The 71,175-nt window shown below is 36.8% G+C and overlaps 4 protein-coding genes and 2 long non-coding RNA genes across 7 annotated transcripts in view; all 6 read right to left on the bottom strand.

The window, feature by feature from the left end:
* The window catches only part of LOC311276749 (uncharacterized protein), a 9,237-nt gene extending 2,090 nt beyond the window's left edge, over window positions 1-7,147 (bottom strand). For both annotated transcript variants that reach the window (XM_084386621.1, XM_084386622.1), the window contains exons 1-3: window positions 7,028-7,147; window positions 6,485-6,604; window positions 186-302 (exon numbers count right to left, since the gene is read on the bottom strand). In XM_084386621.1, the coding sequence (XP_084242747.1) occupies window positions 186-302; window positions 6,485-6,542 (175 nt within the window). In that variant the 5' untranslated portion in view covers window positions 6,543-6,604; window positions 7,028-7,147. The remainder of the gene's footprint in view (window positions 1-185; window positions 303-6,484; window positions 6,605-7,027) is intronic.
* Window positions 7,148-10,530: 3,383 nt separating this feature from the next.
* LOC311277874 lies at window positions 10,531-20,147 on the bottom strand. The gene is made up of 3 exons (XR_014625338.1): window positions 20,031-20,147; window positions 12,302-12,406; window positions 10,531-11,199 (listed from the first exon to the last, which is right to left on the bottom strand). It is a non-coding gene; the product is annotated as an uncharacterized lncRNA (long non-coding RNA).
* Window positions 20,148-26,079: 5,932 nt separating this feature from the next.
* On the bottom strand, window positions 26,080-28,337 carry LOC311277870. The gene is made up of 3 exons (XR_014625334.1): window positions 28,013-28,337; window positions 27,232-27,327; window positions 26,080-27,067 (listed from the first exon to the last, which is right to left on the bottom strand). It is a non-coding gene; the product is annotated as an uncharacterized lncRNA (long non-coding RNA).
* Window positions 28,338-33,798: 5,461 nt separating this feature from the next.
* On the bottom strand, window positions 33,799-38,430 carry LOC311277510 (uncharacterized protein). The gene is made up of 2 exons (XM_084387836.1): window positions 38,084-38,430; window positions 33,799-35,707 (listed from the first exon to the last, which is right to left on the bottom strand). The coding sequence occupies exons 1-2, from the start codon at window positions 38,166-38,168 to the stop codon at window positions 34,956-34,958; spliced, it is 837 nt and encodes a 278-aa protein (XP_084243962.1). The 5' UTR covers window positions 38,169-38,430; the 3' UTR covers window positions 33,799-34,955.
* A 1,071-nt stretch (window positions 38,431-39,501) lies between these two features.
* LOC311277145 (uncharacterized protein) lies at window positions 39,502-41,023 on the bottom strand. The gene is made up of 2 exons (XM_084387323.1): window positions 40,830-41,023; window positions 39,502-40,365 (listed from the first exon to the last, which is right to left on the bottom strand). Exons 1-2 carry the CDS (start codon window positions 40,882-40,884, stop codon window positions 39,635-39,637), a joined length of 786 nt encoding a protein of 261 aa, XP_084243449.1. The 5' UTR covers window positions 40,885-41,023; the 3' UTR covers window positions 39,502-39,634.
* A 5,486-nt stretch (window positions 41,024-46,509) lies between these two features.
* LOC311277498 (uncharacterized protein) lies at window positions 46,510-60,810 on the bottom strand. Its single transcript, XM_084387829.1, has 9 exons — window positions 60,657-60,810; window positions 57,565-57,630; window positions 56,234-56,587; window positions 55,519-55,797; window positions 53,418-53,525; window positions 52,019-52,093; window positions 50,897-50,950; window positions 50,491-50,596; window positions 46,510-47,673 (listed from the first exon to the last, which is right to left on the bottom strand). Exons 2-9 carry the CDS (start codon window positions 57,623-57,625, stop codon window positions 47,205-47,207), a joined length of 1,506 nt encoding a protein of 501 aa, XP_084243955.1. The 5' UTR covers window positions 57,626-57,630; window positions 60,657-60,810; the 3' UTR covers window positions 46,510-47,204.
* Between the last annotated feature and the right edge of the window lie 10,365 nt (window positions 60,811-71,175).

The raw sequence follows: 71,175 nt of genomic DNA, 5'->3' as shown, positions 1-71,175 counted from the left end.
CCGATTCTTGTTTATTTTCAGTTAGAGACAGACAAATAATAAAGGAAATCAGGGAGTCCAAATTTAGCACAAATCTAGTTTACTATTGAGTCTACTAGTGTCTAGTTTTATATATATTGTTATATGTCAGTTTTCATCTTAATGTTCCTCATCAGTCATTAAAGAGAATGAAGGAAAACACCAACCTATTTGTTCCTCTGTATCTTCATCTTTTATTCTGCAGGGTTCTTCCTCAAACTCCATCTTTATAATAGTATGTCCGTAGTTTCTCCTGGAGTAATTCCTCCTGCTTGCTTCTTCTCCTGTGGGAAGATGGGAATATTCCCCAGCATTTAAACTCTCATGAACGGCTGTGGGAGCTTCACTGACTGAAGGAGTGAATTGTGGTCGTTGTTGCTCATTTAGCAGATGATCTTCACACTTACAATCACTCTCAGTTATCCAGCTTTAAGTGTTTTGATCAAACAACTATTTAGAAACAATTCAACTCCTCTGGCTGATTTTAAAATGCTCTTACATTAGATATGATTTACATGCACTAAAAACTCTGTTTACCAGCTTTCATTACATAAAATGAAAACACAACTCTCATAAACATAAAAGAGAGAAGCTGCTCACCGCTCCACCATCCAAGTCAACGATAGAATTCAGGACTCGGCTCTTTAATGCAACTTTCTAATGAAAGCTCTAGAGGAAGAACTGGATGTGTGTGTGAGAAAGTGTGAACCATGCTGGGAATTAGACAAGCAGACGCCCATATGATAAACAAGGAACTCTACAGACTGACCAAACAACATCCAGTCAGCGTGACAATCCGCAAGTGATAGCTAGAGTTCGTGGGCCACTGCCTTCGCATGGAAGAGGACGAACCAGCCCACATCTACGCCATCTATCACTCAGAAGTCAGTGATAAGAACAAGCGAGGATCCCCTAGCCTAACCTTCAGACACAAAATCCAGAGACATATCGACGAGTACAACAAAAGCCAAAAAGCCTGGAATCAAATAGCTCTCCACGCAGCGAAGAGCAGTCAGTCACACTCACCCATGTCGAAAGGGAAGAGGAAACAAAAGTGATCATCAGCATCGCCAAGAATAGAGAATTGTGGAAACATATTGTCGAGCTCTATACCAGGGGACCAGACCAATGATGAATGAAGAAGGATAGCATGTACAGAGTGAACAGCAACGGTCCTAGCACTGAGCCTTGTGGTACGCCATACTTTTGATCGATATGACATCTCTTCATTTACTGCTTCAAACTGATAACGGTCAGATCTGTATGATTTAAACCATGCTAATGCAATTCCACTAATGCCAACATAATTTTCTATTTAAAAGAATGTTGTGGTCAATGGTATAAAATGCAGCACTAAGATCCAGTAGCACAAATAGAGAGATACAACCACGATTGGATGATAAGAGCAAATCATTTGTAACTCCAACAAGAGCAGTCTCAGCACTATGGTATGGTCTAAATCCTGACTGGAAATCCTCACAGATACCATTTCTTTCTAAATAGGAACATAGTTGTGAGGATACTGCCTTTTCTAGTATCTTTGACAGAAAAGATAGATTCGAGATCGGCCTGTAATTGACTAATTCTGTAGGATCAAGTTGCGTTTTTTTAACAAGCGGATTAAATCATAGCCAGCTTAAAAGTTTATAGTACGTACCCTAATGACAAAGATGAATTAATGATATTAAGAAGAGGATCTATGACCTCTGGAAGCATCTCTTTCAGTAGCTTAGTCGGTATAGGGTCCATAGGCGTAATTCTATGGGGGGACAGGGGGACACGTCCCCCCCAATATTCAAAGAAGGACAATTTGTCCCCCCCAATATTTGATCATACTGTATGATTATGCGGGCAATATCGATGTGATTGCATACGTCTTTCTTTCCAGCTCCGAAAATATAAAATCCCGGCCGGTCCATTTCCCAAATCCATTCGACTGGCCTTACACTATACATTAACAAAACCTATTTCTCCTGAAATCCATGTCATGTTTTCCCTATACCTTTAGTAGCTCGTGCACCGCCAGTAAGTTAGGAAAAACCAAACAGAAGAAGAGGAGCGCGAAATCTGACAGACATTTGGCCATACCTGTCAACACTCCCGTTTTCCCCGGGTTTCTCCCGTTTTTTAGCCCTATCTCCCAGACCCCTCCCGGTTTGTTATTTCTCCCGGGAAACTCCCATAATTTGCATGGCCCAAACTGAGTAAAGCCTCTGTTTAGGCTATTAAGGAAATATAATTTTGGCAAAGGAAGAACTTTTATTTTAAATAAATGTTCATTTTAAATCAGCCTATGTCAGTGTGATGTTACCATATTATCATGCTTAACACTAAGAATTTGAATAGTTGTAATGTGATGATCAGATGCAGATATCTAAATCAGACAATATCATTGGTTCGGGCGGTTTGCAGGTAGATTATTTATTTTTAACAGTGGATTCGGGTGACTCAAAGTGCACCAGATTAATGAACTTACCTTTAAAATGTACAAAATTTTCTGTACTTTTCAAGTACACTTAACAGCATGACTGTTGTATGCTGGTAAGTGTTCGGACTCTGACTTTTATTTTATTTTGATTAAAAAAATGTGTGCATGCGCCAAGTCCCACAGCTGTCCCCCCCAATGTGTGATTGACAATTTCGCCCTTGATAGGGTCTAACATGCATGTTGTCGATTTAGATGATTTAATGAGTTTAGAAAATTCATCCTCTCCTATAGCAATGAATGAATTGATTAAAAATGCACTACAAGGTGCTGGTTCATGATTAGAGCACTAGAGGATTAATCGTGCAGCTACACAATATGTGTGTCTCCTTAACAGAAAAGGTCTCTTTTCAGGCTAGACATCATTATTGATGCTGCGTCCCAGTTCACCTACTTATACTACGCCCTAAAAGTATATACTCTTTTTGTCAAGAAAAAGTACATACTTTTGAGTGTGTAGCAGAAGAGTAGACCAGCTTTGGGACAAACTATCACGTCATTCAATAGCGTCTTTAACGGTTGCTCTGTCTCATCCTGTCACAGAAAACTGACCTGTCAATCATGTAGTCACAGTTAAAATCCTCCACATTTCAATTAATTTCCTACCCTATCGGAGAAATACAGAAACCGGTTGATCCGCAGTCGCAGGTCTTTAATGCGGACACTCTCCTCATATTAATGCATGATGCATTTAAAAGTTAATGGCCAAACAGATTTTTAGAAAAGTTCACATTGTTGTTGCTGATAAAATATAAGATGGATAACATTAAATATTTTTTATCAGCTTAAATGTTAATTATTAGTCACTCAAACCTAGGGCTGTGCAAAAATATAGATAGCCTACAGCTAACTATCGCGATATTTTTTTTCACGATAGTGTATCGATATTCCAACCTCTAGTAGGCTATCGATACTTCATGATAAATCATGTTTTAAACGGAGTCGGTAACACTTTTCATTTGTTTGCTGCCGTATAGTGTGGTTGAAAACCCCGGCTTCAGGCATATGGTCGCAAATGAGTTATCAAAATATCAAATATCTAAACATTTCTGCAGCGTAGTAGAGCATAGTCAAGTCACCTTTAATTTTTCAGTTTTATAAATTGTGGCATCTACATTTTAAGTGTTCAGTAACATAATATGCACTTCAAACATTTCAGTGTGTTCACGGTTCAGTGACACTGTGCAATGCAAATAGCTTTGCTAATAATTTGGAATGGAAGTTATTATTTTTCTGCTGAGTTATCAATATAATGTGATACACATACCAGAATACCTCAGGTGATACACAGCAAGTGTTAATTTTTTTTTTATGCTATTATTTTTTACATTTTTGTAAAAAATAAAATAAAATTATCGTATCGCAATATATCATAGTATTGTGACATGTATCGAATCGTGAGCCACTTGCCAATACACAGCCCTACTCAAACCCTTTTATCCAATCTTCTCTACTTAACCGCCGAGCGCACATCTGTCATGTTTTGTAGTTTTCTGAACACTTTTAACATAAAGACAGGTCTTCTGGCATACTCTTTTCAACATACTACTTTGGGACACATTTTAATCTCACAGACTATTAAGGATGGATAGTATGGACACTGGGACACAGGGAGAGTTTACATTAAATCTTGGTTCTGCCCAATTTTCATTTTTGGGGAACTATTCCTTTAATGTAAATGCAAATACGCACCTTGAATTTGTAACACTGATACATTAAACATATAAAAGATCCACAGGCCTTTTGGCTGCTGCAAAAAAAAAAAAAAAAAAAAAAAAAAAAAGAGAAAGAGAAAGAAACTCTGCTTGTATGACAAATTTATTTAGGAATAGAGGGAAACAGAATAAGGAAAAAAATATTTTTTCCATATATGCTTGTCCTGACTCAGAAATCACTAAAATCAAATTTCATACTTGTCCATATTGCATAGAAGCCCTGATAAAATGTAACTATTCACATGAAAGTGATTATCAGAACATAAACTTTGCTCACTTAGACACCATCAGGCAACGCTTTTTCTCATGTCTCCGTAGATTAGATAATAGGGTGAAACTCTTTAAACATGAAGAGCACTCATAAGGTTTCTCTCCAGTATGATTTCTTTGGTGTTGTTTTTAACGCACCTGATGTAATGAAGGCCTTTTCACAGTCAGAGCGCACATTAGGTCTCACACCAGTATGAATACTCTCATGCACTTTTAAAGTCTGTAGTTGTGTAAAACTCTTTCCACAAAAAGAACAAACGTGAGACTTCACACCAGTATGAGTTGTAAGGTGTTTTCTTAAGCTAGATGAAAAAACAAATGTTTTATCACACTGATCACAGCTGAATGATCTCACTCCAGAATGAAAGTGCATATCTTTGAGAACGTTTTTGTAAGCGAAACTCTTTCCACACTGAGACGAGAGCACAGGTTGTGAACAGATTTTCTCCAGTGTGAGATTTCATGTGTTTCTTAAGGTCTGATTTGTGCACATAAAAACAGTCCACACTCAGAACAGGTGAAAAATCCTGTTTTTGTGTGAAATTCTCATCAGTCTTTGAAACCACTGCATTTCCATCTTCATTTGTGAAAATTCAATTAAAAAGGGATGAATAATAATAATAAAAAAAGTAAATTCTTAATTTAGCACAAATCTAGTTTACTACTGAGTCTACTAGTATCTAGTTTTAGATGTATTGTTATATACTCCTGAGAACCAGAACTTTGTGTGTGAATTTAGTTTATTTTTAATTTTGTCATTAGATTATTTGGAGCATAAGAAACAAATGGAGATTTTTTTCATATTCATATTTTGTCTGTAGAGGACACCAGGACTCAGTTATTAAGAAAATAAAATGACATAAGACATGTATCAGCATTCTTTTTTCATTTACCAATACATTTTTATAACAGAGTATGATTTGATAAACTATTTTACTTTATGCAATATGTGTAAAATCACCATAAACGGGTAGTCCCATTCTATACAATTGATTTAATTTGCATATTAATGTGTTCTTGTGGCCATATGTAATGAAAAAAACAAGTGTTATAATGGGAGTAATAACTTGGCAACATTTTCATGAGAATATCTCATATTTCATAGAAATATTGATATACAATTGAATTTCTTTCCCTATTCAGTTGTTGTGTCTCCCTAAAATGTCTGATACACATGCTGTAAGTCCTGGGGCCAGATGTATAAACGCTGCAATTATCAACGCACATATCGTGATTTATAAAAAATAATCTAGGCATAAATATGTGCGCACCGTACGGACACACTTTATATTTATAAATATATGTATTAATTATTAAATTAAAAATGTATTAATTTAAATAGAAATATTTGTAGTGGATGCGCTGCTTTTGAACACTTTTCCAGTAGCACGCTGTTTTAATGTTTTAACCAGCGAGGATTTGTTTGGCGCTTGACAATTCCGCTTTAAATTGTGTTATTAATAGCAGAATTCATGATCTGAGAAAGTATTTTCGCACGAGTAATGAACGTTGATGATGCGCACCTGACTTCATTTAAGCAAGTTGGTGTCGTGCACAGATAGACAGGAGCCTAATGATAACCATTTGAGTGAAACCAATATTATGAAAAATAGCATTGTATTTGAAGGATAGAATTTGAAAAAATATGCAAATTCTGTTAAAAAAAAAAAGTTTTGTCGGTGATGCGCTGAGTCTGACAATTATTTACACTGCAAAAAATAAGGCCTTTTTGTAAGAAACAATTGTGAAAATTACACAGATTTAAATGATAATTACAACATATCACATAAGAGTGCTAAATTTGATCATTCAGTCAATGTCGGTCGATTTTAAAGCCAAAGAGGAGGAGTTGTAATGGTGAAACCTAAACATTTGGTATCTCTGAAAAGCCTTGAATGTGCTCTTTACAGGAAAACTAGACTTAAAAGTCTAAGCCTGGATCTCAAAAAAAGATATGTGAGTTTTCATCTTAATGTTCCTCATGAAAAACACCAACCTGTTTGTTCCTCTGTATCTTCATCTTTTATTCTGCAGGGTTCCTCCTTAATCTCCATCTTTACAATAGTATGTCAGTAGTTTCTCCTGGAGTAATTCCTTCTGCTTGCTTCTTCTTCTCCTATGGGAATATTCCCCAGCATTTAAACTCTCATGAACGGCTGTGGGAGCTTCACTGACTGAAGTTGTGAATTGTGGTCGTTGTTGCTCATTTAGCAGATGATCATCACAATCACTCTCTGTTATTCAGCTTTAAGTGTTTTGATCAAACAACCATTTAGAAACAATTAAACTCTAACTCTTACATTAGATATAATTTACACGCATTAAAAACTCTGTTTACCAGTTTTCATTACATGAAATGAAAACAACTCATAATCTTCACAAATTGTGACAAATTGAAAAACAGTCAGTAACGAGTTTAGGTTTCACAAGCGTGATGAACAACATCAGTCGATTCATTTCTGAGTGATTCACTAAATGAACCGACTCGTTTAGTCGTTTGGATTTAGATTTCTCCTAATAAATGATAAAATGAATGTACTCAGTCTGAAACAGCAGATTTAGAGCAGAATGTACGGCTGTGTTCCACTTCTCATGTTTATGTTCCCTTCCCTCGCTCACTTCTCTTCTTCTCCTAGACTCGGATGTGTGTCATTGCTTCGGTTGCTCGAGCGCCTCTGCTGGTCATTTAAACTTACAGGCAAGTCGCGGTACAGTGAAAGTTGCTCATTCAAAGAAATGACAAGATATTAGCCGATATCGAAAAGTTAGGAGGAAGCAATAATATTCAAACACCGGAATGAAATAGAATAGACTTTTATCTGTGTGATTTCTCAAGTGCACACTAATGTTTCCTTTATGAAACTTACACATTTTTGCATGAAAGTCTTTTGAGTCTGTGAAATTCCTTCTTCAGCTGCAAAATTACGAGGTTTTTGAAACGGATGCTGCTTGTCTTCATTCGCTTCCATTGGGTCTCAAAACATGACATTCCCATAATTCAATAAAAAAGGGCAAATTAAAAACAAATCAAAGGAGCCGACTGTTATTTGACTATACTGTACAGTATTATTTCTTTATGGTATTTTAGTCTAGTTATCTTCTCAAAAGTGGTGTTATTATCAGAAGTTAGCTCTATATTTCCAGGACTGTAAACTATCAATTCAGAATATTGATGAAGGTTTATTTCTGACATCGATTAAACGTGTGAATGTGTGCAAATTAATTTGCAAATTATAGATATGAATATTTAAGTAAATCTTTGTGTCAAAATATTAGCAAAGTTATATAAATAAGCATGTTTAAGAAAAGCTACCAGATTGTATGCCTAAAACTATTCTGTGGTAGCCTAGTTCATATTGTTTACCAGATTTAATTTATTCATTACATTAAATAGCCTATCTATCGCTCAACACAACTCATAATCTGTCATGTGAATAACTGGTCAGTAACAGTTAGGCTGCGTTTACACTCGCACAAAAAATACGATCTTTTACTCGCATCTGACACAGATCAGAATTTGTTGCACACGTACAAACACACACACAAAAAAAATAATCTCGAAAAACGAATTTTCTGTGTCCGATCTGAGTCCCTTCCAAATGTGGTTTTAAATCAGATATCCGATATCTGGACATCCATCTTACGTCTAAAAACACATATCCGATTCCCCTTTGAATTCCAAGCTACTACAAGGCGAGGATGAGAATTATTCATAAAGATACACTGTAACCGGTTTCTGTAATTTTAACAGTATCTTACTATATTATGTACAGTAAGATAAAGGTGTATACAGTATGTTACTGTAAAGAGCAAAGGATTATGGGAAAATATATGGTCACTACGGTAATTCTTCTCTACTGTAAATCGGTTCTAATATTAACTGGTGACTAAGTTAAGTTCACCTATATCAGCCGAAATATTCTTTAGTTAACAATAAAAATAACGTTTGTGTGTTCCTCTGCCTCTTTAACATAAGTTAGCTCATCAGGCGTAGTCGTCGGTAAGTTCGATAACCTGACGTTAACCGCAGCGAACTAACGTGGAATACTGAGGTAAAGTGAGATAGACGAAAGCCTTGTTTAAGTGCGTTTTTTATACAATATTTTCAAGTATATGCTTTAATTTATTTTCAGGTTTGTGATCTGGACAATGTCATCTGCAATCTGCAACATTGGAAGTGTGTGTTGGAGCCTTTTCATTGCCGTCATTACGGTGATGACATCAACTGCTAGGTTAACGTCACCTAAATTAGCCGAAGTAAAGTTATTAAACAGAAAAGCATAATACATTTTTTTATGTTCCTTACCCTCTATATCACAACTTAGCTAGTTAGGCAGATGTAACAACGTTAACAGTGAGCTAACGTGAAAAATACTGGTTAAAGTTACTAAAGTTAAGTTAAAGGGATAGTACATGTTAAAAATAAAATTCTGTCATCATTTACTCGCCCAAAAGTTGTTCTAAACCTGCATGAAGTTCTTTCTTCTGAACATAAAAGAAGCTATTTTGAAGAATGTTGGTAATTAAACAGTTGCTGGTCCCCATTGACTTCCATTATAGAAAAAAAGAAATGCTATGGATGTCAAAGGGGACCAGAAACTGTTTGTTTACTCATGTTCTTTAAAATATCTTCTTTTGTATAAATAAATTAATACAGGTTATGAACAAGTTAAGGGTGAGTAAATGGTGACGGAATTTAAAACGTTGAGTAAACTAACCCTTTAAGCAACACCATTATTAATTTCATCTTTTGTTTTATTTTCAAGTTTGTGGTCTGAATCATGTCGTCTGCAATGTCGGAGGTGACATCAACTAAATTAGCTGAAGTATGCATTAGTTAAGCAGGCAAACATAATATAATGTAACTGCCGATGAAACCAACGGAAGGGGAGAAAACAGTGGTTTTCCAGGCAGCAGAGTTAAAGTGCTTTTAAACAATCATCCATTAGTGTCTGTTCTTTATTTTGAATTTGCAGAAGCCATTCCCTCCAGACTGGACATCACTGCTGACGCTCTCCACTAATACACAGAACGGGTTGAAGTTGGAGGAGGAGGAGGAGGAGGAGGAGGAGGAGGAGGAGGAAAGGGTTAGCAACATAAAACTATAAACACCATACAACCTCATATCTTACCTCATCTTCACCCCTCATCTCATTGTTGTTAGTAATAAGTTCTATTATTGTATTTTAGTTTTTTCTGTAAACTATAATAACACTAAAAGGCTGCTGTGACTTTGTCTGTTTCAGGAGAGTCTGTTCTCTAAGCAAAAACATGGATGCTGACTATGAAGGGCAGAATCATCATCCAGTTAGAACAGCTAACAGACTCTTCTTCAGCATTAGCAGTCCATTTTGTCAAATGCAGAAGTAGGTAAACCAATATATATATATATTTTACATTACATTTACATTCATGCATTTGGCTCGAACAGGACGTTTCTGAATGGTTGGTTAACGTAATGTCACTTTGATCTATCTTTGTGTGTACTGGCAGGGTAGAGTAGTGAGATACGAACGCTATGTGTTTACTGATGTATAAGTTCATTGACAGATTGATGTTACAGCTAATGGTCATGAAAATCTTTTTTTCTGTAAATGTAGGCTTGTCAGTGATGCGTAACGTTATCTATGCAGTGTTAGGTACAACTGTAAGGGCTGAAGCACTAAAATGTTACTGATCTGTTTAAAAAAAATAAGCAGTCTGTGAGACTATGACAGTCATTAGGCACATAAACAACACATACTCAGACAGGAGCTAATACCTTTTTCAATGTTCTCGTTTATAAAGCAGTCTGGTGAGAAATGATTCGCACAAACATGAAAGCATTGACGATGATTGTGGGGAATATTCCCTTCGAAAACAAAACTCAGCCACTGCGTCTTCAGCGGTTCGGATTTAGGAACATAAAATGCACTAGTGCAGCTTCTCTCCAATATGAACTCTCTCATGAACTTTCAGGGTTCCTGACCGAGAGAAACTCTTTCCACAGTGTGAACACATGTACGGTTTTTCTCCAGAATGAATTCTCTCATGATCTTTCCGGTGTCCTGAATGAGAGAAACTCTTTCCACAGCGTGAACACTTGTACGGCTTCTCTCCAATATGAACTCTCTCATGAACTTTCAGGGTTCCTGACCGAGAGAAACTCTTTCCACAGTGTGAGCACTTGTACGGTTTCTCTCCAGTATGAACTTGCTGGTGTTTTTTTAAGTTACTGGATCTAGTAAAACTCTTTCCACAGTGAGAACAATGAGGTTTCACACCAGTATGAATTCTCTCATGCTCTTTCAAAGAACGCAATAGTGTAAAACTCTTTTCACAAAATGAACAGACATGAGGCTTCACACCAGTGTGAAGTTTAAGATGTGTTTTAAAGTTTGATTCCACAACAAATGTTTTCTCACAATGATCACAGCGGAATGATCTCACTCCAGAGTGACGGCGCTGATGATTGAGTGAAACTCTTTCCACACTGAGTGCATGAGAACGGCCTTTCTCCAGTGTGAATCCTCATGTGTATCTTAAGGTTTGTTTTATGTATGAAACTCTTTCCACACTCAGAGCAGGTGAAAGATCCTTTGACTCCAGTTTTTCCAGCACTTTTCTGTATGAAATTCTTTTCAGTCAGTGTGATGATGTTTCCATCTTCATTCGTAAAATTATGAGGTTTACGAACCTGGTGCTGTTTGTCTTCATTCACTTCCATCAGGTCTAAAATCAACATTAAATTACCATAGTTCAGTTGGAGATAGACAAATCAGAAAGAAAAAGAAATTCAGGGAGCCCCAATTTAGCACAAATCTAGTTTACTACTGAGTCTACTAGTATCTAGTTTTATAAATATTGTTATATGTCAGTTTTCATCTTAAAGGGATAGTTCACTTTGAAATTAATTTTTGATATGTTTTAGCTTACCTCAAGGGCATCCAAGATGTAGGTGTCTTTGTTTCCGCAGTAGTTTCAATTTTGATATTTTTAGGTCAAACCGTTCTTGTCTGTCAGTCATATAATGCAGGTCGATGGTCACTGTCTCAAAGAGCATGCACAAAGTCCAAATTAAAACAATTCCCATCGTCCAAATTAAACAATTCCCCATCGTAAGTACACATTGATGGCCTAAGACACGAAACGAGCGGTTTGTGTGAGAAAACGAACAGTATTTATATCGTTGTCATCTCTTGAAAACAGCACACGTCCAAATGATCTGACGGCGCGGGCGGGTATAGATATATACATAGATGTCGCCTTGGCTACTGCAGTTCATTGGAACGAAACCGTAGCCTAGCGACATCTAGTGTATACATCTATACCCGCTAGCGGGCGGGTATAGATGTATACACTAGATGTCGCCTTCGCTACTGCAGTTCATTGGAACGAAACCGTAGCCAAGGCGACATCTATGTATATATCTATACCTGCCCGCGCCGTCAGATCATTTGGACGTGTGCTGTTTTCAAGAGATAACAACGATATAAATACTGTTCGTTTTCTCACACAAACCGCTCGTTTCGTGTCTTAGGCCATCAATGTGTACTTACGATGGGGAATTGTTTAATTTGGACGATGGGAATTGTTTTAATTTGGACTTTGTGCATGCTCTTTGAGACAGTGACCATAGACCTGCATTATATGACTGACAGACAAGAACGGTTTGACCTAAAAATATCCAAATTGAAACTACTGCGGAAAAAAAGACACCTACATCTTGGATGCCCTTGAGGTAAGCTAAAACATACCAAAATTTATTTTCAAAGTGAACTATCCCTTTAATGTTCCTCATCAGTCATTAAAGAGAATGAAGGAAAACACCAACCTATTTGTTCCTCTGTATCTTCATCTTTTATTCTGCAGGGTTCTTCCTTAAACTCCATCTTTACAATAGTATGTCCGTAGTTTCTCCTGGAGTAATTCCTCCTGCCTAAACATTCATTAAACATTCATAAACATCAGTGCATTACACCAAAGTCCCTCGCTTTTACATCAACAATGTAAAGGATTACGTTACCAACTAAAATTTGTGTCATAATTGGAATCAGTACTGGACTACAAATTGTAAATGATCTACCCAGCACAGTTTAAATGTTATAAAAATATCTTGGAAAGAGATATTTACAATATATGAATGTTATTTATTAGATTTTGAATCGTTTTCTATTAGAAATTCTATTTACTAAATTATTTGCATCAGATTTTTACCATATTGCTGATAAAATACCATGTTATTTTAGTTTTAGTTTACCTTTTAAACAACTAGATGGCAGCTGATTTTCCCACAGACACGGACCAATTTTTATATTTAACTTGATCGTCTCAGTAGTGCATATATTAGTCCATTATATTGTTGAGTAAAATATATAAAAATATATAACAGTCCATTATATAAAAGTCCATATTTTGAGAAGGAATATAAATTGAATTTTTTTTTTTTAATCTTTTTAATTCAATTCACATTTATTTGTATAGCGCTTTTTACAATACATTTTGTTTCAAAGCAGCTTTACAGAAAATGCAACAATGTCTACATTACAATTTAGATTGTTCTGTTATCAGAGATGACAGAGTTAAAGTTATGTATTTCAGAAATGTACATATACAAATCATGCAGTTAGCTAACAATGTAAAAAAAAAAACTTGATTTGTGTTCAGAAGATGAACGAAAGACTTACGGGTTTGGAACGACATGAGGGTGAGTAAATAATGACAATCTTCATTTTTAGGTGAACTATCCCTTTAAGTTTTTCTCGTGGTAACAATTTTGATGTAATACAATGTAAGTTGCAATAGATACAACAAATGACATTAAAAAAATTTAAAAAAATAATATTAACATCACTTCTTAACAGCAAGACAAACAAACTAAATGTGTACACCATATGGATGGAGATGCTTAGTTTTGCTATATTTACTCCCCAATGAAAACATTAATAATAAAAGTCAAGTCAAGAAATGACTATGTTGCAAGAAATTCCAGCTTTTGCTTTATTGGAATTATATTAAGGTATTTACTTGAAAGTGATGGATCTGATCATGAACTTTGCTTTCTAGACAATGTTGGGCAATGCCCTTTTCTCATGAAACTGTAGATTAGATGATTGGTTGAATCTCTTCCCACATTGTACGGTTTCTCTCCCGTATGAACTCTCTCATGAGTCGCCAGATGAAATAAAGTTCTTCCCACAGTCTCACACCAGTATGAACACGCTCATGCATTTTTAAAGAAAAAGAACAAAAGTTGCAGCCACATGAATGTAACGAGGTTCAGATTCACGGAAATGTTAAGTCGTAAGAATATTCCTAAGTGAAATTTTTGATATATAAATTCATTAAACATCTTACATTTGGGTATTTAGAGGGATAGTTCACCCAAAAATGAAAATTAGCTCATGATTAACTCACCCTCAAGCCATCTTAGGTGTAAATGACATTCTTTTTTAGATGAATACAGTCGGAGATATATTTTTATTTTTAAATGTCCTGGCTCTTCGGCAGTGAATGGTTGTTTCTGTTTTGAAGTCCATTAAAAGCGCATCTATTCGTGATTAAAGTGCTCGGCACGGCACTCCCGGGGTTAATAAAGGCCTTCTGAAATGAAGCGATGCGTTAGTGTAAGAAAAATATAATTAATTACATATATAATTATCGACTACAATAACTAGCTTCTGGCAGACGGCCGTACGCATCGAATTACAGCGAAAGAGTAAAGCCGCTTGTCCACCAGCGTCCGATCAATTTCTGTTCCGACGCGAAGCCTGTGACGTTTTCGCTGCTTGGTTAAATATGAAACCATAGCAACGCTCATACACAAATTCTCGCCGCTGAGTTTTCATTGGCTGCTGCCCCGCGTTTTGACGCTCTCATTTGCATAAAGTATCCACCGAGAGATACTTTTTTGCAGCGCCGCTGTTGACCAAATCGACGCGACGTGACCCATCATGCTTTGCGGGGCGTTTTTGCTGCCTGACGTAGTTCCATAGGAAATGAATGGGCTTTGGCGTCGCGTCAGAAATCGAGACGCTGGTGGACAAGCGGCTTAACACTTCACCCGACGCACAACATAATGACGAATGCGGAAGTGCAAAGGAGAGAGCAAAAAAAAAACACCAGTCACGAATTAGAAATCTAAAACGAGAATTTTTAAAGAGAAATGTCAGAGGAGCTTGAGTTTGTGGCCCAGCCCTGTTTGTTTGAACCGCTTGAGGCGTCAAAGCTTACGCTACTCCTACATCATACGCCATACATCGTCAAAGGTTACTCTCAAAGGTTACCGCCTGCCGGAAGCTAGTTATTTTAGTCAATACATTTTAAAATATGGATATATAAATATTCTCGTCGCTCCTCCTTTTATCCCTTGTGTTATGTTGCGGGTCAATTTGACCCGTTTAGATTTTATAGTTGCTGGAAATACTGGTTAACCTATGTTTTTTTTTTCTTGATATTTTGTGACTTTTTCTCATTTATCATCATCATGCATGCAAAGTTTCAACATGCTGGTGTTTTTTGACATATACAAACAAAATTACTGTTACGTTCGTGATGTTCGCGGGTCAATTTGACCCGCATATTTTAACGCTCTAAGGCAACTGTACGGACCCAAAATAATAACATTTCTTGGTTATACTTTGTTATTTTATTTTTTTACTACCTTATGAAGCTAAAAAATTAGGTTTTCCACACTTATTTCAATACAGAAAAATATTTTGTCAGCCACAGATGGTAAAAATTACCTATCATTTATTTTTTCAAGCTACCTGAAATAATATTAAATCTTTTTTTTTTTCTTGATATTTTGTGACTTTTTCGCATTTATCATCATGAACATGCATGCAAAGTTTCAACATGCTGGTATTTTTTTTTTTTGACATATAAAAACAAAATTACTATTACGTTTGTGATGTTCGCAGGTCAATTTGACCATCATAGGCAGCTATTCAAAAGCAAATGTACAGACACAAAATAAAAACATTTATTTTATGTATGTCAGGGCATCAATTCCAGTTCTAAAGTGTAAGTGTATCTAAAAGTGCTCTAACCCAAACCAAACACACTTGAAAAAGCTAAATCATGGTGTTCAGAATTAATTGCAAATTACAAATGAAAATCTTTGACAGACACAGATAGTAAAATAAGCTCTCATTTATATATTCAAGATATCTGAAATATCTTGAGACTTCGACATGAGCAGATGAGCAGATTGATTAATTGTTCAGTTATGATGTTCTAAGAAAAAAAAAAAGAAAAAAAAATGTATATTCAAATATATATAAATATAATGTATATTCAAATTTTGTCAAAACAAAACAGTTTTAAAAAATGGTTAAAAAACATTTTCATTAAATCATATCTTCAGATATATATTTTTTGGAAAATTTGACAAATGTTGATATTAAAAGTTTACAGTTTGTACCTGAATCTTTGTTGTTTTTCATAGTGTGATTTTTGAGGAATTGTATTGAATCCAATTAGGGTCAATTTGACCCGAACCATAACGCCCGTTTCACACATACTCCGTTTGCAGTGCGTATGCGGTGCGTATTTTTTTCCGTACCCATGTTAACAGGTTCAAGCTTTCACACTGCACGCGGTTGCAGTCCGTCGATCCGTTCCAGTTGCGGTGCGTATACAGCAGGGGGTAAGGAATTCGACCGGAAGTTGAAGTCGGCCGCGTGCCGCCATCTTGTAGCAGAACTTCACCTGCAGTTAGCATCCCATTGACTCCCATTCATTTTGGCGTCACTTTGACAGCGAATAACTTTACATCTGAGGCGTTTAAAGACTCCATTTGTCCATTATTTATTTCTAAAGAAACATGACAATGTATAAAATGCTCCATTACCTTGTAGCTTATGTTATGGCCCCGTAGAAGCAGTTTTTGTAAAAGTAGGCTAACGATTGCGTCATAACCACGCGACTCTCTGTCGCACAGTAGAGAGATTACCGTATGGACGGGAGGAGAAGCTCGCGGGCAATCGGGGGGACGTGGAGGCAAAATGACAATATAATTAATCAGAATACCTTGCAAAAGTTGCTCCTGCTCCAAGCTCATGGACAGCTCCTACTCACACTCTCCGTCTCTGCAAGATTCGGAAGGGAATGATTCCGATTTCTCTTGGCACAGCTACTAGAAGACAGACGGGTTGCTCACGTGGTCCGTGTAACGCTTTGCACGGTTTGAGTCTGCGCGTCAGGAAAGGAAGTGCTAAGAAATCGCTAAAAATGGGCTTCACTTGTCTCAATTGAGTTCCAATGGGGTCGCTGTGTCCATTTCTTTTACTGTCTATGGTATACAGCAGTGCAGCGATCGTTTCCGCACCGAGTCTATTTTTGCTGTGCTGCACACGCTGAATTAAAGTGACAGCGCATGTTTCATGGTCAAAATGAACACAGAATGACCTAAAAATGTAGTAATTTCACCATAAATGCGATTAATTAAATAAAATGTAGTAATCTCACCATAAATGTATTTAATTAAATACTATTTTCACTTTAAGACCGGGGTAAAGCAAGGGAAACTACAATTTACCTCAACAAGGCGACATAACGACACTCGTCTCATTCGTGGAGGTGGAAAAACAAGTTCTTTGTAACATGCAAGATTTATTGTATTAATAAATGCAAAAGAAAATATATGAGAGTCGGCTGTTTTTGTCAATTTTAAGTTTTAATTTAAAATGTTTGCGATTTTTATATAAGTAGCCTACATGGTTAAATATTTGACCACTGCTTGAGGAACTTAGGCTAATAGAAGTAGAAGTAATGCAATGAATAATAGGCCTATGTTGTTTAAATTGTGTTTAAACGTGCATACGTCTCGTCTATTAAAGAGTGTATATGTGTACAAAGAGAATCGCAATGCTGAGACGTTAAGACCGCAGGGTAAATCAAGGGAAAATACATATTTCAACAAGGCAACATAATGAACAACACTCGTCTCATTCGTGGAGGTGGAAAAACAAGTTATTTGTGACATGCAAGATTTATTGTATAAAGATTTAAATTATGCAAAAGAAAAAGTATGAGTCTGCTGTTTTTGTCAATTTTATAGCTGTAATTGAAAAATGTAGGCTATGCGATTTTAATATAATTACATGGTTACATTTTTTACCACTTGCTTGAGCAACTTAATATATAATTATATAGAAGTATAATGCATTGAATAATACGTTGTTTAAATTGTATTTAAACGTGAATACGTCTATTAAAGAGTGTATATGTGTACAAAGAGAATCGCAATGCTGACAAAAAAACTTTTTTAAAATAAAAAGTTGCTAATAACTTCTGGATTTGAAATACAAATAGAGTATGTATTTTGTACAGCCCCGGATCAGTTACGCACTGCAAACGCAGCATATGTGAAAGCACTATTGCGCGTGCTGCTCCTGCACCGCATACGCACTGCAACACTCACCGCATACGCACTGCACACGGAGTATGTGTGAAACGGGCGTAAGGGGAGTGCACAGAATTCCAACATAACACAAGGGTTAAACATCCGGAGTTCCTCCGTGAGAGGCTCGTTATCAACCACTCCACCGGCCTCACACCGTTCTCTCGGCCCCCGCACTGCTTGCCACATTTCAAAATAAAGAAGTTGTATTTCTGAGTATTTCTGCATTCAAATGGCTGTGAATCAGTAGCAGGCGCTAAAATGCCAGCTAAAATAGACTGGAGTTGTGACGTAGTAACTCCACTGGGTGGGGCCACAAGCTCATACTCCCCTCCGCCCCCGCCCGCTCAGGTTCTGAGGAGTAGAGAAGACGATGGCGGATCAACACCTATGTGCGGTAGCGGGTTGCTAACTGTACGTTCACACCGCCGCCGACTTGAGCGGCAAAGAAGCTCTGGCCGCCCTGTCAAGGACGCTTGTCAAAAAGTACGAGGAAGCTTGTTGACGCTTATGGCCGCTCTGAAGTAGCAGCATTCTATGTTCGATCATGGGAGAAGAGAAGTGCCACACCATGAAAAGTAAACAGAATAAACAAGCAATACATTGACACTAGAAACCTTTTATAATGACAGCATTTGTATAACCGTTTTGGTCACATTATTATTTATTATTATTAGTGAGTGCGCGCGCGCTGCCGGGGCTCTCTCTCTCTCTCTCTCTCTCTCCTCGTTCTTATATGCCCTGTCAAGCGCGCCCTGTTAAACTGGCAGGACTTAAAAACACATAATGATAAGCTTTCACTCTGTGATGGTTAAACTGCAATTAATCCGATAATGATAGGAAACCCAGCAACGGCGATGATCAGCTTCTCCTCCGTTTTCTCGGAAGCTCAAGTCGGCGCCGGCGGGTGTGAACGTACAGAGGAGAGGAGGGTCGTCTCCGTGCCAACGGCTCCGCCCACAACGCACCGGCGAATTGCTAATGAGCTACTGCCGCTCTGCTGAAGCGAAGTCCCAGAAAACGGCACAGGTTTTGTGATTTTGGCTAAAAACGGCATAATCATCATTTAAAGACCACTGAGAATGTTTAAAAATAGCTCGAAATATGATCGGAGTGGGACTTTAAGGTTTGTAAGTGTTCTTACAGTTTGATGCCACAACAAATGTTTATCACAATGATCAACGCTTAACAACTCTCTAGTTGATCTTTGACAGAGCTTTTGAAAGTAAAACTCTTTCCACACTAATTGCATATGAATGTTTTTTCTCCAGTGTGAATTCTCATGTGCGTATTAAAGTGTCCCTTCTGAATGAAACTCTTTTCACACAGAGTGCATGTATAAGGCCTTTCTCCAGTGTGAGATCTCAGGTGGAAATTTAAGCTTTCTTTGTGAGTGAAACTCTTCTCACACTGAGAGCATGTGAACGGCTTTTCTCCGGTGTGAATTCTAATGTGCACATTTAAGTTTCCTTTGTTATTGAAACTCTTTCCACAATGAGTGCAAATGAACGGCTTTTCTCCCGTGTGAGTCCTCATGTGCAAATTTAAGCTTTCCTTGTGAATGAAACTCTTTCCACACTGAGAGCATGTGAACGGCTTTTCTCCGGTGTGAATTCTCATGTGCACATTAAGGCTTCTTTTGTGAATGAAACTCTTTCCACACTGAGTGCACGTATAAGGCCTTTCTCCAGTGTGGATCCTCATGTGCTCATTAAAGTGTCCTTTCTGAGTGTAACTCTTTCCACACTCAGCACATTTGAACGGTCTCTCCCCAGTGTGAATTCTCATGTGCACATTTAATTTTTTTTTATGCATGTAACTCTTTCCACACTCAGAACAGGTGAAAAAATCTTTGATTCCAGTTTTTTTAGGCCGTTTCTGTGTGAAATTCTTTGCAGTCTGTGAAATTATAGCGTTTCCATCTTCATTTAGGAAATAAGGTTTTTGAAAATGATGCCATTTGTCTTCGTTCACTTCCCAAAATCCAATTAAAGAAAGACAAAAGAGAAAAATCAGAAATATAGACGTGCCTCTACTGAGCAAAAATCAAGTTCACAATTAAGTCTGGTAGTATCTTGATCTAAATATATTTTTATATGTCAGTTTTCATTTTAATGTTCCTCATCAGTCATTAAAGAGAATGAAGGAAAACACCAACCTATTTGTTCCTCTGTATCTTCATCTTTTATTCTGCAGGGTTCTTCCTTAATCTCCATCTTTACAATAGTATGTCAGTAGTTTCTCCTGGAGTAATTCCTCCTGCTTGCTTCTTCTCCTGTGGGAAGATGGGAATATTCCCTTAGCATTACTCATGAATTGCTTTAGTGAAGGTATGAATTATGGTCCCTGTTGCTCATTTAGCAGATGCTTTCAATCAATTTTACAATTACAATATTATTATTTTTGAGGCAGTGTCACAACCAGAAAAGTGAAATTCCTGGAATCGGTCATTGCAACAACATAACTTCTGACCCTGTCAGTTAGTAAATTTGATGTGATAAATACAATAAAAAGCATTTACATTTACAATATTAACAAATAATATTAAACATTTACATGAATGAAAGCATTCAGTGTAGAGCATCATAAACATACATATAGCGTTCTTGCTAGCAGACGTTTCATGATTAAGGAAATAGTTTTATTTACATAAAAAAAAAAACATTTTATTTGTTTCTTACATCAGAAAAACAAACTCATCTGTCACACTCAGTTAAAGTAAAAAGTGCCTCAGAAGAAAGTTCTGATCTCACTTCATAAAAAGAGCATATCGCCTGTATCGTCTGACTTGGTCAAAAGAAATAAATTTTAACAAGGGAAATTTCTATTTTTGTGCCCGACGTTTAATTACACGTTTTAAATAGAAAATTCTGGTCACCAGAACGTATAAAAAATGTGTAATTATTTGATAATCATGAATACAGACCTATGATGTACAGTTTCTTGGCCAAAAAAGTGAATATACGTAACTGGAATGTTCTTGGTTATCTTATATGCTTAAGAGTTTGTACAGGCGACATTGTGAGTTGATAATTTGATGGTAATTAAATTACCAGCGTGAAATTACCAAGTACCAATACGTAACTGGTAGGCTAGTTCGTATTTCTAAGCATCCATTCAGTGTATTGTCTCTATTGTTTTGTGGTCCAAACGAGTTACAGTCTTCACTGCACACATTCACAGCTCTACGACCTGGTTATGGCTCTAATTATTCTTTTCTTTTGTCTTCATTATAATTACTGATGACTTTCTAGTCAGACTGGTTTAATCCTTAATTTTTTTTTGATCAAACTTCTCACTTCACCTTCTTTGAAACTGTATCAAATGCCCTTCTTGAAAAAAGAAACATTTCAATGAGCATTACTATTAAAATAATTACTACTAAAATAACATATTTGCTCAGCTAGGTGGCAGGTGCATCTTAGGGCTAGCTAACATGTTAGCTTAGCACACCATCAATACACGACAATTTATAAGATTGAAACCATGTTTTTGCTCCAAATTTACTTTTTAACGCAAGACGAGTGTTTTAAATAACCTTCTGTGATCTGATACGGCTTCGGATCAAAAAAAATCACACAATATTATCTAACAGTAACTTTTAACTAATTTAAACAAAGAATGATTCAGTCCGTCAGCGTCCTCTGAAGGCAAAGTTAAACATAACACTAGAGTTATATGAAGACATAAGCCTATATGAATGCTTTGCAAACACTATTTTTCTATTTATTTACATATTCTAGTTTATTTAGATTATATAAATAAGGCATTTCTTAGACAAGTTAAACTTCTGAAGGAAAGAATGACTAGAAACGTTCACAATGTGTAAATCAATACTTTTTAGGTCTGAAATGTTGAAAACTGCTGCATTACTGTTTGTTTTTGCACGTCACACACAATTAGAAATTACATTGTCTGACGAATAACGTAAATGACACTAAAATAACCTTTTACCGGTAAAACCTAACGTTACCAGTGCTTCAGATTCTATAATAGCAGTTGGTGGAAGTATTTTGTTTTGGGCGAATGGGGTGAACATGATTATTGTTCATGAGCCTAAATTCCAGCGACGCAAGAAAACATGCAATCTATCTGAGTGAAGACGTGACGAGAAAGCAAAGTCGTATTTCACTAGTGTATAGTTTCAATTCGTTAGGATTAACAGAGTCAGATATTTCAGTAGCCTCGAATGCAGATGTTTTTGATTCACTACAATGAACCGACTCGACCGACAATGTTCGTGAATCGGACACTGGTCGAACTCAAATGTACACAGTCAGATTTCAATTTCTCCCAATAAAAGACTAGATAAATGTAGGCTACTCACAGTCTGAAACAGCAAAGCGCACTTTTACTAACTAAAGATTGCTTCAACAAACGTAGGTGGTTGAAATGAAAACAAATACCACCATCTTCTTCTCTTACAGCGGCTGGCAACCAGTGTTTTCGGTTCATTACCGCCTCTTTCTGCTCCGGAGTGTGGCATAGAGTTTATATTCTGTATCAGCCCTGTCTCCCTAATAAAAGCAAACAATTCTTTACTATTTATTTCACTTGAACATTTTATTAAAACCTTACAAATAAATTCTTGAATTCCATTTGTCTTCATTTCTTCTATCATTGTGTTCCTTTCTTGTTCATACTTGATACATTCAAGAATCACAGGTACTTTCTTTAACATGACATTGTTCACATAACCCATTTGGATTGGAAAATAATTCCCTATTATTTTAAGGGCGCTATTTAAATTGGAATGCCCTAACATTATTCTATTATAAATAACCTCATCTGTCCTTGATGTACCTGTATCTTATTTTTTTCTTTATTAATTAAGCATAAAGAAACCTGCCATTTTCCCATTGTTCCACTTTACTTGCCATTCTTCTATCGCTTTATTCCAGATTAAAACAACTTAATTTCTGACTTGTTCAATGGAACTTGTATCTCTATTGTTTCTCTCTGTAAAGCTTGTTTTGCTAATTTATCCACATCCTCATATTTCCCTTTACTCCTTTGTGCTGAGTTTTACCCATATAAAACTGACTAAGATATCATTTTGAACAATTCCTGAATGTATTTTTAATATACTAAACAGAATATCTTGGTGGCTAGGTTTAAAATATCTTAAGTTCTTTAAAAACTGAAACTGAGTTGGAACAAATTAAAACATTTCAAGGTTTATGTTCCTCGCAATGCCAAGAGTATTGCCATCATTGAGACACCAAAATGATTTGATGTTCACTTTATTCCACTGATCCTGAATATAAAAAAGTAGCCCAAGTTATATTTTAATAAGCTTATATTTTATTGAGTTTTTCTAACAAGGTTTTTGAGGCTGAATCAAACACCACATACCATAATCAAATACAGACCGGATCAGTGCCACTTAAATCGTTTTTAATGAAGAAAAACTTTCCCCCATTTCACTCCACGTACACATCTCATGTAAGTTTCGTATCAAAATAAATACCTAAAAATGTTAAAACCTTCACCCACTCCAACGATCTCTCATACATCTTCAGACTCTCTTCAGGAACAACCCTCTTGCTAGAGTAAATTACTGTCTTCGTTTTCTCCACTGAGAATTTGAATTCCTAATCACATGCACATTCTTCTACCTTTCTAATTGTTTCGTGCATTTACTATTAATAACTGGCACCAACTAGAGGAAGAACTGTAATATTAACTATTGGCATGACTTCATAAAGAAACTCTTGCAAGATAGGAAATATGAAATGATTCAGTCTTTTTACTGGAACTTTAATGCTCCAGAATTTCCTAACGTCGGATCACATCCTTCACTTCACGTATATATTTTTTGCATTAAGAACAATGTTATGGGAGTCACTTTTAGCTTTAAAGGACAATTTGCTATTTATACTGCTGAGATAAAATATCAAATGCAATAATTAAACCCATTTGATGAATACCGAGATGCATACTCTTGATTTCAGTAGTTTTTATTTGTATCAAATAAATATTTGAACATCAACACTGAAATACTATATGATACAATACTAATGAAATTCTACAAAAAAAAAAATATATACAGTGTTGCCATTCCAAAAAAAACCTTTGAAATGTCTTAATGTATGACAGTCGAATTGATGGACAATTATTATAGGTGTTCAATGCTTATTTTTTATTATGAATTAGATTTTTAAAATGAATTATTCAGTGAATTAATCTTTAGTTGTTTTTTTGTTGTTGATGTTTTTACCATACTGTTACAAAGACCTTGTAATTAAGATCTTGCCTATATTTTAAGCTTTAAAACAGGTATTTTTTTTTTTTCAAATTTTATTTTATTTTTTTATGAAAGAAGAAAATTGTAGGGGAAATGCACTTTTTAGTTTAAAACAGTGATTTATTAAAGGGATAGTTCACCCAAAAATGAAAATTCTGTCAGTAATTACTCACCCTCATGTTGTTCCAACCCCGTAAGACCTTCGTTACATCTTCGGAACACAAATGAAGATATTTTTGATGAAATCTGAGAGCTGGATCACTCCTCCATAGGCTTCTAAGGAACTGAAACTTGCCGGCCCAGAAAAGTTATTAAAGAGATCGTTAATATAGTCCAAGTGACTACAGTGGCTCAATCTTAAGTTTATAAAGCGACGAGAATACTTTTTGTGCGCAAAAACAACAAAAATAACGACTTTATTCCACTATTCATTGTAACGTGACGTGTAACACAGACGCGCTGCGCAAAAACACTACATGAACTAACTCGAGGCCCAGAGAGAAGGAAATGAATAGTGGAATAAAGTCATTAGTTTTATTTTTTTTGCGCACAAAAAGTATTCTCGTCGCTTGATATACTTAGGATTGAGCCACTGTAGTCACTTGGACTATATTAACGATCTCTTTAATAACTTTTCTGGGTCAGCAAGTTTCAGTCCCTTAGAAGCCTATGGAGGAGTGATCCAGCTCTCAGATTTCATCAAAAATATCTTCATTTGTGTTCCGAAGATGAACGAAGGTCTTATGCGGTTGGAACAACATGAGGGTGAGAAATTACTGACAGAATTTTCATTTTTGGGTGAACTATCCCTTTAAGGCAGAGTTAATTCATTACAATGCATAGCTACAATCAAAACTCTTTGATTAGTTGCCTAAAGAAATTTCTTCATTAACTCAATGAACTAACAGACTAACTTTGTCAAGCAACTAAACTAGTTCAGGATTTGAATGGAGATTTAATAGACTGACGATGTCATTCAATTAGATTTACTCCACGTTCTCCCAAACATAAACAAAAGCATTCCTACTGAATGTTGAGGCATTTGACCTCCCAAACTATTTACACACTGTAAAAAATGAATCATGAGTCTTGTAATTTTCATTAAAAAAATTGAGGTGATCATTAAAAATATTATGTATATTTTATTAAGAAAATTGTGGTTAGGGTTTTATTGAAAATATTGAGAAAATTTCACTAATAACACCAAGAGATGCATTTTCCTATTTTTTTTAAGGAAACATACACAATTTTAAGGCTTGAATTGAGGAACTGATAAACCTCATAAAATTAAGGAAAAGGGGCTACCTATTTATTTTAAGAGAATTAGCTCATTTATGCGGTTTTATTTAGAGACACCATTGTTTGTTCCCAGCATGCTTTGCACATGGCTGGAAATGGAGAGTAAATCTTGAAATTAAGTGTTATTTCATGTGTTTTTGAGTAAAGGGAAACATCTGTTAATGTTTAATGTTCAGGTATGTTTGACATTTGAAAGAGTTTCTATTATGTTAAAGTTTTGATCGTTACCATTGTGCAGAAGAGTAGGGCTTATGGTTACGTTGTGAATAACTGCATTTTTTAAATATTCTGAAGCATATTGTTACATACATGTAGCAATAACTCTGCTAATGATAGTGCAGCAACAAGTTTGATTCTGTGCTGTCCTAGCAGTATACGGTCTCTTTATAAAACAATATATCTCAAAGTTAAATATAAACAGGTCACATCCATTCACTTAACTTCACACAATTTTGAGAATAAAAAATACTTCAAATAAAAAAGCACATTTTAACTAAAAAATTGTGTGTCATAGACTAAATAAATTAGGGCGTTTTACATGATTTATTCAGGTAGATTCCATGAATGAAATTAAGCTTTAACTACTCAAAAATATTATGTGTAATATTGTTACCATAATTTTTTTAAGTAAATAGCAGTAACATTTTTTACAGTGCAATGTTAAAGAAACAATCTTCACCAATCCTCATGAATGTAATTCACAAATTTCTCTCTCAGATGCTGTTGCTGCACGAATTCCATCTTTTGCTTTATCAGAATATCAAACTATTTGCTTGAAAGTGATTGATCTGAACATTAATTCTTTTTACTAGACAACTTCCTGCAATGCTTTTTCTTATGAATTTTTCGTTCAGATTTCTCAGTATGAACTCTCTCATGAGATTTCACGGCTCCTATCTGAGTGAAACACTTTTCACAGTGTGAGCACTTGTACGGTTTCTCTCCAGTGTGAACTCTCTGGTGTTTTATCAAGTCGGCAGAAAAAATAAAGGTCTTCCCACAGTCAGAGCACAAATAAGGTTTCACACCAGTATGAATACGCTCATGCTGGTTTAAAGATTGCTGTCGTGAAAATCTCTTTCCACAAAAAGAACAAATGTGGGGCTTCTCAGCAGAATGAACTTTAAGGTGTGATTTTAAGTATGATGCCATAACAAATGTTTTATCACACTGATCACAGCTGAACGACTTCACCTCGGTGTGAAGGAGCAAATGTTTTGTGAGAATGCTTTTGGATGTGAAACTCTTTCCACACTGAGTGCATGTGAACATATCTTCTCCAGTGTGAGATTTTATGTGCAAATTTAAGTGTCTTTCCTTCATGAAAGTCTCACCACACTCAGAGCAGGTGAAAGATCTTTGTTCAGGGTGAGATCTCGTGAAGTGCACATTTAAGTGTCCTTTCAGAGTGAATCTCTTTCCACACTCAGTGCACGAGAACAGATTTTCTCCAGTGTGAATCCTCATGTGCTCATTTAAGTTTCTTTTACGCATGAAAGTCTTTCCACACTCAGAGCAAGTATGAGGTCCTTTGAGTCCAGCTTGTTTTTGTTGCCAGGTCCCTTCAGTCTGTGAAATGGCAGCATTTCCATTTTTGAATTGAGGTTTTTGAAACCGTTGGCGTTTGTCTGCTTTTACTTCCATCGAGTCTAAGATCAAAGCAAAATGAGAACAAACAGAAATATAAGTGAGCTTGTATTTAACAAAAAACTACTTTACAACTGAGTCTAGTGTCTACTTTAAGATTTTGTATATTAGTTTTCATCTTAATGTTCCTCATCAATCATTAAAGAGAATGAAGAAAAAAACCAACCTTTTATCCTGCAGGGTTCTTCCTCAAACTCAGTCTTTACAATAGTATGTCCGTAGTTTCTCCTGGAGTAATTCCTCCTGCTTGCTGCTGCTTCTCCTGTGGGAAGATAGGAATATTCCCCAGCATTTAAACTCTCATGAAGGGCTGTGGGAGCTTCACTGACTGAAGGAGTGAATTGTGGTCGTTGTTGCTCATTTAGCAGATGATCATCACACTTACAATCACTCGCAATTATTCACGATGGCAGGCAAGGATAGTTTGCAGTTTGAAATGGCCCAATTGTTCAAGCCATTAAATAAATCAGCTTCTAAGTTTGAAAGCCGGTCACTATAGTCAGGTCAGATTTGAGAAATATTTCACAGATCAGTCTTTAACTGCACTAAATAATGAATTTAATGAAATAGTAATATGGAGTCTGTTAACCCGTCTGATGGAGACACCAGTGTGAACAGAGAGCATATGCTAAAAGAGAGAGAAATTTCTCCACTTATGTTATCTGAACATATCGTTTGCCAAGTCATGTTATTTTTAATTTGCACTGCTAAAGCTGGTCATTATGGAAATAAGCTGGCTGTGTGTGAATTCACCTGCCAGACCTTCCACTCCCATCAGTGCTGTTATAGGACTGCAGTCTCATGCTAATGTGCCCTATTTAGTAAATCTGGCCTAACTTTACAGTAGGGTTTTAAAGGTATTCCGGTATGGTGGTTTATCGGAATAATCATATCGTGAACATTTGCTTATCCATGGTTTTGGAAAATAAAATGAAACCAGATCTCACCTGCACATTTGCAACTTCTTTGCACTTGACTGCTTAGACTCCACCCATACAGAGGAGAAAATGTCTGAGACAGAGGCTGCAAATTCTAATCTCTATCCCTGGCCGAAAAAAAAGTTAAAATCTGCAGTGTGGAAATACTTTGGGTATCCAAAAAACAAACGCAGGGTTGTCCTTGAAGATGGATATCCAGTTTGCAAGAAATGTGGACGAAGAGAGGCTGCAAAAGGAGGAAATACGTCAAACATGTTCTCCCATATTCACGAACACCATCCCTCCGTGCAGATAAAGGCATGTTCCTTTTATAACTTAAGGCCGTATTGTTTCCGTGTTGCTGAGGAAATACAATATAACACAGATGTCACGTAAAATGCGCGAAGATGGAAAAAAATATAGCTGTGCAATAAATCAAATCGCTATATGCGTCTATCTATGAACATACAGCGTAAAAGACTGCTATATACTGTAAATCTATTTCCGCGGGAAATTTGCGACTTTGCGTCATTACGTCACATCTGTACACATAAAGAAGGAGTCACGGCTAGTAGGCTATATTGTGCGTGAGGATGTTGGAGGTGGAGATTTATAGCCTTTTCTCACAGCACTTGATATAATTAAACTTATTAATTTGATGGCGGATCCAGAAAGGTTCAAACGACAATCACCAGTGACAACTAGAGATTCCCCAGTTTTAAAACGCAAAAGAGACTAGAGACTGCAAAACAAAGAGACTGCAACCAGACCATGCGAAAACAAGGATAAATATCGGAAGGGCATTAAATGTAGTCACGCAATGCTGATGTTGTTACAGCCCACGTAAAGTTGATAATTCCGCGAATAACTGCACTTGCAGATTTCGAACAGTTATGGCGACAAAGAGGAAAAACTACGTACTGCAGCTTTAAAAGAATCATCGTCAAATACACTCAATGCGCCACGCATTGCATCATCACGTTGGAAAGGTCACGCGTCACGTCATCTTTCTAAGTTATTTGTCTGTGTACTCCGGTTCAAAAAGGTATAGGGAAGGGCGAAAAATCCCATCTCATTTTCTCTTCCAACTTCAAAATCATCCGACATCTTTAAAAAAAAGTTCCATTTCCCATTTCTTTTTTTTCCGTGACCTTTCCAACGTGATGACGTAATACGTGGCATGTCGCAGACCAGCACAAGATGAACAATTGTGGTTAAAAAGTATATACATTTTTATTTTATTTTATTTTTAGAAAATGACCAATCGTTTCAATCATCATACCGTGAAAATATCATACCGTTACAACCCTACTTTACAGTATACAATCTTTCACAAATGAGAAAAGTGGTGTGAAGGTTTCAAAGAAGGGTTAACTGACCAAACTGTACTGTGAAATATTTCATAAATCAGAAATGTGAAGTTAAAGGGATACTCCACTTTTTTCGGAAATATGCTCATTTTACAACTCCCCCAGAGTTAAACAGTTGAGTTTTACCGTTTTAGAATCCATTCAGCCGAACTCCGGGTCTGACGGTACCACTTTTAGCATAGCTTAGCACAGATCATTGATTCTGATGAGTCCAGTAGCATTTCTTTCAAAATGACCAAAGAGTTTCAATATTTTTCCTATTTAAAACTTGACTCTTCTGTAGTTAAACCGTGTACTAAGATCGACGGAAAATGAAAAGTTGCGATTTTCTAAGCCTATATGACTAGGAACTACTCTCATTCCGGCGTAATAATCAAGGAACTGTGCGGCTGTACCATGAGTGCAGCAGGCGTAGTGATATGACGCAGCGCCTGAAAATAGGTCTAATAGGTTAGACAAACTTAGTCCCGGTCACGTTGGAAGAAGTTACCGAGCTGGGGACTATTTTCAGGCGCTGCGTCATATCACTACGCCTGCTGCACCCATGGTACAGCCGCACAGTTCCTTGATTATTACGCTGGAATGAGAGTAGTTCCTAGCCATATAGGCTTAGAAAATCGCAACTTTTCATTTTCCGTCGATCTTAGTACTCGGTTTAACTACAGAAGAGTCAAGTTTTAAATAGGAAAAATATTGAAACTCTTTGGTCATTTTGAAAGAAATGCTACTGGACTCATCAGAATCAATGATCTGTGCTAAGCTATGCTAAAAGTGGTACCGTCAGACCCGGAGTTCGGCTGAATGGATTCTAAAACGGTAAAACTCATCTGTTTAACTCTGGGGGAGTTGTAAAATGAGCTTATTTCCAAAAAAAGTGGAGTATCCCTTTAAGGACTCTAGGAAGGTTCTTAAAAGACAAAAAAAAAAAAAAAAAACACTGTAAAAGATTTTTAAAATATCAGAATATTAAAGTTTGGCACTCATGGAAGTGCCAAATATTTAATAAATCAGATATATATATGAAATATAATATGTCATAAATCAGAAAAGTGTTAAAGGTCCCGTTGTATGCCCCTTTTCACAAGATGTAAAATAAGTCTCTGATGTCCCCAGAGTGTGTATGTGAAGTTTGAGCTCAAAATACCCAACAGATCATTTTTTACAGCATGTTTAAATTGACATTTTTTGGGGCTCAGAAAAACGAGCTGTTTCAGTGTGTGCCCTTTAAATGCAAATGAGCTGCTGCTGGACGACCCAGGGGGCGGAGCTTCATGAGCTCGCGCTCAGTCTGTCAGGACAAATTCATCTCATGGAATGATGATAATATCAGAAACTCTCAGTAACGGCGTTCATTTCGAGTCGGACAATAATGCCTACAGAGTCAGAGTGCTGTATAGAGATGAAACAGGTATGGTTTAGTAGTTTAATTACGGTTATTATAACGTATTGTCATCTGCTTGTATGTATCCATTATTTATTAACAGCCTACAAGTCTGCTGTTTCGGACCAGGTCCGAATGATGATCAAACATGTACTGATGAGTTTAATAAAGTTTATTGTACATCACACAAAAGATGAAGCGTCAGTTTTACTTCAGAAAATCACCGTAAGAGCTGAGTAAACACAGTAGCCTAAGTTATAAGAAGTGCGCAAGTAGCCAGTAGAGTTGAGGGAGCATTCCTGTGGGCGGAGGTTAGTCTAAACACGGTTCTGGTGATGTCACTAATGAAGGAAGTAGAGGGGTGTAGTCCAATCGAGCCGTTTTATGTAGTCAACTTCTGTTAAATAAAATATCTCGCTTGGCATTGAACTTTGAGCTTTATAATTTTACAGATATTATTTATACTCTAACAACAACATTACACACTAACTAAAGTTTGAAACATGGGATCACGTAGAACGGGACCTTTAACTCAGGAAAGGGTTAACTGGCCAAAACTGTATAGTAAAATATTTCACAAATCAGAAGTCAAAGAAGGGTTAAAAGTACACTACGTATGGGAATTGTCACGAGTTTTCTCACAAGTTTTCTCAATTTACAATTTAAACCCAGTTGCCTGAAGAAAATTTGTTTAGTAAGTAAATCAATAAGTATGAGTTTTTTTTCTTATTTTTTTTCTTATGTAACATAAATGATACAAGAGTGCATCACCTCTTAACAGCCAGACCCAAGAAGTACAGGCTGATTTCCGTGTTTGCGCCCTGAGATCAGGAGAACGTCTCTCCGCCTCTGTGTCAAGATGATGAAGTTTCTGACACCACTGGCGTTTCTCTTCCACTTCACTTTGTTTCTTTCATCAGGTCTGAAACAAAGATACTGCATTAGACAATGTGTGATTTCTATTCTGTGCTGTGACAATTTGTATTCTTGTATAATTATTACACCTATCAAAGCTTTGTCATCAACACACAACAATTTAGGAAATTAATACTGTTTTTGCAACAAAAAAAAAAGATTTTTAAAAGAAAATCCAGCGAATGTTTGAAACGACATTTTACGATCTGATGAGGCTTATTACAGATTGAGGCAAAAATACAGTATTTTGCAGTATTCTATACTATGATAATGGCCATTTCAATTAGCATTGTATTATCAATATAATTTTTTCTTATGAAAATACCTGAGATGGCTTGAGGAACGCTGATAAACCATATATTGTTGCAATCATGTGTTTTTTGTGTTTATTGCACAGCAATTATTTTCTTTGCAAACAGACTAAGTTGTGATATTGATATAGTTTGTAAATTTTGTGATCAACATACAGACATTTTTGTTTATTTATTCTTATTGGTCTTTTTTCACTTGTTATTTCTGTTGGCAAAATTCAGAACACGAAAATGTAATTACGTATTGCTGAACTTCTGATTTCAAAATTAAAAAGTGTTTTATGATCACCGTAATCTGAAAAACAAGAATGCTGTAAAATGTATGTAAACTAGTGTTGTCAAATTGATTAAACGTGATTAAATCGCATCTAACATAAAAGTTGTTTACATAGTGTGTGTGTGTATATATATTTATTTATTTATGTGCATAGAGTATATACACGCACATCTATTATGTAAACCAAAACTCTTGTTAGATGCGATTAATCGATTTTAAAGCACTAATGTAAACATATAAAACATGTTTTTTTTCTCTAAAACTGTCGTTATGTACCACTATTGTTACATTTTGAAAGCTCTTATAATAAAAGAAAAGTCTAACTTGTACTTTCTGCACGAGGGCGCCCTCTGGCTTCGATACTGCAAAATTCGAATTAGGTTTTAACAATGACAATTAAAATGTGAAACGGTAATACTAACCATCTGGAATAAAATAATAATAATAATAATAATAAAAATTAAGTTTCATCCTTACTGCAGTGTTTATCTCCTGTTTATCCTCTTTCTGGCTCATTTCAGTTAATTTAGGCTATACATTTATTTTCAACCAAACATTTTAACACACCTCTACGTACCGTGAGTATCTTTATCTTACCGTAATTTTAAACAAAATGGCAGTTTTTCGACCTGTCGATGATTGCCACTAATGTTGCCATTGTAGGCTCATGAACTCATCTTCCACTCGCTCCTCTTTTAAAGATAAACGCACGATTTTTTTTGCAGCTGAAGGTTTTTTAAAGTAGGTTCAACAGCGTTAAGTTAAAGCGGGCAAACTTTATCATTCAGTTGAACTGTGCACATTCATTTTAAACACTTACTTGAAATGCTTTTGCGTCGTCCATACAATCCTTGCTTGAATCATGCGCGCTTAAGTGACGTAGATCAGCTGCAAGTTCATGATTGACAGGGCAAGGCCACTTCAGAATCAGGGGCCAATCAGATTTCAGCTCTGGCCAGTGCCCCTCTGGCCCCGCCCCTGGATCCGTGTGTGAAAGCATGTTATTTCAGAGCCTACACTGAATGCTTGCACTTCTAAAAAATATATTTGTTTCACCACAAAATTATTTAAATGAAACACATGAAAGTAATAAAAGGTAGTTAAAACAACACCTAAAATGAACACTTCGAAGGAAACGCATGAAATGCTAAAACATGCACCTTGAATATTGTGTAAGTCACTTTGGATAAAATAATCTGCCAAATGCAATCATTTAAATGTACTTTTGCATTAAACCAACAAAACCTTGAATTTATATGCATTGTAAATATAGAAGTCTACACAATAATACATACTTAACTTTTTTTTTCTTTTTTTTTTTTTTACATTGCCAGCCAGCGTTTTTGACCATTTAAAAAATGGCTCCGAGAATGTTTTGTTGTATGAATATTTGAACATGCAATACATCAAAAGAAAGAACAGAGCCACTTCTTTTAAGTTTTATTCTAGCTTCATGCATTCTTTTATCATCAAAACTTGAATATGGGTAAGTTTCATAGAAAAAAAGCACTATTTTGAGCAAAAAAGCTGAGAAATTCATGTTTTTTATTTATTTTATTTTTAAATAATGTCTGGATTGGATTCAGAACGATGATCAAATCACAGATGCAGTAGATCGAGTCCAACAACACCCCTAATGATTGCACAGTCCTATAACTCGTCCTGGGTCGACATTTAATACGATAACGTTAGGCAGTTTTGATTTATATGCTGTTTAATATTGATAATCAAGTTATTTTACACATGCGATATGATATCATTTGTTTCTGCTTCTTCTTCACCTATGTTTTGAGCAGGAGATCCAGCACTCTTTCAGAAGATGCGTAACAGCGCCCCCTACCGCATAACAGTGAAAACGGCCAGAAAGTTTTCTCACAAATGACGGAAATTTTCTACCCTGGAAATCCAGAGTTCTCACGAGAGCACAAGTTGAATTTGCTCAGCGAGTTACTCTGGTGTCGAGTAATGATGCTCATTAAATATGCCCCTCGATCTGAGCTGCACCAATCACATCGGGTTATCTGACATAGGTGGGCCAGAGGTGAGTTAAACAGATGACGACAGCGCTGCGACGTCCAAGTCATTAGTAAACATTGCAAGATGCCTATGGATGAACACCAGTTGTTTGAAACGGCTTTGGCCGCTACAATGAACGAATTAGACTAGGCTTTTTTTTTTTTTTCTAAAACAGGAACAGAAGACGGCGCTCGAATCGTTCCTTTGCAAGAAGGACGTTTTTGCTGTTTTGCCGACCGGATACGGCAAGAGTCTAATCTACCAGTTAGCTCCGCTAGTAGCTAAGCGTATGGGGTTTATTGTTGTGATTGGTCATAGTGTTATCCAATTGCGTGCAGTGAGATTTCAAATGCATGCTTGGTGCCGCCCCTCGAGCTGGCCGATTTTCATTAGTCGACGCCAGACCATTCATCTTTTAGATTTACATCTGGATTTCCAGGCTAGAAATTTTCGTCAATGGCGAGGAAAGAATTAAGATGTGAATTCACAACGTTGGAAAAGCATTGTGTCCATATTTAACAACCAAACATCTTGCATTCATGTTCACATGCTGTGAGAAGAGTTTTCAGTGCAAAAGAAGTAACATTAAGGTAAAAGCAAGACTACAGATCTCAATGCATTAGCTTACAAAATTAAGCTGTTAAAGATGGAGATTAAATAGCCTGAAGATGCTTCTGATTGACGAATGGGATGTGAACTTTGCTCACAGTGGGCAAGGCTTTCTCAAATGAGTCAGTAGTTCACTTGAGCGTGTGAAGCTCCTCTCACATGAAGAGCACTGGTACATCTTCTCTCCCGCGTGTAATCTCTCATGCGCTCTCAGGTGTCCTGACTGAATGAAACTCTTCCCACAGTGCGAGCACGTGTACGGCTTCTCTCCGGTGTGAATCCTCTGGTGTCGTCTCAAGGAGTCGGCAGTTTTAAAAGAGTTCCCGCACTCGCAGCACTTGTGAGGTCTTCCACCGATGTGCATTTTCTGGTGCTCGTTGAAATACTCCAGTTGTGAAAAACTCTTCCCGCAAAAAGAGCACAAGTGAGGCTTCTGGTTTGCATGCATCTTCAGGTGTCTTTTCAGTAGTTTGGCCAAAATGAAGTTCTTATCGCACTGATCGCAGCTGAAGGATCTCACTCCAGAGTGACGGCGCAGATGATTTCTGAGGATGGATGTGGATGTGAAAGTGCGTTCGCACTGAGAGCACGTGAAGGGTTTTTCTCCAGTGTGAACTCGCAGGTGTCTGTCAAGGTTTGCTTTCTGCGTGAAGCTCTTTCCACACTGACTGCATGTGAACGGCCTCTCTCCGGTGTGGATTCTCATGTGTTTATTAAGGTCTCCTTTATGCGGGAAGCTCTTTCCACACTGCGGGCAGATGAAATAATTTTTGCCTCCTGATTTGTCTCCAGTTGTGAAGTGAAGCTGATGGTGTTTCTCCTGCAACTCATTCTGTTCCAACACGTCTAAAATGAAGATACGAAAGATTGTCAAAAATCTATTTGAAAGGAAAAATTGTGAAATGTAAACGATTAAACAGATGAAACAATTCAAGGTTAAATTTTAATGGCAGGAAGGCCATTAAAATATTTATTTTTATGTTATTTTTTAAATTATAATAATAGCATAATGTTAATATTCACAAAAACACTAGAAATGGTCTAATATTATTAATATTGTATACAATTCTTATTATTAATACTTATTGATATTAGCTGTCAAATGATAAAATATATAATAAAAACAAATGATATAGCAATGACATTAAATGTCAATATCAATTATGTCAATTAAATGTAGCCTATATATGAATGTATATATTAGTATATACAGTGAGGAAAAGAAGTATTTGAACACCCTGCTATTTTGCAATTTCTCCCACTTAGAAATCATGGAGGGGTCTGAAATTGTCATCGTAGGTGCATGTCCACTGTGAGAGACATAATCAAAAAAAAAAAAAAAATCCAGAAATCACAATGTATGATTTTTTAACTATTTATTTGTATGATACAGCTGCAAATAAGTATTTGAACACCTGAGGAAATCAATGTTAATATTTGGTACAGTAGCCTTTGTTTGCAATTACAGAGGTCAAACGTTTCCTGTAGTTTTTCACCAGGTTTGCACACACTGCAGGAGGGATTTTGGCCCACTCCTCCACACAGATCTTCTCTAGATCCGTCAGGTTTCTGGGCTGTCGCTGAGAAACACGGAGTTTGAGCTCCCTCCAAAGATTCTCTATTGGGTTTAGGTCTGGAGACTGGCTAGGCCACGCCAGAACCTTGATATGCTTCTTACAGAGCCACTCCTTGGTTATCCTGGCTGTGTGCTTCGGGTCATTGTCATGTTGGAAGACCCAGCCTCGACCCATCTTCAATGCTCTAACTGAGGGAAGGAGGTTGTTCCCCAAAATCTCGCAATACATGGCCCCGGTCATCCTCTCCTTAATACAGTGCAGTCGCCCTGTCCCATGTGCAGAAAAACACCCCCAAAGCATGATGCTACCACCCCCATGCTTCACAGTAGGGATGGTGTTCTTGGGATGGTACTCATCATTCTTCTTCCTCCAAACACGTTTAGTGGAATTATGACCAAAAAGTTCTATTTTGGTCTCATCTGACCACATGACTTTCTCCCATGACTCCTCTGGATCATCCAAATGGTCATTGGCAAACTTAAGACAGGCCTTGACATGTGCTGGTTTAAGCAGGGGAACCTTCCGTGCCATGCATGATTTCAAACCATGACGTCTTAGTGTATTACCAACAGTAACCTTGGAAATGGTGGTCCCAGCTCTTTTCAGGTCATTAACCAGCTCCTTCCGTGTAGTTCTGGGCTGATTTCTCACCTTTCTTAGGATCATTGAGACCCCACGAGGTGAGATCTTGCATGGAGCCCCAGTCCGAGGGAGATTGACAGTCATGTTTAGCTTCTTCCATTTTCTAATGATTGCTCCAACAGTGGACCTTTTTTCACCAAGCTGCTTGGCAATTTCCCCGTAGCCCTTTCCAGCCTTGTGGAGGTGTACAATTTTGTCCCTAGTGTCTTTGGACAGCTCTTTGGTCTTGGCCATGTTAGTAGTTGGATTCTTACTGATTGTATGGGGTGGACAGGTGTCTTTATGCAGCTAACGACCTCAAACAGGTGCATCTAATTTAGGATAATAAATGGAGTGGAGGTGGACATTTTAAAGGCAGACTAACAGGTCTTTGAGGGTCAGAATTCTAGCTGATAGACAGGTGTTCAAATACTTATTTGCAGCTGTATCATACAAATAAATAGTTAAAAAATCATATATTGTGATTTCTGGATTTTTTTTTTTAGATTATGTCTCTCACAGTGGACATGCACCTACGATGACAATTTCAGACCCCTCCATGATTTTCAAGTGGCAGAACTTGCAAAATAGCAGGGTGTTCAAATACTTATTTTCCTCACTGTAATGCATTAATTTACCAAATTACAATAATAATAATGTTATGTACATTTCTTATTATTCATTATTAATATAAGCTGTCAAATTATATATTATAATAATTAAATGTAATGGTAGGAAGGTCATTAAAAATATTTAATTTGATGTTCATTTTTTTGTGTTATATAAATTATATTTACAAAAATACTGGAAGCTGTCAAATAATATTATTATAAATAATAAATAATATAATGTTATAACAATGTTAGTAATAATAATAATGTTATACTACTATTACTAATAATAATACTTATGATAAAATATTTATATATTTGACAGCTTCAAGAATTGTACCTACTACAGCAACTAAATCAGCTGAAGGATTGTGACCTAATATTCCTTAGCAGTCAAATAAATAAACACCAACCTGTTTGCTCCTCAGATTCTTCTCGTTTCATTCTGCCGGGTTCTGAATCGCTTATGTTTTCATTCTCCTCTTTAATAAACTCCATCTTTACAGCAGCCTGTCATGCAGAACTCAGCTGAAGTCATTCTCCACATGAAGGATGTGAATGTCTGTCCTAAACACACCCTAAACCCCTGCTGTGCTCCTCCGCGTTCAGCCTGTCGGAGATGGTAGAACTCGCTCGCTCGCTGTAGAACTCGGCAAACGGAAATGGAACGCGACGTGTTTGAAAAGATTCGAAAAATTGTTTACATTCGACGCCGAAGATTCGAAGCCATAAACATGTGATCTATGACGTTCGATGCTTCAGTCAGCTGAAAACCACGTGACTGTATTAGTAGGCGTGTTCGACATAGACAAATAAAATACATTTTATTTAGGCCTGTATATGTATTTCATATGTCTATGGTGTCCCAGACGAGTTCTCCACCGACGGGAAACATAAACTGGAAATATAAAAGGAAGATCATTTTTGTTTTAAAATAGTTTTATTTTCAAATGGGTTACAGTTACAGTGCTGTTTTCAAAAGAAGTGCCATTTGTACACACACACTCACACAGTTAAATATTCCAGGGCTGACAATCAGAAACTAATATTAACCCTAACTGGCGAATATAATCAAAACAAAAAAAAGTATTCACAGTTCAATATTTGTGTACTTTGTGCAAAGAAATGTGTTGCAATAATAAAACAAAAAATATATATTGATAAAGCTGTAAGAAAAATATACTTCTTTTATGATCATAATATTTTAGGAGGTGTCACTCCATTACATATTATATCATAACAACCATTGTTTTTAAAGTCGGCGTGTCTTTTCTTCTCTATTGTGACGTTATATCCCAAAGAAAAAGCTTCTGGAACAAGAACAAATGTAGGGAAAGAAGAGATGTAAAAGAGAAATGTAGAAGAGATGAGCTGCAAGAGGGGGAAGTTATTTTGATTAAAGTATCATATTAATTTAAAAATAAATAATGATGTGCACGGATAAATAATTTCTAATAAATAGTGCAATATTTCTTAAAAATAACTTCATGGTGACTTTAAAATGTGGAAATGATGGAATGTAATGGGGCTGAACATAAAGTGGGGGACTTTGTGCTTTTTCCTAAAGTGAAAATAAATGTAAAATAAATGTAAAAAATGTGTGCAAGACTGTTTCTGACATTTTCAAATTGTGAGATTGTACTGTTTTGTTGCCATACACCTCTTGAAGCTCCGCCCTCTTCAAGAAAGGGGGCGGGGAGCACCAGCTAATTTGCATTTAAAGGGACACACACAAAAACGTCGCATTTTTGCTCACCTCCAAAAAGTGCCATTTTGAACATGTTATACAAATTATCTGTGGGGTATTTTGAGCTAAAATTTCACAGTCTAGGGACAACAGAGACTTATTTTACATCTTTTAAAAAGGGGCATAATAAGTCCCCTTTAAATGATCGTATTTAATTATATATTTTCATCCATGCTGTAATGCACACACGCGTAGAGAGTAATCTTGACTGATTTGTTCAGATCTCGCTGCATCCGTTTTCATCATCATCTGGACGATGTTTCTTCATATGAGCGGGCAGATTCCTGGATGTGCTGAAACTCCTCCCACAGAGCGAGCAGAAGTAGGGTTTCTCCCCCGTATGAACCCTCAGGTGTTGTTTCAGGTGTCCTGACTGAGAGAAACTCTTCCCGCAGTGTGAGCACGTGTGCGGTTTCTCTCCGGTGTGAATCCTCTGGTGTCTCTTCAACGTGTCGGACGAGTGGAAGGTGTTCCCGCACTCGAAGCACATGTGAGGTCTCGCTGCGCTGTGTGTTTTCTGATGCTTTTTCAAACAGTCCAGCTGAGAAAAACTCTTTCCACACAGAGAACACGAGTGCGGCTTCGAATCCGCATGGATCAGCATGTGTCTCTTCAGGTGTGAGGGCAGAATGAACGCTTTCCCGCACTGATGACAGCGAAACGCTCGGACTCCAGAGTGAGAGCGCTGGTGTTTTCTGAGTCCGTCCGCTAACGTGAAGCTCTTTCCACACTGAGGACACGAGAAGGGCTTCTCTCCGCTGTGGATCCGCTCGTGTCTCACGAAATCTCCTTTACGCCTGAAACTCTTTCCACACTGAGGGCAGAGGAAAGACGTTTTGACTCTTGTTCTCTGAGAAAAACGACTTTCAGTCTGTGAGAGGCTTGAAGATTTTTCTCCGGTTACGAAATGATTAGGTAAAACCTGCAGTTCAATGACTTCCAACAGATCTGAAATGACATGATGAAACATATTAAAGAGTTACACAAAGGGAAAATGAGATTAGAAACATTGTCCAGACATTTCACACATAAACCAAGATGATGAAAAGTGATGCAGTGAGATCTGAAAAATGACACAAAATTGTTTTATATGCATGTCTGTAACCATAAAGCCAATATCTATCTATCTATCTATCTATCTATCTATCTATCTATCTATCTATCTATCTATCTATCTATCTATCTATCTGTCTGTCTGTCTGTCTGTCTGTCTTTCTATCTATCTAATAAGTTAAATATCAGGCATTATTATTATTTATATTCATTATGTGTCAGTTTATTTTCATCTCTTACCTCATATTATTGGATATTTCATAGCTCTTATGATATTTTATATCTGCTGAAATGCATTACGGTTTATGGCCTGAATGTTCTTCAACAATCATCAGTGAGGAATCAATATAGACACCAACCTGTTTGTTGCTCAGGTTCATCTTCATTCATTCTGCAGACTTCTGTGTCACTCATGTTCTCATCCTCCTCTCCTCTAACATGTCACGTGGACGTCAGTTGTTCCCCCTCTTGTTTTGTTTTATTCTTCATTTGTACAGTATGAAGATGGGGACATTCCCGAACATTTACAGATGTGTTTAAGCGTTACTCTTCTTCTTCTTCTTCTTAGTTGTCTTCTAATGACAGTGCATTTCTGCCATCTAATGGGCTGGAATGTGAAGTGGGCTTTCATTTGATGTGATAGTGATTGTATTAACGCAACCCTCTTTCATATCACTTTTTAAATGTGCATTGATGCTTTGGTATTATTCTAAGCAAAACAACCATTGCAATGAAGCACTTAAAATTGAAAAACAAAAAAATAAGTATTCTTCTACATGTATGTGCACGAGCATGAAGTATCTTTCGATTTTGGACGCACTGAACCTGTGTGTGATGCGCTGTTGTGTGGTTAACATGGAAACTACAGGAAAGATTATTAAGACATAATGGATGTGTTAATCTAAAATTATCTTTAGAAATATATACATTCTAAAATGCTCGAAAAATATTAACTTACACAAAACAATTTAGACTATGTGTGAGATCTGTTCAAAGAGATTCGGATCTTTAGTGACGTAAGTGTCACTTTCAACCACGAGATGGCAGCAGCGCTACAGCGCACGTTATTATTATTATTTTTTTAAACTTTATTCCATATTCCAACTTAAGTAATCACAGAAACATGCTTTATTGTCAATTCATTTGTAAAAAAAAAAAAAAAACTCTGGTAAAGCGTCGAAGCAGCTTTTTTAAACTACAAACAGTATTTTAATGTGGAAACGGAAACCTTGTTAATCACAGTGTAGTTTATATTCAAGTCACTACGTATGAATTGGGGGTGGGGGGGGGGGGGGGGGGATAAACTAAATGTATGTCTTTTGTGTCGTTTTGTGCAACTGTGAGTAAAAATATCTTCTTCTGAATCTAGGGAAATCTCTAACAATAGCCTATTGTGTTTTTGCATGCATGCAGGACTCAAGCACATGTGCTGTCTTGTTTGTTCACTTCCTTCTCTGACTCTCTGTTATGATAATACAGTGAGGGAGGAAGATAAAAACCTGTCCCACTGCATGTGTTCTCACAGGAGAGAGGGAGAGGAGGTCAGTCATGTTTCCTTTTATTAGACAGGCATACAATGGGGCCCAAAAGTCCAAGGCCACTATAAAAATCCTTTTATTCTGCAGTCGCACTATATGTTTGTTACAAATTATATTACTATGCATTTGTCCAGTTGTGCATGCTTTAATGACAGCAGCACTCAAGCCGTCTTCAACAAAAGGAACCCAATGTATAAAATGATGTAACAGAACATAAGAGCATTAAATAGAAAGAAGTGTTTCCTCCAATATTTTTCTGAAAGGTCACCAGGAAGTGAAGAGAAAACAGCAGGAAGACAGAATCATGTTTACAGGCAGCAGCGCTATAATGAAAGATCACCTTTACATAAGTGCTGGACAGTTTCCTTGTTCCTTGTTGTTCACTCAAAGCTTCTGCAGCTGATGTATTGTAAAGCTCATGTTTGACTTTGTGATAGTTTGAGAAGGGCTGTACATCATTCTCATAAACAGGACATTAATCTTCCTCATAAAGAACATGTTTATGACTATTTAGTGAACATTAGCTCTGCTGGGAAAATTTCCTGAAACTCTCTCTATCAAAGCATGACTAGGCAGGTGTGTGTTTGTGTTTATATATATATGTGTGTGTGTGTGTGTGTGTGTGTGTTTGTTTACATATATATATATATATATATATATATATATATATATATATATATATATATATATATATATATGCAAACACACACCTGCCTAGTCATGCTTTGATAGAGAGAGTTTCAGGAAATTTTATATATATATCAAAAACAACTTTTATTTAACCGTTTACGTGCTAAAATGTATTCGAAAATGTACTTCAAGGGACAAGAATATGGTTTTCCAATCTTGTATTTACCCAAAAGGCTTAAAAAAAAAAATATATATATATATATAGTTTGGACAATATAATGTATTTATAAAAAATACGTAATATTAACAAAAACATGTGAGGAAAATAAACATAATGTATTTCTTATAAATATATTTCGGACAATATAAATGTATTTATATAAATATATGATATATATATAAAAATTTGTGAAGAATAAATATATACGTTAATGAATTAATAATAAACTAATTATAATTTATACTATTAATAATTATCTAAATAGATTTATCTGAATAGATTTTCACATCTATATTAGTGATGCATTTTTTGCCCTTTTTTTGTATTTTTTTTAAATACATTTTTAAATATATACAGTGCTATGCATAAGTTTAGACACCCATGCTAAAGTTGACTAAAAAGAGGAATAAAAAATCATCTTTTGGAAATTGAACTTAATGCCTTAATTTAAAAAAATTAGGAAAAATCCAACCTTTAAGGACACCAATTTTCTTTGTGAATGAATAATGTATCGTAAATAAATAAATGTTCTTCCTTAAAATACAGGGTGCATAAGTCTGGACACCCCTATGTTAAATTCCCATAGAGGCAGGCAGATTTTTATTTTTTAAGGCCAGTTACTTCATGGATCCAGGATACTATGCATCCTGATAAAGCCTAGAGATTGGCATGGTTTTATTTCAGTTAGCCTAATAGCTAGTTTGATTTGCATTGAGAGATGATCTTATGGAAAGTACTCCATGCCAATCTCTAGGTATGGTGAAGGCTATGTGATGATGTGGGGCTATTTTAATTCCAAAGGCCAAGGGAACTTTATCAGGATGCATAGTATCCTAAATTTTTTTTTAAAAAGAAATACTTAAAAATAAAAATCTGCCTGCCTCTATGGGAATTTAACATAGGGGTGTCCAAACTTATGCACCCTGTATTTTAAGGAAGAACATTTATTTATTTACGATACATTATTAATTCACAAAGAAAATTGGTGTCCTTAAAGGTTGGAATTTACCTAATTTTTTTAATTAAGGCATTAAGTTCAATTTCCAAAAGATGATTTTTTTTATTCCTCTTTTTAGTCAACTTTAGCATGGGTGTCTAAACTTATGCATAGCACTGTATGTGTGTGTTTGTGCTGATGATGCACACAGTTGCTGCCCGTTTAGTTTGTTCCACATTGCGCACGCAGTTCTCATTGCAAAAGCGTCTCGATTAAGAAGTCTAATCATGATTCGTGTCTTTATTCTGCGTGCTGAAAGGCTTCAGTGTTTGCAGTCGCCTGTCCTGCAAATAAACTCCGTGTTTAATAATGCATGGAAATACAAGCACACGTCGAGTGTTTCTTCAGCTTGTGCATGTGTGACGTGTGAAGAACATTAAGATAAGTCAGTGTTTTCGTTATACATCATTTCCAAGCAAGCTGTAATTTTGTGTGAAAATGTTATTATGAAATACTGCGTGTATATTCCCCCCCAAAACAATGTCAATGACTTTCAGAAAAAAGTGACTCTTTATGTGATGCATGCATGCTCTCTGTTGGAGATTGGCAGTGGACTAATTCAACTAGAGCAAACTAGTTTCAGTGTGTAAAGATTTTCTAAAAGCCCACACAGCCAAAAGTGCCCATTTTTAAAGAAAGAAACAACTCGATTCAGACTTCTGGTAACCTCTGCAGGACATGATGAACCACAGACACGTTTTTTTATAATCAATGTTTTTTTTTTTTATTTCCCCTGCTGATTGTGTCTGTGGTTCATCTTGACCAGCAGAGGTTATCAGAAGTCAGAATAGAGAGGTCTGGAAAGCACCGTTCAGTCCAGTCTGACCGTAAAGGCCTGAGGTCACATGTGTGGACCAATGAGCACTTGTAACTCAAACACAGCCTTGTTGTTTAAGCCAACAAAAGCAGCTGTTCACAAGAATCCAATTAATAATAGTGTTTATGTGAGGAGACAAGAAAGAAATGGACTGAAGCAACAGAAATAGCACATTCTTATCTGCAAATTCATCAACAATAATGACTCCTTTCACTTTCTGTACACACACAGTTTACTTTAAATACTGTTGTCAATCACAAAACTTTGCATGCAGAAAACCTTATATCACAATATTGGTAATTTTATCTAATGATGATGATTTTTAGATCACAATGCTTTAAATAAGGTTTGCAGGGAATGCGGCCTCTGAATCGGGACGCAAGTTCCGGTTGCATTTAGATGATTTACTGCTGAAAATGTCGTTCAGTTCACTAACAACACTGGGAGTTTGAGGGGGTTTATCCATCCCGTACCTTTGCATATATGTGGTTTTAGGATAGCATAACTTAAATCAGAAAGAAAAACAAAAGCGGTATTCGTTCCTTTTTTTGTGCTTGTTTTTAAGTCTCATTGTATTAGGAATAAGGAAATATCAGCGGTCAGGGGCCATGGGGAATCCCTCGATGCCCACACACTTCTGTCTTGCATAATCCAGTCTGATTGCATTGTTTGTCGGGTAGCCTGAAATGTGCTTGGTCACGTCTAAATAACCCGACCCAGACAGCAACATGGTGTCGGCCCAGATCCGGCCCACATCCGGTACACGTAGATCCCACACGGCCCAGATGTGGGCTGGATCTGGGCCGACACTATGTTGCTGTCTGGGGAGTCGAATTATTATTTAATATGACTAAATAGGCCATTAGGTTACACCTTTTAGAGTCAGATCAGGTAGATATTACAGTGAGCAGATCTTTAAAAACTATGTGATACTTTCAAAACATATTGGTTGATGATGACCTTTGACCCTTTACCATAATCCCATGACTTTCCTTTGTGTTTTTTAATTTATGATAACATAAGCATTATTATTATATTGCAAATTGCAAAAAAAAAAAAAAGACTTCTTATTTAAGACTTCATGCAATAAGAGATGTAAGTAATGCAAGCTTTCATTGGCCGTCTGACTGACATGTAAAGCAACCAATCACTGTTTGTTTGGTTTCTGCATCATGCTTAGGCGAGTGAAAATGTAAAGTTTATGTCCCTACAATAACAGACCAGAATGCAATTCATTCAAGAATGTCATGCATGTTTACTGCAACAATGGCGCCGCCAACTTCACATGCTTTTGAAAATCCAGCGTTTAGTTGATCCTGATAAGCACTCTTTAATAGCACAGTAACAGAACAGCTTTTGTTCTGTTCTCCGTGAGGGGGTTTGGCATCACAACGGCTTTGCATTCATTACGTTTAATGTTTCTTTTTTTTTGTAGCTGAATTTTCCCTGTCTGTTATTGCTGTTACACAAAGCTTTAAATGTTGCTCAACTGAACTCCAGCATTCGGTTCTCCTTTAGTGCTGTCAACAGTTTAAAATGTTTGGCGTCCTGCACTAGTGCAATAGCTGATAAAGTACATCCAGATGACATTCAGGCGTTTTTTATATCCTCCCTTTGCGGGAAACATGCACTTCCCTTTTTAGTCGCTGCCAGTTACAGCAGAGCGTACTTTCTCAGAAATGGAAGTTAATCCTGTGAGCATCGAAGCATAATGAAAGTGAAACAATCAACGCTGTCTGTGTGTGAGATGAAGCTTTCTGTGAAGATTGTGCACGGATCAAACCCCTCAAAATGCTCGAAAAAGCATCTGAAAGAGTATAAAATAATCAAAGTACAGTTTCCACTCTCATTTCTTTCTTTTATCAAAATCATGACATTTTACATCAATGAATGAAACAAAAAAAAAGTAAGTATAAAATATAACTCTCTCTCTCTCTCTCTTGCTCTCTCTCTCTCTCTCTATATATATAGAAATACACAGCACTGTATAAAAGTGCAACTGTTTTCACAGAAAGTTTGAAGTATGACTAACAGAGAATTAGTTTCTGCACAATCATCTTTTGATCTAATGATCTGTCAGATAAAATGGTAGTTGTAGTTATTTTGTAACTATATTTTGTTAAAAGCATAAATCAGATCTGCTTTATTCCTGTAACTTCAGCAGATCAGCATCAGAAATACACTGGGGGAAAAAAGGTACAATCTAAATGAAGTGGTTGATTTAACATCACTGAATCAACGGAAAACATTAATTTTGCGAGTTAAGATGACATTAGTAGGTTATCACTTTTATACAGTGTAACATTTTATTATCATGATCTCATTTCTCTTTTCTTGTACTTGGTATTTTAATAACACAACTGAATTCAAGTATTGCGAAATAGTTTGATCTCCAGCCAAAGTCTTTACCAAAAGTCTGGTGAAAAAATTTCCAGAGAAGCGAAAGGCAGCAGATCCATCGACCCGGGACAATGCTATAACATGAAATAGCAGGATCACTGTCAATGCAAACATGAAATGTATCCAGTTTCCTCATGACTCTCCCGATCTCTGTTTGAGTTGCAACACTGTCCTGACGGTTTTCTCCAGGGATGGACACTGTCCTGGACGGGACGTCACTAACACCCTGCACATCTGTCGCTCAGTCAGAAACCCCTCGAGAGTTTCATCCAAGTCCTTATTTCCCTCCCGATATCCGTCCAGGATGAGCAAACAATCCGTCGGCCCCAGAAGCGTCTCTCTGAGGTCAGACACTAATGGTTTTTCGTAATGAACTCTGGACTTTAGCAGCTGGAAAAGGTCTCCTTCCGCTCCGCTACAGTCCACCAGCAGGACCAGATGGAGCGGGGGAACGCTGAAGGCGTTTGCCGTGATCCTTCCGGCCCAGCAGGACGACAGGATTTGGGCCACGGTGGTTTTCCCGCTGCCTGGTTCTCCAAGGAGAAGGATAACCTGCCTCGTGTCGGGAAGGATGGAGCTGATGTTTAGCGATTGGTCATCTCTGGAATTGAGAGGAAGTGAAGACATGGATTAACATGGAAATCAATGAGTAATGTGTGTTTGTTGTGGTAATCTGTCAGTCAGCCAGTGCTGTGTTTTTCAGCAGATCTCTGGACACAGTCACTTTTTTTCTTCAAAACAAAACTATCAAAATCAACACAATTACTCGATCCTCACCAACCATTAAGAGATAGATTATTGGGAAACACAACATGAGGTCCCCATGAGCAGACAAGATTATAAATCATACAGAATTCATTTTTTTGAAAATGTAAAAATGTATAAAGTTTTGTGTGATGGGTAGGTGTAGGCGTTAGGGCTGGGACGGTTACCGCATTACCGCAATACCGCGGTCACGTGACGCCTACCGCGGGTCTGAGCTCGTCACCGTCATCACCGCCAAAAAAAAATAAAAAAAAATAAACACTGGCCTTCACATGTGTTCACGTTGTGTCTAATGACATGGATTCAAGGTGTTCTAAACAAAACTTATCAAAAGATGGAGCAAATCCGACCTTTCGCAAGATAGGGAGCGCAAAGTTCCATGACACATAGCCTAATAACATTCCATTCGTAGGCTATTCACCATAAGGGGTTACACTCTGTGGCGCGTTACGGCTGCGACGCAGCTACCGGAGCTGATCGCGCCCACTCTAACATTAGTCAATGCTTGTGTTTACACCAGCCACGACGCGGCGCGTTCCAGAAGCGTCTCTCCGCGCCGCTTCGCTAAAGTAGTCTAGTCTATTTTCTAGTCTATAGTCTATTTTCGACGGACGCCGCGTCCAAGCCGCACCGTAAATAATAAAAAAAAAAAAAGTCAATTTCAAAATAAACACCCTGTGCAGACTCCCAATTATATTGCAAATGTCTTATAGCCTATAATTTGAAGCCCCAAAAGCAGGACCTCAGCTTTTAATTGCACGTGCTTATTTAACACAATTCTCTCATGTGAAGACCGCGTTTGTCAACCCTCGCGGAGTCGCGGCGAGTGCACGGCACCAGAGAGTAATCTTGATGGCACTCGCAAGAAAATGGATAAGCACTCTACATAATCAAATTCACAAATATTACACCATTTAAACATTATTCAAATACATAGGCTATGGAGTTACTAAAACAATCTTTGTCAAAGAATACACTTGTTTGTTCACAGTTTGAACGTTCTTGTTTCCATTTGTTTAATTTCAAGATCTGAGGTGAATTATCCATTCACGGCTGCAAAGCTGGAGCACTAAATGATATTCAAAGTCACATTACACGCTTTTAACATTAAATAAAGCACATAAACAGTACCTGAGATTATCATCGCCACACTTTGTGTTTGATGTTCCAAGCGCGACGTCTCAGAAAAAAGAAAAAAAAAACTGGGGGAGGGTGGGGAGGGGGGTTGAGGTTTAAAGCGGTTTACCGCTATACCGCGGGAATTTCTTGCTTTTCAACCGCGGTAAGAAAAAATCCATACAGCCCCAGCCCTAGTAGGCGTGGGTTAGTGTGTGTGTGTGTGTGTGTGTTTGATAGGTAAGTTTAGGTGTAGATGTAGGTATAGGGTTAGTGTGTGTGTGTGTGTGTGTGTGTGTGTGTGTGTGAGATGGGTAGGTTTAGGTGTAGGTGTAGGATTAGTGTGTGTGTGTGTGTGTGTGTGTGTGTGTGTGTGTGTTTGATGGGTAGGTTTAGGTGTAGATGTAGGTGTAGGGTTAGTGTGTGTGTGTGTGTGTGTGTGTGTGTGTGATGGGTAGGTTTAGGTGTAGGATTAGTGTGTGTGTGTGTGTGTGTGTGTGTGTGTGTGTTTGATGGGTAGGTTTAGGTGTAGATGTAGGTATAGGGTTAGTGTGTGTGTGTGTGTGTGTGTGTGTGTGTGTGTGAGATGGGTAGGTTTAGGTGTAGGTGTAGGATTAGTGTGTGTGTGTGTGTGTGTGTGTGTGTGTGTGTGTGTGTGTTTGATGGGTAGGTTTAAGTGTAGATGTAGGTGTAGGGTTAGTGTGTGTGTGTGTGTGTGTGTGTGTGTGTGTGTGTGTGTGATGGGTAGGTTTAGGTGTAGGATTAGTGTGTGTGTGTGTGTGTGTGTGTGTGTGTGTGTGTGTGTGTGTTTGATGGGTAGGTTTAGGTGTAGATGTAGGTGTAGGGTTAGTGTGTTTGTGTGTGTGTGTGTGTGTGTGTGTGTGTGTGTGTGTGTATGATGGGTAGGTTCAGGTGTAGGATTAGTGTGTGTGTGTGTCTGTGTGTGTGTGTGTGTGTGTGTGTGTGTGTGTGTGTGTTTGATGGGTAGGTTTAGGTGTAGATGTAGGTGTAGGGTTAGTGTGTGTGTGTGTGTGTGTGTGTGTGTGTGTGTGTGTGTGTGTGTGATGGGTAGGTTTAGGTGTAGGTATAGGATTAGTGTGTGTGTGTGTGTGTGTGTGTGTGTGTGTGTGTGTGTGTGTGTGTGTGTGTGTGTGATGGGTAGGTTTAGGTGTAGGTGTAGGATTAGTGTGTGTGTGTGTGTGTGTGTGTGTGTGTGTGTGTGTGTGTGTGATGGGTAGGTTTAGGTGTAGGTCTAGGTGTAGGGTTAGTGTGTGTGTGTGTGGCTTAGATTAAGGGAGAGAATATACAGTTTGTACAGTATAAAAACCATTACATCCATGGAAAGTCCCCACAAAGATAGTGAACCAATCATGAGTGGGTGTGTGTGTGTGTGTGTGTGCATGTATTGTCCTTAAGAATAGAAATTGTCGATTTTTCTAAGGAAGTTTTCTTTTATATTGTGATTCAACAGAAACACGAGTAATTCTTCACGTTTAAGTGAGTCAGATTCTTATTTCCCCACATATCAATCACTCACTTGCTGTAAAGTGCAAATGACTCAAGTCTCTTTTCCACGTCCGCGCCTGTGTCCACGTCGATCTGTGAATACTGCTGTGTTTGTACGTGCCTCAGAGACGGAGGTTCTGCACAAATCAAAGACAAACAAGAGTCACAAGAGCTTTTCCACTTGACTAATGCTCAGATCAGCTGAATGCATGATCCGCTTCAGTGATTCACGATCACATGAAGCCTCTAGATGTGCTTCAGAATGCGATGTAGACGCTTTTATTTGCTTTTTACAGTAGGAAACGAGACAAATGACAGTCAGGGGTAAAAGGCTCAAGGGTAATCATCATATTTCCGGTTTCTACAGAACTGAACAAGCATCAGCTGTTTAACCATTAACTCCTATTCATAATAAATTCACAAAGAACATGCTTTACCTGCTGAGGTTATGTGGCATGCTTGTGGTCTGTTCTCGTTCACTATCCGTAAAGCTGGGAATGAAAGAGACATTCATGCATAAGAGAAATACTGTTCAATCAAATCAATAGAGAGTTTATTGTGTTGAGGTACAATAAAAATGAATGCCTTAAAGTTATTCTGCAGGTTCAAAACCTACAGCAAAAATATATTTAAAATATATGCTAAATATAAATATATATGTTGTTCAATGTAAATTGAAAATGTATTAAGTTTAAACCTTAAAATGTCAAAATATATTACAAAATGTACTTCAAGGAGCAAGAACATATATTTCCAATCTTAAAATACAGTTTAGGTAAATGCAAAATGTATTTCTAAAAATATAATTATATTTTGATTAAAAATATATAAAAACAGGCATATTCATTTTTTTTTTTTTTTTCATTTATCTTTTATTCCTTTCATGAAAATGCATTATTTGTACAAGGCACATGCAATTCATTTGAGTTTTCCTTTACATTTCCATGATCAGAAAGGAGCAGATGGAAGAATAATATTCTTATATAATATATAAGTGATATATCATATCAATTATGATATATCATATCAATATATAAATTTATGTAAAGGTAATATATTTATATTGTTTAAGTCATGTTGATATGTTACATATATTATAAAATTTACTTTATATATATATATATATATATATATATATATATATAAGCCTATATGTGTGTATGTATGTGTATATATATATACAGTATATAGTCATGTTGATACATTTTATATATTTCTAATATTTATATATATTTTGAAATGTACTTTTATATCTAAATATATTATTGATAAAATATAAAACATATCAGCATGACTTATATAATATACTTTTTTAAATATAAATAAATAATATATATATATATATACACGTGTTGATATATTTATATTTTAAAACGTACTTTAGATACAAATTTATAGATGTATTATTATATATGTATTGCATGCTCTCAACGTCCACAGGAAATATATTGTTTTGTTTTTACAGTATACTTTTTAGTGACACTTCATAGTGACATTCATATCATAAGCACAATTAATTACTGTGCGGGAAACGAATGATGTAAATGTGAGAAACTCACAGTCGGTGTTGTCAGAGGGCGAGTGCGGGAACAGTAAAGCACATTTAGATGATTCATTTCGTCTGTTTTTCTGACCTGGGAATAGATAGAGAAACGGGTCACATATTTTATCATTATTTATTGGAATTCACCCATGGCTGCACATTAAAAGAGGATACGAAACAGCATTTTTGCATAGTCATATCTTCTGATCATACGCTGTCGATGATTCTTCTGTTCAGCAATCAGCTCATAATCATGAAACGGACAAATGTTTTGCAGTGTCAGGATTACTTGGGGAAAATATGTTTTTGTCAGGAAACCTAAAAAAAAAAAGGTGCTTCTTCTCGTATAAACCTCAGAGTAACAACAGCATATGTTCAGTGTACGTGATTTCACTTCAAAAAGACTATTTCATTTGTAGTTAGTTAGTTAAGATAGTTGAGTAACCATTTGCCAAAGTTGCTCCGCACGTGAGTGACTGATGTGGGATTCACCTGTGACGTAAACTGCTCGTTTTTCCTGCAAATACTGAAGATTAATAAACTGGGGACTCTCTGTTTACACGTCACATGATGCTGACTCACAAAACTTGACCTATAACATCAATCCCGGGCTATATTTGGGATGGAATATTATCTATTAAAAATAGTAAGTGAAGCAGTAAACAACATTCACCAATAACTGTTTTAAAAATAGAGTCTTGATGTCACATGACAACAGAGTGATGTCCAAGAAGTGCACAGTAAGCACACTATATAGGCCTACGGCAGAAATAGTAAGAGGACTGTATTAGTATGTTTTATGAACATAACCCAAAGTCATGACTGATAATATTAATATGGCAATGCTATGGCAGGATTGGTCAGTAACGGCTGTGGTTAGTTAAGGGTAATTTACTGGGTCATTCCTGTTTCTGCAGGCTTTAGTTTCATTATGTTTAGATGTGTGCATGTACAAAATGTAATTTACGAATTTTCAAGGTTAATCTTTTTTCAGAAGTGTCTAGTAACACATGCACGTGAATGACTAATGAGTTTTAGTCAGCTGATAAAACCTGAGTATCTATTTCCTGATAGTGATCCAACAGGGGATTCCTTCTGTAAGGTGTTTAATATCATATGATGTTGACTCACATGATTGCTCTCTCAAACAAACTATAAATCAATCAAGCAAATCCACAGCGGCTACACCTAAAACTTCACCAGATCTGATCGAGACTTGCCAAATGACACGCTTTACTGGACTGTGAAGAACAGTGATAGGATCAGTGGTTTTGATACTCGGTACTGTACATGGTACTCTAAGTTGCTTCAAATTATACCATGGTAAATGTCCAAAAATCATGGTATTACTATGGTATATGTCAAAAAAGATTTTTTTTAGGTATGTAAGTGAATGTGCACTGTTATCAAAGTACCATTGTTCCTCCTCCGCAGAATGACGTAGATTAAGGTTATGGCTACCAGCACGACGACCACGGCTCCGATCCACAAGTACTGAGCAGAGCATTCATGAAGGATTTCATCTGTGGAAATGAGAAACACTGCTGTTAAACTGCACTCAGTTATCTGTCTTTCATTATAAGCTCATGATGGATTTTCCAGCGGGACAGAAACTGCCACAAATTAATCATCAAAGTGTTATCAAGAATTGTTTTGATATATAAATACATGCACACACACACACACACACACACAGATATATGTCAATATTTTGCATTAGATTTTATTTTCATATTTTACATTTTTATTTTTATTTTAGTTAAATTCTAACTATTGCCTATGTAGTTTTAGTTTGCTTAATTTTTGTTATTTTAGTACTTCAACTTAACCAAATGAAAATGAGAAATGTTGCCTTATAAACTATTTGAAATGAAGGTTGTTTTTTTTTGTTTTTTTTTACCAGTGCTGTTTTAATGTTTTGAAATACTCTTTTGTTAATATTTTGAATTAGATGTTAATTTTATATTCTCTTTATATATATTTTTGTATATTTTATTTTCATTATATTCTATATTTTCATTTTAATTTTAGTTCACGGTTTAGTCATTTTGCTGTGTTAAAAAAAAAAAAAACTTCTATATAGTTTAAAGTTTATTTTTTGTTATTATAGTTATTAATGTTACCTTGGAAACTAGCTGACATAAAATAAGTTTAAGTTTTTTATTTTTCATTTTATTTCATTTAATGTTTATTTCAAGTAATGAAAACATTTTTTTATGGTTTTAGTTTTAGTCTCGATACGGCTCATCCAATCAGAGCCGATAAACAAAAATTAAATTAAAGCTAATCGCAGTACTACTCGATCAACACTTTCTACTGAATGTGATCATGCACTGAATGCAAAAAACCACCGTGGCATAATGTGTAACTTTGTTACATAACAGAAGATATTTCCTTTCAGACTTTGAAAGATGAACACTTGCTTTAGGGTGAAACTGGTTGTTCTAACCGTATTCTCAATGAGACTCGAGTCTGCTGGAAAAAAAAGGGTCCATATTTATCGGAAACAGGTCTGTTTTTATGTGCGTGTGTGTCTTTGTGAGCGTATTTCATATCATATGCCCCCTCATTGCAGAAACACATCATGGAAAATCTGCCTCACACAAGCCATAATAAGCGATGGAAAACATGGGCAACTTTCACATCTGTAGGATGATACTGATTTTCACAATTTCATTTTATAAAGATCACTTCTTTCTCAGAAGTGCTCATGATATCAAGCGTTTGTTTCTCATACTCTCTACCTAGTATTTTTGTCTTGTTTTCCATTGAAAATATTTAAACATTCGTAAATCAGCATACATTTACTGGAGAAGCAAAATGATTTAAAAATAGCATAGAAATAGATACAAATTAAGTGAGTTTATGCTTGAAACAAAAACAAACATCTGCCAACGGGGTCAGAAAAATAAACTAAATTCAAGGGGAAAGCTTGATTATTTTTCAGATCCCATTTGCAGAGATTTGTTCTTGTTTCAAGCATAAACACACTTAATTCTGATACATCTTTCCAAAAACAAGACTTAGTATCTTGAGTCATTTTGCTTCTCGAGTAAACACCATCTACTCAAGCTCTTTAAAACTGGATGGATTCTGATTGGCTGATAATCTTTATATGGTTCATCAGCTGGGAAAAAAAAAAAATCATTGGAAATCACATACTTCCCTACTATATATAGTAGGTGAAAAACAGTGAGTGACAAAAAAAAGTATGTCAGATTTCACAGTACTCATAAAAGAGATTCTGAAGTGTGCATACGATGGACACTTTACTATCCCATGAGGCCACGGGAGAGGATTTATGAAGAGACTGACACTGGTAGGTCACATGACAGAAACAACATGGCGAATGTAATACATCCACATTTCATCCATACTACCCGTCTTCATTCTATATAGAACATACTTTTTTAAACAGTCACAAAGTAAATTCAAATACAAATGTAGCGCCTACTCATACAGTATGTGATTCCGGACGCGGCGTGTATATATCAGGCCTTACAGTAGTGAACACACCTGGGATGCTGAAGGAGGCCGTCTGCTGGATCTCCCCGCTCCTGAGGAAAGAGCAGGTGTAGTTGTTCACGAGATCTCGTCTCACCGTCAGCGTGCTGAACACTTTGACCAGGTCCTCGTCTGTAAAGTGCGCAGAGCTGTTGGACATCTCCGTGAGGTTTGTGTTCTGACCGTCGCTCCAGAAAACCTGAGGTGACGGGAATCCCTGAGACTCACAGGAGAGCTCCACTTCATCCTGACCCACTTTCCTCACGCTTTTCTTTATGGGAGTATAAGGAGCTGGAAAACATAAACGTGATACAGTACATAAGTTATATGCAAGGTGCAAGTTAAAGAGAAACATGTGAAAATGTGGATGGGTTTGGAATACTATACTAGGTCTATTTTTGTAGTATGATGTATATTGTGCAAATACAGTATGCAAATTTACTTTATGCATTGAACTCAACCCCGAACTCTACCAAGACAAATTCTACATTTGCCAAAATGTGCAGTATATATATAAATTAAGTATATGAAACCGAAAACATTGCTATTTAATATATGAATAAAAAAAAACCACATATACTGTAGCTAGTGTGTCATCAGTAGAAAGAGTACTATTAAAGTGTCCCATAATGCATTGCAGCAGTTAATTAAACTGCAAAACAATCAACTGACACCTTAAACCGGCTATAAAAATGTCAAGCTTGTGTGTTTTGTAAGGCAAAAGCACCTGTAACATTGAGCGTGACTAGCTTGTAGTCTCCCTCAAGTCCCTCTTTCACGATACACCGGTATGTTCCCGAATCTTTTATCTGGAGCTTTTTCAAGTGTAAAACGGCTCGGTTTTTCTTCAGCTGTTCTTGGTTGAGCTGCGCCCGCTTTCTGAACTCATCATTGGTGTAAATGGTGTTTTCTGTGCCTTTCTCGAACCGATACACGTCCACGTCTGGCTTCGGGTTGATGCGGGTCCATATGACGCTGAGGTCTGAGGGTCGTTTAACCGCGGAGAACACACACACTAGCTCGACGTCCCCGTGCAGCTCTGCCTCGTAAGAACTCTTCTGTACATTCACTGTAAACAGGCCTAGAGGAAGACAAGATTAAAAAAGAGGACACATTATGCCCTTTTTCAAAGTCTTGATTTTATTTTTGGGCTCTACTAGAATGTTTTCATGCTTGAATGTTCAAAAAAAAAAACATTATTTGTCCCATATTCTCCATTGTTGCAGCTCCTCTATTCCCAGTCTGTCAGTAACGCTCTGTTTACTTCCTGTCTCTATGAAGCCCCTCCTTCTGAAAAGCGCACTGTGCTCTGATAGGTCGGCTGGAGCAGTGTGTTGTGATTGGTCAAGCGCTTTGAGCGTGTTTGGGAAATGTACCTCCCCCTTACCTTAACCGCCAGTTTCAACACACTACTTAACTAACTCGACCAGGCCCCGCCCCTTTATTCTGCGTATGAATTACTCAAATGAGGAATACTGTGACGTGTTCGTTCACGGAAGAAACTCAAGACTGGAGGCGTTTCAGGGAGTTCAGAAACACTGACACTGATACAGAGAAGAACTCCCACTGGAGAGACTTTGTAACTTTGCAGAGCTTTTTCATGCTCAAACAGCGACATTACACACTGAAGAAAGTGTAAAAAGCATATTCGGAGCCATTTAAAACATTAGATAGATATAAGACAACTTCATCAGAGTTCAGAACTGGAAGTGAAATGCTCAAAGGTAAATTTTCTTGCTCAGATGTTGCACTTTCACAGCTCATGAGACGTACTGGAGTTCTCAGTAGCGTTTTATCAACTTTATTTTAAATGAGTTAGCCTACTATCGTCATCATCAGTAAGATTATAATAATGAAGCTAAAATAAATGTGAATAGCAGCTCAGGTCATTTGATGAGAAGTGTAGATGAGCAGTTTGTCACTCTCAGTTGAAACCTTAATTTGCTACATTAATTTCTAGGAGAAACCACTGAGACATGTCTTCTCGTATTAGCAGTTTCTAGATGAATCTTTTATCATTTAAAGCAGACAGATATGTGTAATGCATATTAGTCATACCTGAGACTGAGACGGCAGGCCATAGCAGAGCCTGAAATATGAAGACCCACGTTCCCCTCATTGACCCTGCAGGTAAAGACAACACATCAGACTGAAATCACACACAATCCTCCTGATCTGAAGCCCAAACTGAGCTGTAATGAAGAGTTTGTGCGTGTATCTATGAGCAGAACTGGTCACTGATGTCATAACCCACAATGATTCAGCAGGGATTCACTTCATGATTTACAAAGACTGATTAAAGACCAAAAGAGTCCGCATTAATGACTATTACAAAGCAGTTTTGTTGTTGTTGATTTGTCATGTGACCTGATATGAGTCAGACCAATGGCATCACCGTGTGACTAGATTTAACATATTAACTGATTCCCATGCGGGACAAAACCTAAAGAACCCCAGGTAGATTATCTCAGAAATACAGTGACCGTTCTTCCTCAGAAAGGAAGATCTCTTTCTAAATGAAGCTTATCCAGTTAGTCTCACACACACTTCTCAATTTCCATAACAGACACCATAGCAAAGCTTTCATGGTAACACTTTAAGGCTCATTAGTTAATGTTAGTTAATGCACTAACTAACATGAATGAGCAATACATTTTTCAATCTTTGTTAATGTTAGTTAATAAAAATACAGCTGTTCATTGATTGTTTATGTTAGTTCACAGTGCACTAACGTTAACAACCTTTGATTTCATTAATGTATTAGTAAATGCTGAAATTAATATTAACTAAGATGAATAAATGCTGAAGAAGAAGTATTGTTCATTCTTAGTTCATGTTAACTAATGAGTCTTATTGTAAAGTGTTACCGCTTTCATGTGTTGAGAACAAAAAAAGTTTAAATGTTCATAATGTAATGAGTCCAGATAGACTGATATATAACACACACATATACACATATCACGTTTAATTGTGTAACTTGTAACGTTTTCTTTGTTATCGTTCCTTCCTACACCATTTTTTTTAAACCCCCATTGACCTGACTTGAGTCAACTCTATTCTACATTTGTGAGTAGTTTTCAAAAAGTACCTTCAGGAAAGCAAGTGTGAATTATAAACAGACTTCTTATCTGTACATTAACACGGTCATAGTGAGACTGAGAGGAATGGTGATGTTATCAAACTCTTCACTCTCATGCTGGTGAACATTTGCTGTTTGATTGTGAACACAAACAGGAACTTTTAAGTTGGATTCCCCAGGTTACTATGGTTTACATCACTGGGAAAAACTTGTGAGTTAATGAGTAAAAGAAAAACAACAACAACAACAAGAACACCCACATGGATAAACTCACTCGAAGTTAAAAATAGCGAGTAACCCTTGGGCAACCCGGGGTTAATTGGTTGGCAAACAAACTCTACTTACTCTAGCAAGTCCCCTTTTTATTTTTTTTTTAGTTTCAACCAACAACCTTTGGGAAACCAGTCTCATAATCTGCCACAAACATTTTCTATCCAATTAAGAAGATGTGGTTTCTAAAGATTATCCACTTTAACCTGAATGAGGAAATTCATACTTCATACCCTTAAACAGAGGTGTAAACTGCCCAAATAAGATCAGTCTTCAGGAATACTCTGTATGTTTCTGTATGTCAGAGTAATTTTAAGATCATAGTGAAATCTGAAAAGAATATGTCACTGTCTTTTACAAAAAACTCTACGTATGCATGTGGTACTCCAAGGTACTGCAAAGAATACCATGTCAAAAAACATGGGCCTGGTTTCACAGACAGGGATTAAACCAGGATTAGATGTTAAGGCCAATTTATACTTCAGCGTCAAGTGTACGCCATAGCCGACACCACCGTGGGCATTTACACTTGTGCGTTCTGTTTGGGTTGCTCTGCAATTACACCACTGAAACACTAGTTGGCGGAAGTGTTTCGATGTTCCACTGTGTTGAGTTTCTTCGCCAGCTGTTTTGAGTATAGGCTAAACAAATAATGGCGGAAATTAGTGAAATTACTAAAACTAAAATGCAGAAACAAGAGAAGGCGTCGGAGGAGATGATACGTAAACCGTTAGAACAATGACGAAACAATGGCACGGACATATTTAAAGATATATCAGTGCAAGTTGCTTTCAGTTAAAACAGCTCAAACATGCGTTTTAGTCTGGGATTAGGCTTAAGTTTGTGAAACAGGAGGATGGTTTACCATGGCACATTTCTAAATAATTAAAAATAAACCAATTAGCAAAATTGGAAAATTATTAAATATAAATAAAACAAAACATTATTATGGTACCGCATGTAATACAATAGTACTTTTTAAGTGGTATTTAGCTTTATGAAAACAAAGAACTAAGCTCAGGCTTAAACATGTTCAGTCCCATAGCTACAATAACAAGAGATTCTTCACAGTGCTGAATCCATTTAACACCTTTTTAACCCCTCTACTGCATACATCATTTTACAGAGATTACAGGGGAGGATTTCCATTTGTATGTCATGACAGGTACCAAAACAATGATATGTAATTGTATAAAAGCCTTAAACAAAGAAAAAGAAATAAGAAACTGGTGCCAGTTGCATAAACAGTCAAGACTGTGTCTTAAGAACCATTCTGACCAACTAGCAGTTAGGAGATTTGTCTTAAAGATGACTAACTTGTAAGATTAGTCTAAGCATTTTATGCAACTGGCCATTGAATGTAATTATTATAGCCCCCATATACAGCATAACTAGAGAAAATGATATTATTCACTATAAAAAAGTAAAAAACAAAAAACAAACATATTACTACCACTATGACATTTCCATGACACTTTGTGCACAAAACTCTACTTTTAAGGGCATCATATTGCAGAAATATAGCTTGCAGCAAAACCACAGGATGTTAAATTGGGTGATTACACACTGTAAACAACAGCTTAACATGTATGACTTTAAAATGACAAATTGACAAATAGCCCTGTAAATTAAAATCAATAACTCCAAATCATGATCATTTTACTTGCACTATATCTATTAGTAGACATCAGATTATATATATATATATATATATATATATATATATATATATATATATATATATATATATATATATGTATAGTGTGTGTGTGATTATATATACACGAAATTGCTTACTTACTGAATGATGAATGTCGCGCATGAGCAGAAGCCTGTAATCTGTGGCTCAGTGTTGTGTTTCTGCGGGTTTGAGGAGAGGATCTGCTGTAAAAGCTTCTCGAGCGCGTCCTCGGCTCCTCCCATTCTCGCTGCTCATTGGTTGAAGGACGAGAGTTTCAAAGAAAATCGAGTCGTAGAAAAAAATCCTGAATAATTCAGTTTAGCTTCCCTTCATCCACGGGTACTGAGAACGCAATGACAGGACCGTTAAATCATCGCAGAATCCGGTAAATCATCACTGGAATGAACATGTAGATTCGCTGACATCATAGTCTTGTTTCCTACGTGAAACAAATGATGAATTAATTCATGAACTCTCAATAGTTGACAAGAAAGTGCGATAAATAGATAGATAGATAGATTTCTCTTTCCCAGTTTTAGTCCTCTGGGTGTTTCACAAGTTGTCCATCAGTTTCATTTTGTCCAGCATGCAGAGACTTGAAAGGAATGTAGTATCATTTCCACTAATCCTCCTCCCCTTAAAAAATAAATAAATTCGGATAAATACCGCCCTTGAAATGAAGATAATCATTTACTGACTGTAAATATCATATCCCATAACTCTTCCTTCTTTCTTTCCTTCCTTCCTTTCTTCCCTTAATGAAAGTAAATGAGGACTAAGTCTGTGAAAAGCTTCAAAATGACAAAAAGACTTATAAAGACAAATAAGGTTCCATTTGTCAACATTAATTAACTACATTAGTTAACATTTACTAACAATGAAGAAAAAAAAAACTTCTAAAGCAATTATTAATCTTAGTTCATGTTAATCTCAAGTTACATTACATACAAGTTAATATCTGTTAATATTATTTAATGATCCTGTGCTGTGCTTAAATGAACTAACAATGAACAGTTGTACTTTTATTATCTAACATTAACAAAGATTACTGCTCATTGTTAGTTGGTGTTAGTTGACACATTATCTAACCTTAAGTAATGCGACATTACTGTAAAGTGTTAAAAAAAACCTCTTTATAAAGCACCACCATAACAGTAGCCAGTACTTATGCATTATGTTTTAAGTTAATCAGACAAGAGGCTGAGTAAAATGTGACAGGATTTTGGTTGAATTATTCATTTAAAGTTTAATAATAAGTATAAGAAAGTATCTCACGTTACTCAGTGGCTTACATTACTGTAATATTGTGTGGACGAAACACCCTGTGACTGTAAATAATATCAGGGGATTCTGTTAATAATGCTTGAGGTGAAATGACAACAAATCATCTCATTTCATTAGCACTAAAGGTTCTCACGTAATTACAGGGCATTCTGGATCTCGTTTAACTGGAAATTTTTGGGATTTGATCAACTTCCTGCCGGTAGCAGATCAATTGAATGGCATCATCACGGTATCAATTCGATTATCTGGGTTTTCCTTTAATCCAGGGGACTCGTTCAGATCAGATTGTATTGTATTACTTTTATGATGGAATTTCCACCAGGGCACCTGCAACGCCACACTAATCTGAAGAATGATAATATTAATATTTTTATTGTCTTGTTCCTTTTCCTTCACGGAAAGGCACCTTATATAATAATGAAGATTCCCATGTCTTGTGTCTTGTGTTTTTTTTTCTTTTTTTTTTTTTCTTCAGGCTAGACAGTTTAGTTGGCTCATGTTACTTACCTGTAGATTACTGTGGCACATGGGGAAAAACCCAGAGCCGGACAGTAACGGAGTACATTTACTTGAGTACAGTACTTAAGTACAATTTTGAGGGATCTGTACTTTACTCGAGTATAATTTTTGGGGAGTACTCATGACTTTACTCAAGTACATTTGAGAGGCAAATATTGTACTCTTTATTCCGCTACATTTCTATCCATAACCGTGAGTACCCGTTACTTCTTCTAAAAAGAAAAAAAGAAAAGGGAAAAAAGAAAAATCTCGGAAACCCTCAATTTGTTGTTTCCCTCTCAAACGTGATTGGATTGTGCAGGCGCCACTGATTGGGACAGCCTATCAGAAATCACCTTCAGTTTTCCGCCAAAGTCAACTCCATGGTCAGATTTAGATAAGAGACGAAACCATGGACGAAACAATGGATGAAGACGCAGCAGGTCCATCCCGGGAATGTGCCAACCCGTGGCCCCACCTCGCCAGAGTATTTCAATTTTCTGAACAAGTTAATGATAGTTTTCGCCTTAAGTGTTTGCTGTGTTTACCAATGTAAGCACTGTGGCAGTAGTAATGCAATATTTAGAAAATGTACTCTTGAACTCTTGATACTCAAGTACTATTAAAAACAAGTACTTTAGTACTTTTACTTAAGTAGACATCTGACTGTAGTACTTTTACTTGTACTTGAGTAAAATTTAGCAAGGGGTATCTGTACTTTTACTCAAGTAATGAAGCTGTGTACTCTGTCCGCCTCTGGAAAAACCTTGGGATTTTAACACACACACGATCAGGACAAAACACAACAAATCTGCATTGAGGTTCAGAAGTCGACACTGAATTAAAACTATAGTAGTGGTCAAAAGCAATGTCTGGCATAGGAAAATTGACATCTTGACATCAATTGACATTAGTTGTGACAGATGACCGGACCTAAACATAACTATATGGAGTTTGTGTCCATTAACATTGCCCTTATGTGGGGCATCAAATTTCTAGATGAAGGGACGATTTGTATTTTTCAGAATGGCAGAAATTATCTGGAGCAATACGTCAGGGAGTTTATCAACACCTGCCACCGCGCCGCCTGCGATGACGTCTGCCTTATTTAGGGATTTAGGTGCGAGCTGGATGACGAGATCCGCTTCACTCGGCCCCGAGGAGATCCCTGCTGAACCCCAGAGGACCAGGGCTTGACATTAAAGGGATAGTTCACCCAAAAATGCAAAATTACCTCATGGTTTACTTACCCTCAAGTCATCGTAGGTGTATATGACATTCTTTTTTCAGACGAATACAATAGGAGTTGTATTATAAAATGTCCTGGCTCGTCCAAGCTTTATAATGGCAGTGAATGGCCGTTTTTGTTTTGAAGTCTATAAAAAGTGCATCTATCCATCATAAAAGTCCATCTATCCATCATAAAAGTGCATCTATGCATCATAAAAAGTGCATCTATCGATTGTCTAGTGCATCTATCCATGTATACTGTCATATACATCTAGGATGACTTGAGGGTGAGTAAATCATGGGCTAATTTTCATGTTTTGGTGAACTATCCCTTTAACACCCGAGTGTAACAGTGAGTGAAAATGCTAGTAAGCCACAGTGGCTAGTGAGCAAAAAAGTTAATGTGGAGCCCTGAAGAGGACTTTATCAGCTTCGCACTGTGGGTGAACAGATCCGCAGTCACAATGGGCGAAGAGAAGATGACATAATTATAATAATTAATATAATAATTTGTTACATGTACATAGCGCTTTTCTGGGTACTCAAAGTGCTTTACATATGGAAGGGGGGAATCTTCAATTTTCAACCACCACCGATGTACAGCACCACCTGGATGATGCGATGGCACCCCCACAACACACCAGCTTATTGATGGAGAGGAGAAAGAGTAAAAAGCCAATCATTATATATATGGGGATGATTAGGAGGCCATGATGGACAGAGGCCAATGAGCAAATTTGGCCACGATGCCGGGGTTAAACCCCTACTCTTTTTCTGAAGGACATCCTGTGATTTTTTTTTTGATGACCACAGTGTGACACCAAAGGGTATTTTGGTGTAGATTGAAACTAGGGATGACTGGTTGATCGATTGGGACTCTGAAGCATTATTTCCCTCCCTGCCCTGCACTGACTCATCAGTGTCTACATCATTGCTGGTCCTGTCCAGCATAAAACCTGTTACATTGAGACTGTGCGTTCATAATCGCTGGTTCTATGCATTATAGAGACCGTATCATCGCCCTGTATAGACACTGTATTATCATCATTAACCATCCTCCCGCCCATCCTCCCTCTCCCACCTCAGCCAGTCCTTCAGTCTCACCTCAGCTGGTTCACTGCAGCCCTTCGTCTTCCACCCTCACACTGTGTAGTGCAGTTGAGCCCCAGGTCTTACGGTCACCAGCCTCACCAGCCAAACAAGAGGATCCTTCGGCTCCGCCTCCGGCCGCTGATCCCTTCGCTTCACTTCGGCCCGTCGACACCACCAGAGAACCTCGGCCTTGCGGCTCCACAGGTTCCCTCGTCCCTCCGGCTCCACCTTGATTAGCCGTCACCCATGCCTGAGCTGTGGACTTACGAGCCATCCACTGCGCACAGTCTCTCCACTCCTTCGGCTCCACCGAGCTCCACTCCACCTTGGTCCTCTTTCGCACTGGCTCCGCCTCAGTCCTCAGATGCTCTGGTTCCTCCTCGGAGGCTTTTCACCGTGGCTCCACCTTGGTCAGCAGTGCCAGAGGTGTCGCTTGGTCCCACCGGCTCTCCGTCTGCACCTTGGGCTCACCTAACACCTCTTCCGGGAGGGTGCGTTATGTCACAGACATTCAGTTATCTTTGTCTTAGGGTACGTTTACACAACAACAATATGCTTAAAAGTTTTCCCGCGTACAGACGACACCATTGTCAAAACGATCCTCATTCACAGGGATCCACGAAAATGCCAGGCCGTTAGATAGTTTAGACTGAACTCATAATATGCATGTGCATGATGCCATCATCTTCAGAGATGCACGTTTATGTCATTTACACAGAGACCGTTTTCGAAAACTTGCACTTTGAAACCCGTTTTCAAAAGTTTGTGTTTTTAGCCACCCAAAACGCTGTTGTCATGTAAACGAACAGTCATAACACACTGTTTCAACAGTATTTAGTTGAAAACGGTGTTGTGTAAACAGCCCCTAAGTTTCACTTTCATGCACTTTTAGGTTGTATTCATTAGTTCCTGTTTTTCTTTGTTTAGTTTCCCACCACTTATGAGTTGTCTTAAGGTACGTTTACACGACAACGACGATATGCTTTTTCAATGACGATAAGACGTTTTTTCTTTGAATTTTCCCGCTTACAAACGACACCATTGTTAAAACGATCCCCATTCACACGGATCCGCGAAAATGACGCTGTATTCTGCTGCCAGGCCGTTAGATGCAGATGAAACACTGTTGATTGAACAAGTAAAATGCATGTGCATGACGTTATTGTTTTCAGAGATTCACGTTTAAAAAAATGTACACTTTGAAACCTGTTTTCAAAAGTCTGCGTTTTCACGCCGTTGTTGAGTAAACGAGCAGCCAAAGCGCATAAGAAGTTTTTAGTTGAAAACGGTGTCGTGTAAACAGTAGGGTGGCCATACGTCCGGATTTTAAGCCCCCTGTCCGGCACAGCCTCAAGCCGGACACTGATTTGTCCGCCTTTTTGGAGTTGAACCCGAAAAATAAAACCGCTCTAGAATCTTTATTGGGACGCAGCAGCATAGTGTCTAATGCCGTAAGATCTCTGGTCAAACAAATGATTGGCTGAAAGCGCTGTCAAATAAATATCTGATATATCATTGGTTAAAAACGTAAACAAGCCTCCATGACGTGGAGTCCACGTTCTGGCTACGTCATATCATAACGTTAACATGCCGAAACGTCAGACCTCATTTAATCCGTAATGGACAAAAGAGCACAAATTCGTCCATGATGACCCTAGAGGAGCTGTTGTCGCCTGAGCTGCTGCAGAGGGTGAACTTCTTTCTTAAGAACTGAACATTTTTTACAGTCTATGGAACTGAAATGTGTATTTATTAATTTTTCGCATTCATTATTTGTTTATTTATGTATTTCTGTTATTTCCAGAAGTCCATAAATGTTATGTTTTCTGGCACTGTGCACTTTGCAAGACAGTTGCAAGTCAGTTTTTGAACATCACAATGTCTTGAATAAATACAAATACTGTGAACAAACACTTTTTTGCCTCTTCTGTTACACATAGGTCTACATCAAGTCATCAAGATATATCGTAGATCAAATTGTCTGGCAATGAATAGAGTAGGCTATTTCAGAATCACTGTATCATGATACCATCGATATGATGGACAAAATTGTATTATAGCTGCGAGTACACCAGAGTCCTATGCAATTATTCTTGCCTCACTAAATGCCGCAAAGTGTCCTCCTTTTTGGTGTTATGGAAATGGTCACCCTAGTAAACAGCCCCTTAGTTTCACTGTCATGGACTTTTAGGTTGTAATCATTAGTTCCTGTTTTCCTTTGTTTAGTTTCCCACCACTTATGAGTTGTCTCAGAGATTCATTTACTTCATCACAGGTGTTTGTCATTAATTAACCTCATTTGCCTTGTATTTAAGTTGCAGTCTTTTCAGTTCTCAGTTGTCCGGTCACGTCAATGCATAGCGGTAGTGTTTGTTTGGACTACCTTCTGTGTGGAATATTAAAGTCTTTAATAATCATCTTCCTGTGATTAATAAAAATAAAAACTGTAGCTATAGTTTGCCTTTTTATAATTTTTTCAGATAAATCCCTTAACCAAGTTTAGTGCTTTGTTCTTCCCTCATATTTAAAATATTAAAAATTATATAAAATATGAATTAAACTTATAGGGTCATTAAAAACAAATATCCCATTCAGATATCTCTTTTGCACTACTGACACACACACACACACACACACACACACACACACACACACACACACACACACACACACACACACACACACACACACACACACACACACACACACACACACACACACACATTATCTGACCAGTTTTGAAATCATTTCAACATCAAATGTATGTTGCAATCTTTGGTTTCACCAGCATTCAACGAAGCCAAGCAGTTTGAGAAACCAAGCAAGAGTATTGGTGTCCGATTCTCAGAGATGTGCTGAGAATAAAAAAAAAAGGAAGTTTTCTGCACACTGCTGGGATGACTAATATTTACTGTCAAGAATGAAGAGTAAATCCCTCTTAAAAAAACTCACAATGACAAACAGTGCATCTATGAACTGAATGACTGATGAATGCTGTTATTTAAGTCATTCAAGATGCTTGGTGTGAAGTTTGTTTGACTCTGTCATTTGATATTGATAAAGCGGTAACTGATAGTCCATCACTCTGTTTTTAGTGACTCGTTCAGTCATCAGGAAACACATGATGTTGACCACTAGATGGAGTGCTTTAAATTAAATATGCTTTCTTGGCATATTCTGAGGAACAATCAAACCATTTGACATTTACTTTAGCAGGCAACAAAAGATACAGATCAAGTAGAAAACCAAAAACTAGAACATTACATTTAAAATGTATTCATGTACTAGATGTTGATGCTAAAAGAGCCAACAACATTAGCAGGGCCATAACACCACATTTCAAGAGTAAGCTAGAATAGTGCATGACAAGAGAAGTGAAACTGCAGAACAGAAGAGGAAAATTAGAAAATGTAATTGTATTTATGCATTTCTATAATTCGTTATAAAAAGTACCTTTATTGGCACATAATGGATTTATTATAACATTATGCTACTTTAAATGCAAAGACAAAGAGAGGTCAATGTGAAAGTCACTGACATAATGCTGGAGTGTTTGGTTGGTTGCTAGGGAGTTCTGGGTTGTTGCTACTGTAGGCGGTTGCTTATTGGCCAATCCTTAAGTCTATATGATTTTCACAGGAATGTTATTTATATTGTTGATAAATGTATTTTGTTATTTTAAATGCTCTAGGCATGTTTTAATGAGATCCATATCAGTTTGTAAAATCAGAAAAACATCATATAATGTTGTTTTAACTGTGATTTGTGCTGCTGTTTTGGACAGGGCTGGTTTTATTCTGATATGTATTATTTCTGATAAACACAAGAGGAATTATTGACTTCAGCTGAAAAGGAAAGTTATAGTTCACATGCAGAGCAAGGTATAACACTCTGATAAGTTTATGAAGACAAAGTTTTTATTTGTAATTTCAATTTTAAATTCATGTTCTTCTGTGGAACAAGACTATGCCTGGTCTTTTTTCCATGCAATTATTATGAATGAGAACTAAAGCTGACAAGCTTAAAAAAAGTACACAAATGCTCTACACTTTTACAGTGCCTTTGTGTCCTTTTTTAAGCTTGTCTCTAAAAGTTAGTTCTCATTCATAATAATAGCATGGAAAAAAGGCCAGGCATAGTCTTGTTCCACAGAAGAACATCGTCATGTGGGTTGGAAACAACTGGAGGGTGAGTAATGATAACAGAATTTTAATTTTGGCGTGAACTGTCCCGTTTTGTTTTAATGTAATGCTGCTCATTCACACTAGACGGCGCTCTCAGATCTTGTAACATTAATTTAAAGGGCTCAATCCAAATTAGGATTCTCTCTCCAGTCCCTTTGACATGTTGTTCCGAACCGGTATGCCTTATTTTTTTCATTATTTTATTATTTAACCTCCTGATGTCATTTGATTGACGCTTTTATCACATGTCTCGTCATGAAACATAATGAGCATATCAAATCAATTGCTTTTAAATTGTAATGACTGTAAGACATGCAGAAGACCGGAACAAATAAAAACAATGAAGGCTATTTTAGTTATTTCAATTTGAACAAAACAACTCTTGGAATCATCATTTGTATTATCAAGATTTGTGACTTTACGGTCAAATACAGGTAATAAGATAATCTATAACCAGTGTAAATACTGAGAGGAGAAACCTGAAAGAGAATAGCAGTTTTAGTTACTCTTCTTACTAGTGGTGTTTTAAAATGAGGAGGCAAAGTCTTCACAGTTTTTTATTATTTATTTTTTATGATAATATTTTTATTTCTATATATTTCTATATTATATATTTTTTTTATATAAATCAAATGTAATTTCATGTCCCTGTTACACTTAATATTGTCACAGTTTCCTGGTTTAATAGTAGTATAAGTATAAATAAGTAAATAAATTCCTCATTAAATAATAAATTAAGATCAAATTCAATTATATTTTGTATTTTTACACTATAATGTTCTATTTATTAAAATGAACCAATCACATCCAATCATAGCGAGATGGAGGCATTGCCTCCTCTCCCGTGTCTTTCCTCCATTAATTCTCAATTACCCCCCATCAAACTCAATGGGCTCATGGGAGGCGAGAGACGCTGTAACTTTACCTGCTGGTGTCGCTGTTGGACAGTGTTACTTTAGAAAAAAAACGGTGATTTATACACTTTTTTTAATGTCACATTTTGTCATTTTTGCATTGTTTTATTTTCATAATATTGATTATTTTATCATCTAATTTTCTGAGGAGACACTGCCTCCTCTGAAGAATAGCCCCTGCTTCTTACATACTATGGAAAATAAAAACAGACAATGCGGCAACTCTCTGTAGTAGAAAAATATTGTTACATTTATGATAAAAAGGTAACTTTGTTTGAAAGATGTCAAAATTACATTTTGGTTTCGGTATAATTTACAATTTCTGTTTTCATTCACTAATACAGTCTTTAAATACCTTGGTGTTCAACTGCTCATAATCAACTGTCTTAAAGAGGATCTGCGACTGTGTGTGTGTGTGTGTGTGTGTGTGAATACTGTCTCGTCGCTTAAGTTTGAAGCCTCCAGAGTTGTGTGAATCTTCCTTTTTGTTTTTGATCTCTCCCGCTTTTTCATCTAGACTAGAGGTCTGTCTTTATCTTCTTCAAATACTGGAACAACACAATATCCATTTCTATTTTTTCTTGAAACAAATGCTATCTTAACATATATTTGTCAGTCAAAAGGGTTTCTCAAAATAATAACTTTTAAAGATTAATTTGTACAGAAATTGAAAAGCTTTAGGAGGCTTTCCTTTCAGCTTCAAAAAGGATGCAAAAGCACCTAACAGTCCATTCAACTTATGTGCTATATATCTTAAAGCCAAATAATATCTTGAATGAGGAATGACCACAATTGAAGTCAGTCTTTTAAACTTAATAACCAGATCAGACTAGATCAAATCTCTGAGCCGGTGTGAGTGAGTGAGTGAGTGGAGGCGGGGCTAAACTGCATATTCATGAGCCCTAAATGAAGCAAGGGAGTAAAGTTGTAGAGTTACATTCAAGCTATTTTAAGACATGACTACATTTATTTAAAAAAAAAAAAAAAAAAAAATCGGCAGGGGGACTTTAAATCCTTCCCTCACACTTTGTAACAAATCCTTCCCTTGTGGGTAAAAATGACCCGATGACCTAAAAGTATACTTTTGTTTTATCCAGAATGCTTATGTCATTTATTTACCTTTATATTACTAGGTTTTATCAATCCATTTTTTTTATTCAGTATGCATTCTGGTATCTTGTGGAATATATATTTTTTTGTGAAATTTGAGCATTTTCAGTTGTAATTTAAGAAAAAAATTCATGTTTTTCTATAAGTTAGTTAGTAAGGTGGACAGCATGGGAAACCAATTAAAAAACAAGTAAAACCTTGAAGAATATTTATTTGAAAAAGCTGATCTTAATTCAGGGAAAAAAAAAATACTGTTACAGCTTCAGAAATTTCTGTATAATTTCACCATTTATATTGCATTTGTGTGGGGTGGTGGGGTTGTTCTGC

Source organism: Rutilus rutilus (assembly GCF_951802725.1).
Source record: "Rutilus rutilus genome assembly, chromosome: 18".
Taxonomy (NCBI): Eukaryota; Metazoa; Chordata; class Actinopteri; order Cypriniformes; family Leuciscidae; genus Rutilus; species Rutilus rutilus.
The sequence above is the reverse complement of the archived record's forward strand: the minus strand, read 5'-3'. Positions and strand labels throughout refer to the sequence as shown.

Excerpts from the sequence above, each read along its gene's own strand:
- LOC311277510 (XM_084387836.1), bottom strand. The coding sequence starts at position 38,168 with ATGGAGTTTATTAAAGAGGAGAATGAAAACATAAGCGATTCAGAACCC. Across the intron at positions 35,708-38,083 it reads AGAATCTGAGGAGCAAACAG|ACGTGTTGGAACAGAATGAG; the intron begins GTTGGTGTTTAT and ends TCTTCATTTTAG.
- LOC311277145 (XM_084387323.1), bottom strand. The coding sequence starts at position 40,884 with ATGAGTGACACAGAAGTCTGCAGAATGAATGAAGATGAACCTGAGCAA. Across the intron at positions 40,366-40,829 it reads TGAACCTGAGCAACAAACAG|ATCTGTTGGAAGTCATTGAA; the intron begins GTTGGTGTCTAT and ends ATGTCATTTCAG.
- LOC311277498 (XM_084387829.1), bottom strand. The coding sequence starts at position 57,625 with ATGAGGGGAACGTGGGTCTTCATATTTCAGGCTCTGCTATGGCCTGCC. Across the intron at positions 56,588-57,564 it reads GCCTGCCGTCTCAGTCTCAG|GCCTGTTTACAGTGAATGTA; the intron begins GTATGACTAATA and ends GTCTTCCTCTAG. Across the intron at positions 47,674-50,490 it reads TCATTTGCACTTTACAGCAA|AGATGACCAATCGCTAAACA; the intron begins GTGAGTGATTGA and ends TCTCAATTCCAG.